General features: G+C 42.2%; 1 protein-coding gene across 5 annotated transcripts; it reads right to left on the minus strand.

The window, feature by feature from the left end:
* Positions 1 to 277: 277 nt before the first annotated feature.
* On the minus strand, positions 278 to 48,282 carry CAB39 (calcium binding protein 39). Of its 5 annotated transcripts, none has more exons than XM_083506567.1 (9): positions 47,596 to 48,282; positions 20,190 to 20,345; positions 13,965 to 14,129; positions 9,419 to 9,537; positions 6,185 to 6,353; positions 5,038 to 5,097; positions 4,442 to 4,507; positions 3,387 to 3,530; positions 278 to 2,642 (listed from the first exon to the last, which is right to left on the minus strand). In XM_083506567.1, exons 2-9 carry the CDS (start codon positions 20,301 to 20,303, stop codon positions 2,454 to 2,456), a joined length of 1,026 nt encoding a protein of 341 aa, XP_083362693.1. In that variant the 5' UTR covers positions 20,304 to 20,345; positions 47,596 to 48,282; the 3' UTR covers positions 278 to 2,453. The 5 variants fall into 5 exon arrangements, with proteins under 5 accessions (XP_083362693.1, XP_083362695.1, XP_083362694.1 ...); XM_083506569.1 differs by lacking the exon at positions 47,596 to 48,282 and adding an exon at positions 46,928 to 47,244; XM_083506568.1 differs by lacking the exon at positions 47,596 to 48,282 and adding an exon at positions 27,237 to 27,345.
* Between the last annotated feature and the right edge of the window lie 23,807 nt (positions 48,283 to 72,089).

The raw sequence follows: 72,089 nt of genomic DNA on the forward strand, positions 1-72,089 counted from the left end.
GAGAATATATACCTCTTAAAAGAAATAATCCGATTCAGGTGGGTTCTTCTCCCCTCTATAAATATTATAAAACACACAATTGTGTTTCTTCAAAATTTTATTTCTATTTAAATTATGGGGCCAGCCAGATCTTCTAAGAAATGCATTCATCTGAAGAAATGAAATGCTTTTGTGGAAGTAGAATTACAATTGTATACATCTTTTTTGTTTAAAAACACTTCTCACATTAAATAACTTTTAGTAATATCTTTAAGCCTTCACACAGATAAGAAACCACTTCCAGTACAATAGTTTTTTTAATATGAATAGCACATCAAATGGTCTTAAATACAACTTTTTTTGAATGCCAACACTCCAAGGATTAATGTTTGAAAAAAGTTAGAGCCACTTTCTCCCATGCCAAATAGTAGAGAAGCAAAACCAATATCCAAATCCATCTTTGAACTTCTTTATATATACACATACATAACTTTTTAGCATTTCTACATTTCCCCCCTAAAGTGGAAGCCTTATGCATAATGGAGAATAACTTGCCAAGTAATATTTTCCTTTTCTTAACTACGATTAACCAAAATATAAAAAAGGACAGAGTACTGAACTATAATATCATCTCGTGGCCAGTTTTGCCTGTCTATATAAATGATTTAATAAAGGCTTAATGATTACTTTTTCTTCTTTCAGTAGACATTATGAATCACTTTGCAAAGGACAGGTTATGACCACTAAAGGAAGCATGACAATGCTGAGATGGCCAATATTACTAGAATCCTATTTGCTGGATTTACTTTCCTACTTCCTTCATGAAAGCTGTAAAAATTAGCTAAGGTGTCAATCAGGAGATTAGTTTAATCATTTGTGAAATAATTTAACCAGAAAGAAGCTAGAAAGCAATAAATAATTTTAGAGCATTCTCATTCAGGTTCAATCATGCAGAATTTGAACTTCCATACTCCTAATCCATAAAGTTGGCTGGCTGGTTGTGATCTCAGTACTACTATTAAGATGAATAGATAGTATTTTGATAACATAGTTGAGATATATTTAGCAGATTTTTTTTTGTTATGATCACAGTAACAAAAAGTGGTGCAACATCAGTCTTTCTTAAAAAATAAATACTGATAGTTTGCAGCATTAACAAACAAGATATTGACACTAGGACAGTTATGAAATTATGGTTTTTGAAGTAAAGGGGAATTATTTAGTTATTTACCATCACAACTACCATACCGAATGTTAACGATATGAAAGGAATAGAGATTCTCTATGTACCCACAAGGAAAAACAAATTGATATTAATTTAGCATAATCTTTATAATTTTGCAATTGGCTGAACACAGCACTAATATAGATGGATAAGGCCGACATTGAAGGATATAGGTTAGTGGGTTCCAGAACTATATTTTAGTCTACCCTAACTGATGGCACCCCATTAAACCAGTGAATACAGAGAAATTGGATTTTCTTCTTTTTAATGCTGCTGTATTTAAGAAATGTGAAATGAGCATTTCCATGTGATCCTAAGTATTCATTACAGATGAGCTTTCATTTTGCAAAACTAAGTATCAGGTAAAAGATACAGACTAATACATTAACATTCCTCTGCTGTACAAATTAAATCCTTTTTAAAGAAATGAGCAGCCTAGGAGTTATATACAAAAGAAACCAACAAGCATTGTTGAAATGAAATGCAAAGTGTCACTGCTAAGCTCTACTGTCTGAAATACCTTCAAAGTAAAATTAACAAAAACCCTTAGAATGTATTTCCAAGTCTACAACTCAATTTTCAACAAAATCACACACACTCTCTCTCTCTCCAAAAAAACAAAAAACCTACAAAGCAGTGAAAGGCATATATACATTTTCCTTATGAACTGAGATTTCACTCTTTAGAAGTTGCTATGTTTCAGTATCAGTTTTATTTGCAAGACAACTGTTCATCCCAGTAAGCTCACATTTCCCCTTTGATTACACATAAAGCACTGCACATTTTTTTTTAAAATCAAGGCATACAATCTTATACTATGGTGCCAAGTATGCACAGATAACATTGTGCTCGCATCTCATACAAGGTTAAGTGCAAACGTACGGATTGAATCAGATTTGCAAGCATGCACCCCGTCACTTAAACTACTCTAATACCTTCTTTTCCTATCCCAAACTATCTTCTATATGTTTGCTTTCATGAACCAACAATCTCCCCCCGCCCCCCAAACTTCTAAAAACAAGCAGTGTGCTTGAATTCAGACACAAATACCAAGAAAGTCCACATTGTGCAAGAAAGCAGCAGCTAGGTTTGTCAACTTGGACTAAAAAAAAAGAGAGAAAAACAAACACTGTTCACTGAACAGCAGATTAGCAGTAATGTTCCTCATGAATTGATAAGAGTGCCTGATGCTGAATATCTAACAGCAAATGCTGAATTTGGATTTAATATTTTAGGGGTTTATAGGAGATTAAGCTTCTTGCTGTGCTGGTCTTTTCAAATCCCTGATCTGTTTAACTAAATAGGTCTTCTCATCATTAAATTGTTCATCCTCGGTCCTGTCGTTCTGAAACTTGCTGAGGAACTCAATAAGTTTGGTCTGGTTCTTTAGGAGGATATCTAATATAGGCTGCGTCTTGTTAGGGTTGGCTACGAACACCTGCAATGAAAAAAGATGGTCAGTATAGGAAAAGTTCAGTTAATATATCAGAAAATATTAACTCTCAGAGGAATATTTACATTTATGTAAAGTATGAGCCAAGTCTACAAGGTGCTAAAAGCCCACAGGCAATGTTTGTGCAATTATTAGTGACAAGGACCAAGCATCATTTAAAACAACAGAATGGATTATTCCCTCCTGGAATTCATCAGTTTAACCTATTAATGGAACAAATGTTCCTAGATACTATTTTCAAAATGATTTAGTGCATTTGAATATGCATATTCGCAATCCAAGTAGCACCAAGCAAAACTGCTTACAAAGGGTTGTGTTGAAGAATACTCATTAGTGCAATTAATGAAATAATTCATGCAGAAACTTTTGTTTATCACAGGATATTAAAAACAAATATTACATGGAATATTAAGGGGCTTCTTTTCAGAAAAATGTAGGGGATCTGTTTGCTTTCAAAATAGCTGCATGTGATATATTTATTTGAATGTTTTAGGGAAAATGATAAGCCAGTCTCAGAGAAGGATTCAGTTAAAAAATAAATTTGACTTTGAAACAGAATTTGCTTTGTACAACATACCCCACCCACCCTTTCCAATACTTATCCAACACTTCTCATTCAGTTACGTCAAGCCACTCTGGTGTAGTATTAGATCAATGTAAGATTAGATACCTTCTGTTTACAGGAAGTCTTGAATACCATTATCAACAACATTTAAAAGCTGTTTCTACCTTAAAGACATGAAAGGCTTCAAACTGAATGTTGCGACTCTTGTCTCTTAGAAGGTTCATCATAAGTTTGAGATTTTCAGGTTTACTGATGTATTTTGTCATAATTGTGAAGTTGTGCCTATCCAACAGTAGTTCACCAAGCAGCTAAAAAACAAGAGGGGGGGGGGAGAAGGGAACTGGTGAAGTTTTCCATAAGGGCTATAAAACTCAGTCAACCTTTTTGTTCTTTAGCCACAATGATTTTTTTTCAAGAGGCAGAATTTCTGATATTATAGTCTATTACAACTCTATTCTAGTGCTACCTAAACTAGTATTACTGAGTCTGCATAATTTGGACGACTTAAGGAAAAACTGGATGCGATCCATTGTTATTTGTTGTATGTTGCAGGTAACACAGGAGAATATTTGCAAGCAATCTTGTGCTAAATTAAACCAGAGTTTAAAGGATACTGTATGGGGAGTGTGGCCAACAAAATCCTGACAAGTCTTCTGACTTACAGCACAAGGAGAAAACACACTACAGCCATCTTTAAGATTTTGAGGACCTCAATGGGCTAGTCAAGTTCAGCATTGGTTATTATGGCAAAGCATGAGCTCTATGAGGGGCATAAAGACTTGATCCTTGGGGTCATCCAGTGTACATAGAAATTTCTGCACTTTGAACTTCATGAGTGCAGAATGTTAGATCATGCTGTTTGTTTTTATATGAAACTGTTCATATGAATCAAGGTTTGGGGGGAAAGGTTGTGTATGTGTCCATGTGTATATTAATATATTGATATATTGATGAGGCACCTTAGGGAACAAAAACTTTCCAGGTTTTTACTCAACATTTGCAAAAATATGTTTGAAGTCTTGCAGTTATAGAACCTGTACTAACCATTAAATGTTAGAATATTGGTTTCCTAAAGTATAAAACCCCATGCTTCAAAACTTTCTTAACTGATCAGGAGACAACATAGAATGAATAGCTAGCTTGGTCCTACCTGCTGAAATTAAGTTCTTCATAATATTTTCTAATGTCAAAATAATTAAAGTCAGTAAGGTCTCTCTACCTTAAGCGACTGTCGTTTTGTCACGTAGTTTTCTGAATGGAGTAACTTCTCGTATTCACTGAAGAACTGAATGGAGAAAGAAAGAAAAATCTAACTATCACAAGCACTCTGATTCCAAATGATTTCAATGAACTGGAAGCAGAAATATAAAACACAGAAATAATGTAAAGATTTAAACATTTCAAGTATTTTGCTCCAATTTCTGTATGACCAAGTGGAAAGGCTGAAGGAAATTTTCAGGCAATTCTTTAGGCAACAACATGACAGGGAACACAAGCAGATTTACATTTTCATTATCAGATGTGACCAGCAGATGGAGCACGGTTGTCACACATGCCTTGTGATTATCCTGGCACACCAAGGAAACAGGTTTCTTAATATACAATTTCATTCCCAGCGTTTTTAGAACTGTACAGTTGCAAGAGTTTGCTGTCAAACATTGAACTTGCATTGATGTGGAAATAAGAATAATAAAAACTGAACAGATAGCAGTTGGGCAACATTGTGAAGGGACAGCTTGAAACTTCTATTAGGATATAATTAGCATTATTAAATAACAACATAATTAAAAATAAAAATGAAATAAAAGTACATACCCTATCATAATGCTGTTCCAAGAACTCTGCACTGAGCAGCTTGTGCCTTGTTAGTAAGTCCTGAAAACAAGAGATTACACGGTTATTTAAATGGCATTTCACTCTCTTTGGGCAATTCCTCTTCTAAATGGCAGCCAAGATGGACCTTAGTCATGTCAATTTAAATGGATCTATTTTCAGTAGGACTAACATTGATTACAATTCTCTATCTTTCAATGACAGAGGCCCTCACACTTTGATTCAATGTGGAACAATTAATTCACTTTGGCTTGCTTTTGGGCAGTACCCAATGTTCTGCCATTTTGTTTCAGGTCAGAAGTAGTGTTTCTGGCTCTGGGAAAATGCTTTCCTTAAAAATCCTGTAGTCTTGAAAATATTCACCTTTTCCGTTCTGTTTGGTGCTGATTACTTTATCATAACCATACTATGTAATCTTCCTCAATTATTTACAGTCATACCTCGGGTTATGAACGCTGTGGGTTGCGTATTCTCGGGTTGCGGACCACGCCGAACCTGGAAGTACTGTAACGGTTACTTCCGGGTTTCGGCGCTCGCACATGCGCAAAACCACAAAATGACATCACGCGCATGCGCCAAATCATGTCACGCGCGTGCACAGACGCAGCGCTGCAGGTTGTGAACATGCCTCCTGCATGGATCATGTTTGCAACCCGAGGTATGACTGTATATGGGTTACTACAGCCAATTATAGATCACATAATGGAAGGAATTTTGTCTGTATGCTACATAGCCAGCTAAGTTTGACATGACTAAGGTCCATTAATTTTGATGGGTCTACTCTAAGTAGCAGGTGGATACAACCTACCACCTCTGCAGATATTTTGAAGTCACACAATTAATGTGAAGAATGCAACAGTTTATATTTGCCTTCAGGAAGTTATGCAAGGCTCGTCTGCTCCTGCAGCAGTTAAAAAAAATTTAAAGGGTATTTTTACTGCTGAAATTGTTGTGATTTCGTTAATGCTGCTCTATGGCTGCTAGCTGCTGATATTAGATTGTTGTAATGAGATTTTATATACTTGTTATCTGTTGTATGTTTTTCTGAAATTTCATGGGGAAGGTGTGAGATAGATAGCTAGATAGATAAATAAATATGAAGTAGCTGTCAAAATTCAGAATGTGTTACCTTGAAAGTTGCAAAAGCGTCTGAAGCGATGTCAAATGTTGACATTTCCACATATCTGAAGAAGTCGTAAAACTGCTCTGACCACAAGATTATTTTTGCCAGTGGCTCATGTCTGATGCACTCTCTTAACATGATTCCACAATTCAGAGCAATTTCTGGGGATTCGTAACTGCAAAATGAGACATCAACGTAATTAACTCAGAAAGAGAAATATGATCACAGGAAACTTTTTACCTCCTTAAAGTTTCAGCAACTACTGTATATAATATTTATTAGTAAAATAAATTCTACAATTTCAGTGAAACTATTTTAACATTTTCTGTGCCACTCTTCAATGGCAACACTCTCACTAGGGTGGCACTGATGCTCTCTAATCTTGATAAGTAATATAGGAATAGACACCTGCACTTTCAAAACACTTTCACAGTTCACCTATCTACAACTACACTGAGCAATGTCCTATTAATTTTATATTCAATATTGTGCACCAGTTCAATTTTTTCAAATTGCCTGGCTGTCAGGAAGATCTACCACAAATAGCTGAATTGCCATTTAATATATGGTTGCCAGGATACATCCAAAAGGTGTGGAGATCCCCTGGAGCAATGTGAAGAGATACAACAGCAACTGAACACTGCCAATCTCCTTCCTCCTTTTGCATGCACAGATTGGCTTCCCACTTGCACACAGTGATGCAAGTTAGATCCTGGCCTATGGAAATAGCAAATTCTAGATTCTAGATTAGAATTTTGCTCTTTCAATGGCTTACACTCTAATACCTTTGAAGGGATTGATGTAGCAACATTCACTAATACAAATATTGAACCTCCTCACCATCTATGTTTATAGATTATATTGGCAAATATTTTTTAAAGATACTATGTTGCGGTGGTGGCAGCAGCAACAGCAAATTATGAAATAGCCAAGAAAGGGTGCTGTGTGAATCTAGTCTGGGAGGTAGTTCAAAAGGATAAGTCTGCATTCCAGAGAAGGCCTCTGTCACTCCTTGTTTACCTTCTGATGCTAGAGGCATTTGGAGCAAGGCCTCTGAAGACAATCATAACATATATGCCCATTGGTATGAGAGAAGATTGATTCTTCAGATAATTTGGCTCTGGAACAACTACTTTCCCCTCTCTATGACAGTCAGGTTCATAACCTCATATGCTGCTAATCTACAAAGGCTTAGGTTGCAAGAGAGGTCAGGAATACTTATTACAAACTTCATAAGCTGTGTCCCTTTAGTCTTTTAGACTTAATGACCCTCATTCACACCTTTAAAATGCACTGAACACAAAGCTGAATTTAATTGTTTGGAAGCTCCAAATAAATTAGAAAGGGGTTTCAAAGCTTCCTCATGGAGATGGAATGTCAGGAGCATTTACACTGGTACTCCAATATCTGCAATGGCTTCTTACCATATTTGTGTTGGTTTGACTGAAAAAGCTCTCAGTAGTTTGAACTTAAACTTACCTAGACTGCACCGTAGCTATTAAAGTGATCTTAATATTTAGTGGCGATTAATGCACTGTTACCCACATTTGGATGGGCAAGATTTGAATAAGTATAGTTTAATGTGTTCAGAACACATTGCTTGTTTGGGATTTCCTGCTGCATTTGGTGATGGTACAGAGTGGATTGGTCTGGAAATGTGGGATGAATGTGGCCTCCCTAATATTTTAAGATTCTCTATCTTCCTAGTTAAGGAACACAGCATCTCGTTCTGAGAACATCAAGCTATTTATGCATGCAAAACTAAGCACCTCAAAAATATGCTATACTGCTCCCCCCCCTCAAGAACTAGCTGGTGTAAGAAAGGAAAACAGAAGCTACCCTAAACATTTGGCCAAATGCAACTGAGATCATCATCATCATTAGGAGAAAAAATAGCAAAGAAAAATAACTGGGTTCTGTTGTGTGAAAAGCTTCCAAAGTGTTTTAAGGTTGGCAAGCTCTCAATTAACCGTTTTCATAGGTTTTTTTTCTTTTTTAAAAAAGGAAGAGATGTCATTTCCTTAAGTACGGAAGAAAACAATCTCAAATACCCCTCTGTTTCAAACAGCACCAACACTTACATTATGCATTAATTTGGTGTAAAGTGTCACATTTGTTTCATTGTTAGAATGTTAAAAAACCCAAGCATGATGCTTCAATGAAACAATGCAATTAATATAAGAAGCGGAAACAGCAATAAGGCAGGGAGTGAACATAATGAATTAGCCTTTGTCTGGGCAAGCCTGAGCCAACGGTGTATCATAACTACAAGGATATGGATTGTGTATCACAAGCCACAGGGTGAATTGTGACGCATGACTTCAGCTTGAAGTTCTGCTCTGTGAACAATAGGCACAGGGTCAAATGTCTTGGCCCAGTTTGCAGAGTCAGATAATTCTATGTGCAAAACCACTGCCAAACTGCGATCCTAAAGGGAAACTTTAAGGTGAACATTTCTAAGCAAAAAGGCTCAGTTATCGCATAGCACCAAGGCAAACTATGGCTTAGTATGAAGGCATGATAGGGAGATTGTGACTGCATCATTCCTCCTGTGGTCTTGCTACTATCTAAAAATATAATGACTGAAAACTCCTGTAGGTTCCTTGTTGTGATGCCAAAGTATGTCCTTTTAAAAGGTTAGCCACCTCTATGCTAAGCCAAACCATGCCTTAAGTCACAGCAGTGGGGACCAGAAGAGTAGAAAAATGGCTGCAATCTCCTTTTCAGTAGCCTACACATTTGTGATAAACCATGGTATGGCTTAGCATTAAGTGTGAACCAGGTCAAATACAACTTAGGAAAGGAGGGAAGGCACCAAATGCAAGAACAAAAGGGGAGAGGACCTCAAAGGAACATAGGAGGTGATTTGCTGTCCAATGTGTTTTAAGTATTAGTTACTCCCTTGGAAGAGTAATGATTCAGTTTATTCAAAGAGAAACAAAACATGTAATTCACATCATTTATGAATGTGTGAGCTTCAAACATATTGTCTCCATTGCCCTTTAAGGTCTCTTCCACATACAGTCAGTAGTCACTTTCATAATTTTGGTTGAATTTTTCTAGCAAAGACCTATGACCATGCAAGCAACTTCAGCCATCTGTTTTTCACAGCTCAGTTTGACTTCCAATCACCGATAGCATACCTCACTGAAGAGAGCAGGAGAAAGAGGGGGTGTGTGACCTAGTCTTAAGCTGGAAGTACAGCAGTTTATGTTTGTTTATACAACATACTATACGCACCCTTTTAACAGCATGAACAGTATATTTTGCTGAGTGCAGATGTATTCGACTGTGGGGGTTCTTGTACCAATTTGCCTCCTCAGAATGTTGTTGAATATCTGAGCCACATCCTTTTTGCCCTGTAAAAAACACAAGCCATACAGCATGTAGAGTCAGTGGTGAATCTAAAAAGGGATAACATGAAGAGACCATAACTTCATGCCTTTAAAGCTGCAAACTGAATTGTCCAAGACTTGCACTTATTATTGCCCAAGAATTCCCAAAACATTTGCTATTGCGATGCCAATTTTAATATATAAAGCACAGAGCAAAGTTTAACCAATGACACAAGTTTAGGAGTTATGGTTTTATTTAGTCCTAGAATAAAATTTATCACAGTTATACATATCACTGGTTGCTGCTAGGAATCCCCCTTATCCAGTCATGATTTGTGTACTTTAAGAATGAAACCAAACTACCATACCTGAAGTTTCCATCCCATGTGAAGTTTGACTTAATCTGTGACACACTCTTAGCAGGTAAACTTCATGTTCTGAATTGACTATTAGGCATTTGAAAATGGAACAGTATCTTGTTTCATGTACCTCAAGATGAGTTACACTTGTGTTCATTACTATTCCTTTCTTTATATCAATTTCCTCAGAACAGTTTATTCATTTGCTTGTAGTTAGTAGATATTACTACAAGCAGCAGGAAAAAGGCCACAAGCAATGCCTTAAAACATTTATCTAGGAAGATCATGTTGTTGACAGGGTTTCTTTGCTAATTCAAGGTGGTTTAAACCAGGGGTAACCAACATACTGTCTTCCAGATGTTGAACTACAATTCCCATTAGCATCAGCTAACATGGCCAATGGTGAGGGATGATGGAAGCTTTGACAGCAGGGGGCCAGTCTACTTTCCCTCAGACCTTGTGGGGGGCTTGACTATATTTTGGGAAAAAAAATGAACGAATTCCTATGCCCCACAAATAACCCAGAGATGCATTTTAAATAAAAGCACACATTCTACTCATGTAAAAACAGGCTGATTCCTGGACAGTCTGTGGGCTGGATTGAGAAGGCGATTGGGCCGGATCCGGTCCCCGGGCCTTAGTTTGCCTACCCATGCAACACCTACAACACCTGGAGGCAGTGTGTTGGCTACCTTTACTTTCAATGTTACTCTGAGTATATGGGAGCCATTTTACTATGAGCAGCTCCCATGCAGATGAGGTAACAGTCAAGAGTCTCAAACAATATGGGTGAGAACAATCACATGGGCTCAAACTGGAGAAATGGCATCCAGCCAAGGAAGAAGTGCTGTTATCATGGAAAGAGACCCATGCCACCAGTAGCTGTCTGAAATATTATCCACACCAAATGGAAGCTGCAAAGGGGGGGGGGTGCTTGAAGTTTTCTACCCACCCACCTGCACGAATAGTTGGATGTTGAGCTGCTGAATATAAATGCTAAGTATTTAAAAGACAAATGATTTTCTAAATTCCAATTCCATTGTAAGCTGGCCCAAAGCAGCACCAGAGCTCTTTGTTCCGGCAATGAGTAGGACAGTGTTTCTGGAAGCGGCCTCACCCAAACCCCACGTATCACAACAGTCAAGCGTCATTCACCAGCTCAGCCAATTTTGCCTAGGGTCTCATTATTCTTTCCGGACTTGCCATTAGTAACAGTATTTCCTTGTTAGCCGCATAATGAACTTGGTGATGGTTCACAATAATACACAATTACATCATTGTTTGAACTATTTACCACTTCCAATGATGTAACTTTGTCACTATGATGATAAACACACGTCCTTTATGGGCAGAGGTGAAGACTAAAAGCTACTAGTACTGACCCAAGCAGAAGAAGGCATTTAACAAAACAGTTTTCAGAAGAAACCAAGAAAAAAAAATCACTCCAGTAGTTGAAGTAACTCCCTGGGGGCATTTGTTTTAATAGATATGAAAGGTATTTTGTGGTCCATACACAACACCCGGAAGATCTGTCTGCCCACAAACCACTGGACATCTATTGAAGAAGAGTAAATGCACACCTCAAACCTAGAACACCTAATATCCCTTCCATAAGCAAACAATACCTCTGGAAAGTAGTAGATAGGTAGCCGTGTTGGTCTGCCATAGTCAAAATAAAAAAATTCCTTCCAATAGCACCTTAAAGACCAACTAAGTTAGTTCTTGGTATGAGCTTTCGTGTGCATGCACACTTCTTCAGATGTATCTGAAGAAGTGTGCATGCACACGAAAGCTCATACCAAGAACTAACTTAGTTGGTCTTTAAGGTGTTATTGGAAGGAATTTTTTTATTTTGACTCTGGAAAGTAATTATGTTTATTATTAGTGGACTGGATGAGAGCCAACAAGCTGAAGCTTATTGTAGGTAAGATTGAGGCACTGTTGGTGGATGGATGGGAGGTGGTTTGCTCTTGATGCGGTTACACTGCCTCTGAAGGACCAAGTATGCAGCTTAGGGGTACTTCTGGATCCATTCGTATCACAGGAGGTTTAGACCACCTTGGTGGTGCAAAGGGCTTTCCAACAGTTTGGCTGGTGGCCCAGCTGCACACCTAACTAGACAGGGATAACCTAACTTCTATTGTCTATGCTCTGCTAACCTCTAGGTTAAATGACTGCAATGTGTTATACGTGGCGCTGCCTGTGAACAGTTCAGAAACTTCAGAGGGTGCAGCAAGATGGTCTGAGCATGTAATGCCAATTCTGGCCTGACAGCATTGGCCTCCAGTTGGTTTCAAGGTCCAATTCTAAGTGATGGTTTTGACCTATAAAGCCTTAAACGGCTCAGGACCGCAATACTTCAAGACAACATCTCCCCATATGAACAGACCCTGACCCTGTGATCATCATCTGAGGCCCTTATTTGTGTGCCTCTTCCATGAGATGTCTGGGGAGTAGGAAAACAAGAATAGGCCTTTTCTGCAGTAAGTCCCCGTTTGTGAACACACTCTCTCCCCAGGCAGACATGCCAGGCAAAATCATTCCTCTTTGACCATGCCTTGGGATGATTAAACAATCTATGGCCTTAAAATGTTGTTGATGTTGTTGTTGTTGTGCTTTTATGTTGTGAATTTTGTGTTTTTGTATTGTAAACTGCCCTTTGGAATATAAATTTAATAAACAAAAACAATTTATATCCCACCTTTTCCTCAGAACCTGGACTCACGGGGGACTTACAAAAATTAAAATAAAACAACAGACAAACAAAAACTCTTGCTATGCTATACCTGGGTTTCTCAGTAAGCATATATGGAAAAGGCAACCTCAAAGGAGACAGTACAGAAATAACTGGTTAACAGAATGAATGTAGTTTAAGAAAGTCATTTGTTTAAAGAGAAATAAAGTTTTTTTAGCATTAGGGTGTTTTCTAGAACTTTATACAATGTAATTTCGACTTTAAAATTTCCCTTAACAGATCACAAGGATCTAGTTTTATAAGACATCACAGTGGCTTTGTGGACTTCCTGATTAATCTATTCTGGAATGCACCTCCAAGGGGAAAATATCATTCATAACAGTGTCAGGTATGACAATAAGCAGAAGAGACCAGAGAGAGTTGACATTCCAAAGTAAATTCATCATACCAGGATCCATTGAAAGGACAAACAACTCTGTTTCACAGAGAATTAAACGGAAAATTCTTGGAATACCAAAAGCCTTTATCCAATTTACATTCATGCACTATTCAGATAATCAAAATGACAAAAGAGTTGTCACCTCAGTACCAATAAGCATAGCTAACGTGCCTTGAGCAAGTTCACCAAAATCTAGCAATCCTTTGCAGCCACAAAGGTTCCAAATGCACACATGCAGATACACCACCTGCAGGGCTTCTGTTGCAATGCCATTAAAAAAGGAGCCATTTTGCTCAAGTGAAACATTACAATGCACACACAGCTTCTCCTTTCACAGAAATTACTGCTGAAATTTCACTCTCCCCAGATCACCAGGCTCAATATTACGTCTCCGCAAAAGTCTGCAGGTATGTGATGAGCTGGTTTGTCTCATTTAGAATCATGAATTTCAGGCTTTGCATAGACATCTGGCTGGACACTGTGAAAACAGTATCCTGAACTAGATAAGTAAGGCTCATCTGATGTTCTTCTAAATTCCACCAATCACATAGCATATTTTCCCATCCCTGATCTAGGGCAGCAGCAAACATTAGGAGTGGATCCACAAAACTGTGGCCCCAGGATCATGACCCTGGATGCCTTGAGCAGTTTTACTTCCCTTTGAACATGAGGGATCCTGTGTGCTTTACCTTTCCAGGACTAGGAGTCAAACTGCAGTAATAGGTTGGGTATAAAATGTGCTATGACAATATAGTTCTTTTGATGTTACAGTCAAACAACTGTCTAAGTATTAAATGTTCCTTAATAATTAATAAATCCAGAAATTTTATGTGTGAGCATATATTCTCCATCACTTTCCAAACTACAGATTAGGAAGATCTCTTTGGGGAACATGGTTTTCTAAAGCAACATGAATTTGAAACTAAAGCTGCAATGAGACTGTGTAACATTTTCTTACCTCAAAATCAATGAGTTGTAGGTCAGCTACTAGGGTGCTAAGAAGACCACTGTTGTATAGCTCCTGAGCAAGCTGAGCAACAGCTTCTGTCTGAGGCTCCTTTTCATTCGTGCCATACAAGATTTCTTTCATGGCAACTAAATTTTTGGAAACTTCTTCAGTAGCCTGAGCAAGGAAAAACATAAAAGCTGTAATTGTTTCAAAAGCCAAAACCAAGCTACTCATTAGTATGTGCTTGAGCACCAAAACATGCAACAGATATCAAAATGAACAATGAACATCAACACGTATTTCACTGATAAAATTACAGCCCCAACTTCTGTCCACCTATGCATACCTACCTCCTGGTTATACACTGAAAGAATAAAATTATTCCTAATTGGTTAAGTGGTGTTTGTTATGTGCTGAAAACACAGAGAGCTTCAGATGGCTAAATGCAATACGTTTTTTAAATACACAATTTCACTGGTGTAGTTCAGCCAGATCACAAAATCCTGGGGTGGTGATGAGAGTTCAGTGTGCCACATTCCCACAACCAGGGGAGAGTGACTAAGCTACAGAATAACTGGTAAACCCATGACACTCTACAATGGGGGGGGGGGGGAATTGGGACGATTTAGTTGGGGTGGGGGAAGCTAGCTGTCATCTGAACATATTCCACAAAAGGACCAAGAATGCCATACTTTAGCTGAAAGTCAAGGATGTTACACCCTGAATAAAGGTTAGAGAGAGAAGGGGGGGGGGGGAGTCAGAATGCTAGCAAGGTCTGTTCTATGACTAAGTAAATATTTACTGCACCAAGAGCAATTATATATGCCACAAACCAGCACAGTGGCAGTTTAAAAATAAAGCTGAGGTAAACCAAGAAGCTGGAAATAGATCAACATACACAAAATTGTCCAGAGATAGCCTAACACAAAGTGACATGCTGAAGAACAAAAAAAAAAAAACCCCAATATTATTTCCTCACTCCTACATTATTGGAAGTAAAATCCACACCATGCAGGGGAGACATCTAAAACCTAAGGATGTTGATTGTTTTTCCAGATATGCCAGTAGGGACAGCTTGCAAGTGAGAGAAAGGGCTTTCCAACCTCTCACTATTTGTAATGGCATCATTTCATCAAGAAACATGGAATTTGAGGTGTTCTCTGTTCCTAGAACTCAATCAGGAAGCAGGACTTTTTTCAGCTAGAACTTGCCAGAACTCAGTTCTGGCACCTCTCAGGTGGATGACATTGCCATCATAAGAGAAAAAGGGAGGTGTTCATGGTGAGTTCTGGCACCTCTTTTTCTATAATAATAGTTCTAGGTAGAGAAAACTATTCATTCCATGCTCCCTAGGAGGAAGTGATATTCCTGAGGATATTTAGGAGAATCATTTCCTTCATGCTGATTAATCACTCTCTCTTCTAAAAAACAACAGCACACACAAAAACAAAAAACAAGGCTTGTTTGCTTTGGAAGGGGGAAGTTGTGGAAGAAATGTCATTCTGAGCTCAAAAATAGGAAGAGTTCAATACTGAACTGTCCCAAAATTCAAATACCCACAGTATTTTTAAGCCATGAGATCATCAGCCTTTCCAGAAACTCAAAACAGGAGTTGATCTGGTCAAAATGATTTCTGATACAGCAGGGAGGCTGCCAATGAGTAGGAAATTGCAACTCACGTTTGAAAAGATTTAGTGCACACTTACATATGCTGTCAGCATCAAATTGGTTAAGAGGATGTAGGGTTAATGATCTGGCATTTCCTATTGTTTCAACAGGTTCTTTGGCATAACATGAAAAACAGCTGTTAAAGACCATAAGCAGTGCTATATTAAGCAGGAAAAACAGGTATTTAAGAAACCGTCAAATCCCTCTTGCCTGCTCTGTTACAAATAGCAATCAGTTCTACAGGCTGCACATTCTTGCTTTCCAGCCCCAATTGGGACCAGGGCTGTTTAATGCACAGGGGTTATAAACGGGAACTTTGTGAGCACTGCAGGGTGGAGAGCATTTGGTCTCTATTCAATCAAAAATGCTTAGCCTACAGAAGGGTTGTTCAACCTCTTGCCAGGTAAATAGTAGTTTGGAGATCACTGCAAATCTGAAGTAGTTCCGTTGCATATGTGCACGTCAATGTGCAGGCTTGCACACTGCACAGAAGATATGCACATATATAGAGAATCCTAAACTGAGCAATTTGTGTGAGTTTCAGTGCTACAAACTTCTGCAATACACATTCACTGAGGTCAGTGGGGAGGCAACAATATGCTACTGTGGACTCTGGTGAGAAGAAGAATGGGGTAACACCAGAAACAGCTGCTCATTTGTTATTTGTTATTTTGTTATTTTGAGTAATTATTGTACCCCTTGAGTAAAAAACTGGAAGCTGTGTGTATCAACCATATAGGAAAGAGAGAACTTTTAAAAATTTGAAGCCACAATCTCTACCACATGTTACTTTCCAGTGACATTTTTCTTGTGACACCTAAGTTAATAAATAATTATTATGGAAAATGCTAATAATAATAATAATAATAGGTGTCGAGGTGGTTCACAGGATAAAATCACAATATAAAAACACAAAATATATAATCAAAATAAAAACAGAAACCACCGAATAACACCCCCCAAAAAACCCCACACATTTTAAAAGGGCACTGGATGACAATAAACCAAAGGTCTGGTTAAAGAGAAACGTTTTTGCCTTGCACCTATGTATAATGAAGTATGTATAATGTATAATGAAGGCGCCAGGTGAACCTCCCTGGGGAGAGCATTCCACAAGTGGGGAGCCACTGAAAAAAGTCCAGTTCTTGTGTTGCCAGCCTCCAGACCTCTCATGGAGGAAGCACACGAAGAAGGGCCTCAGAAGATGATCAGAAGATTGTACATGAAATCTTTAAGTGCATTTGTGTATCACATTTCACATATTAAGGCGTATCTAAAATGTGAAACAGAATGCCCTTCTTTATAAAAGAAATGAAAGGAAGCTTAAGAGGCAGCATATCAGGTAGTGCGGTAGACGGTACCATTTATAAAACACGACACAATCATGAAGATTGGTTTACCAGGATTGTTTCCTTAACATGATCCTCCATAAAATGTATGATTTACATCTGCTTCAAAACTTTAAACATGGTATCCATCTTCTCAATAGCATAGCTTATTTCTAAGAGTAGTACTTTAGATACACTGAAGATTAGATCATATTTTGCCAATTGAGAAGAGAGGAAAAATTGTAGTGAGAAGAGTTATAGCTTCGTTAGAAATAGAAGGAACTGTGTAGTTAGCTCAATTCTTTTCCACAGCAGCTTCTGCCACCCAGACAAATAAGTCCATATCGTCTTTTGGATTCCCAAGGCAGCAGCTAGAAAGATCAAGCTCCTTGCAGCCAGAAAGGAATGGCACAACAGTCTTCCCACCATTACTAATTAAAATTCCAGGTGGAACAATAGTTATCCTATTGTGAAGAGCATAAACAACCAATGGACTAAACCCTTGCCTGAATCTGAATGCCTAATTCCCACAGTGATTTTAGTTCTGGTTCCAGAAGCAAGTGACATCAGCTTCAAGATAATTTAATTTGCTCCAACCACCCAAGAGATAAAACAATTAGCCGCCGCTAGGGTAGTAACTTTCATCCAACGGCTTCACAGGGTAAACTCCAAGAAGTTAAGAGCACTAGGGAATAGGCACATTATAAAGGGAAATGCCATTCATGTTTATACTTGCATGGCTATATTAACACCAGTCTTTTAATTTCTTGCAGTCTGTGCATCCCCAACCCCCAATACTACTTATAAGAGGTATATTATTTTGTAGAGTGTTACAATTCCTTTTTGCAGGCACAACCTGCAGTGCTATGTGGGCAACAAAGTTCCACACATTCAGTTGTGCAAACCAGAGCCACATTTCCCTGTAGATTTGGAAGTATAGAACACCACAACAAGGTGTAGAAAAGTGGAATTTTAGGCTTATAAACTGTACTGGTTGACTGAGAGAAAACTAACCTGTGCGTGAACATTGCTGTGTAAATATTTTCCTACAACATCCCAGAAAACAGCTATTTAACCAACTGGGCCACATTTAAAAGCCTTCTAAAGCAAACAAATTAAAATAAAACTAACAGTTCAGCCCATAATTATGTGACATGACTGCAGATTGGGCTGTGATTGCTAAAAGGCTGGTCTCTGATGTGCCCTTTTAATTCTGCATTTTAAAAATAGCTTTTCCAACCCATCCTCAACAATTGACCACAAATTATTTAAAGTTTGCTTAGATTTACTATCAGCCTTCCCCAACATGGTTTCCCCTCCAGATGTTTTGGACTACAATTCCCAACACCCTTACCACTAGTATGCCAGCTGGGACTAATGGAGTTGGAAGTCTAACATCTGGTTGGAGAAGGCTAATTTACAGGAATATAAGAAACGTATGCTGGGAGCCCTAAACCCTTAGGAGCAGATTTTTTGAGGGAGGTGAGTTCCATTGGTGCAAGCATAAGTCCATTGTACAAATGGGTGTGCATGTGTGATATCCATGTGTACTCTCTCACACAAAAGCACACAAGAAATTGTTTTGAAGATGAAATGACAAAATAAGTAAAGGGGTGAAACAAAGGGCCAAAACAAGACCCCAACTTCACCATATTTTTCAAATCATAGATTCCTCAAGGGTCCTGTCAGGTGATCAGTGGGTGATCATTTGAACACCTGTGGAACTTGGTCAAAACTTGTTTGAAACATGCCTGCCATAGAAAAATAGATGCAAATTAAGCAATAAACTTGGGTTTTCAAAAGTGACCCTGGAGGCAGCTTAGCTTGCATTTCAATTATAACAACCTTTAGTATAACTGAGACCTCCTTTTCCATTTAATGCCATTTTGGTTTTTCCAGCTTTTACAAATGTGCCTTTCCCCCAAAATTAATTTCTGTCTTCATGAAATTATGTTCCCTTTTAAGTATATTAAATCATCATCATCATCATCATCATTATTTCTGCCATCCCCCATATCCCCTCCTCAACAAAAAAACAGTGCTTCATTTGATATACCGTACTTCCATAGCTGCTACATTTTCTGTGCCACTCCTTCCAGAACAGTTATTTAAGTTCCTGCATGCATCCACCATTGGCACCCCAGTTCTCTACAGTTGCCTGAATATATACTACTTCCTCTCCCCTGGTGTAACTGGGCTCCAAGCTGTCCAGATCTTGACTCCTTTGACTTTGAGAGATGTTAAATGTGGCTCTTTATGCTTATTACCAAAGAGACTTTTGGTCCTCCCATGTTCCTAGCTGGTGTCCCCAAGTTGGTCTTCAAAATGTTGTGCCATACAGCTAATTTCAAAGTAATGTTTCCTCTGATTCAGTCATCCGGCATGGGAGTATTTCTGGCTTAAGCACCTGTTTCAAAACTATTTGTCCATCTCTCCAAGGGAGACACAATGAATTTATTATTATTATTTTTGCAGTGGGGGTGGAAAAGACACTACTTATATTTGAAGTTAACTGAAAATGTTTTGGAGAGAAATCTTACATCCCTTAACTATGCTATAACTAGTTTCTCCTCTGCATCAGTGAGACTATGGGTATTTTTCAGCAACTGTATATACATATTTACAAACCGGGTTGTGAAGATCCATGTTTCAGCCATTCCTTTAACTGTTGCACAGACTAATGACTTCTAAGTTTTTCAAGTACTGCATTCAACATAAGGGAGAAACCTCAGACTAACACTTGCACTAAGGAATTTCAAGAACATTTATGCTGAGATGTCCTATAGTCTGGTGGCTTGAGAAGATGACTACACCCATCAAAGTTGTTAATAGACTTACATCTCATACTGGTGGACAATCTCAAGCGACTGATTACTGAGTAGTGGGTCTGAGATAGGAAAGAATCAGGTGAGAATGCAGGCAAGGCTCAGGAAAGAGTAGGTTTGAGATGGCATGATGGTAGTAGTGACAGAAAATAAATTAGTGTAGGTTGGAAACAGCATCAGCACTGGAGAGTTGTCCATGTCCACATAGGCTGCTTACAAAGATTTGAAGCATTTGGGTGCCAGCATCAACAAAGAGGAACAGTAATGGGTTCATGGAAGCATTACTTTAGAAAAGGGAGAGGAGACACAAGCTCTCTACAAAACTAATACATAGCCAGTACATTATTCTCCTGCATGAAGAGCACATATTTGTATTAAAACAGATCCCCAAAGAAGCAAATGCAAAAACATACCTTTTCTACTTTCTTGTCAGAAATATCTTGCTTTTCTAGCACTGCCATACTCTCCTTCAGATTCTTCACTATGTCTGCAGGAGACTTGTGTGATTTGCCAAAAGGAAATGGCATGGTTGCAACCTAAACACGCCTCTTCTTCTACAATTCCTTCACCTGTAAAAAAGTTTAAAAGAGAGAGTCTGTCGTTAGGAGCAATAAAACAAAGCTTAGGACTGCTTAGCCTAAGCAAGCAGGCACTACAATTGAACAAGATTTTACAGTGCTTTCTACTATCCTACTTCCTACTATCATCTTACTTTTTTTTAGCAAGAAACTTTGCAACTTGTATTCAGAGTCAAAATCCTGTTCTTGAGCCCCTCATGTCTGCCTCTAACACTGCTGTGAGGAGGTCAGAAGTATCTGCTTCCATTTTAGACAAAGTGCAGGTTGCTGTGATGTATAAACCCAAGACAAACTGTAATTAGTGGAAGCAAGCCAAGTTCACATCATAGTTTATGAAAATGGCTCATTTTTGCTAACAATAGTGAAAATTAGTGAGTTTTTGGTCTGCGGCTAATAAAAAATGGAGCCACTTTGAAACTTTTCATTGCCATTGGGCCACAGGAGAGGCAGAATGTAGCCTTGTTGAAGCTTGTCCTGGTAAAACTAAACTGTCGTGTGTATGTAATTACAAATGATAAAAAGAGACCTAACCATGCAGAGGAAACATTCTCTTATCTTTTGGCCCCCACACTGAAGTTAACAGTACTCATATGGGATCTCAGTGCACAACTGAACTCCACAGAGATTAGGATCAGTTTATTTTTACATTGTATTTTTCCAGTAGTTCTACTCTATGGTTTCAAAAACGATCCAACTCTCATTAGTAGTATGGTCAACAACCTCTGATACAAGTAACACAAGCCACCTGTAGGTAAAGTGCTTGAAGTACAGACCTGAAGGTATTTAAAATATGAGTAGCATTCTGTAACTCAGTAAACCCTTTCAAGCAATATTTACAGTTTACTTATTCGAGTACAAAACGGGAAACAATAAATGCTTTAGCAGCCTAGCCATCAAATATGCATGTGCTAATTAATAAATGTTTCCTTAAATTACTTCATGACTGGACTTCCAGCGTTCTCGATAGGATACAACAGAAAAGCCTGTGCTTAAAAAATGCTGATGGGTTGGTTACTCCTGCCGCAAACAAAAGGACAGTTGAAGCTGACAGAGCAGAGGTCACAATGTCATGACAAAGAATGCCTGTCCCCACCTGACACAAATGAAAATAGCCCACAGTCTGGGTCAGGAAGCAAATCGCTACTGCTCAGTTTACAACAAACGTAAATAAAAACCTTCATTGGAACAATGTGGGGATGGACAGTGAAACTTGGCACAATTCTATGGGCTCACAATTTCAAGCCTGAATATTTCCATCAGTCAGGCCATTCATAGATTTCAGCTGTTCTAACGCCATTATCTGCAAATTAGAGCCAGCAGTGGCTTTAATCTGCAAATAATGCAAATATATAACTGGAAACAAGTTAGGCAGTAGAAGCTACAGGTTAAAAAAAAAAATAAGGCCTGAGAATTGCCACAAACTATACTCAGTTAGGGGGCAGCTCGTGGGCCGGTCAAACGACCTCCGCGGGCTGCTTCCGGCCCATGGGCCTTAGGTTGGTGACCTCTGCTTTAGACATTACAGCACAGTGTGCAAGGAGGCAAGGCTTACTTATGCCTCTATTCTTGCTGCATGTTGTAGCATGGGAAAATTACACACCTGTGGGAAGCAATGCACATAAACACACACATTTGGAATTAGCACAGTCTGTCACAGCAGAGATGTGCATGTTGTCCTTTCCGATGTTACACCAATAATACAAGAAGTGTGCCTGCTTTTTGTGAATATGAAGTGGACTGAAAGGAGAACAAATTAATCTATACAACAAAATATCTGGTTTTTATGAAGTTTTTATTTACCCCATGAAACTCTGGCCAGGATTCTAAAAGCTACATAGGCAAATGGAGGGGGCCTGCACCCAGCTCATTTCCCCCCTTTTACTTGGAGCAGCAGACTACTATGCCATATCATAAATTTAAAACCCCCAGCAATACATAAACAGTTTACAATGGCAGAGGGCTTCTGTTCAAGAAAAGCAAGTGCAAGTCACTCTTGATGTAGGCTCATGGAACAATGTTATCTTTGGATCTGGGCCATAGCCTACAAATAAACATAGGGTTGTAGCCAATGTGAGTCATATCAAGATAACACCCCTTGAAATTATTGGAACCATGTTAGTCATGTTCATTAATTTCAAAGGGCCTACTCCAAGAATGACTTATGTTAGATACAATCCTCAAGTTTTGGGTTGCAATTCACAATAATATCACCACTAGTCCTATCAGTCTGATACATGAAAAACCTGAAGGATATATTTATGCTCAGAATCTTAGAGAAGATGTTAGAATGGCTAATTCTCTACTTAGAGCTGCATGATTTCATTATTTCTACACCTGATGGCTCAAGGTGTTAGTGATGGCGCTTTTGACATTTTATCACTAAAATGAATGTGCACACACACACCACCACAACAAAACTGAGTAAAAAACCAAAATAATTTACATAATGATAAAGGGTATGGAATCTAAGAGTTGAGGGAGTTGAGAATGTTTAGCCGGGAAAAGAGTATGAGAGGAGATATGATAGACATTTTTAAGAATCTTAAGGGCTGTCACATGGAAACTGAAGTAAGTTTGTTTTCTCCTGCTCCAGAAGGCGGAACCTGAACCAGTGGATTCAATTTACAATAAAGGAGATTCCGACTAAATATCAGGAATAACTTTTGACAGTAAGAGCTTTTAGACAATGGAACAGACTCCCTCAGGAGGTGGTGGGCTCTCCTTCCTTTGAGGTTTTTAAGCAGTCATTTCCAACTCTATAATTCTATGAACACTGAGATAATCAATATGCTTCAGCCATCAACTGGGCTATATTAATCTGTTTGTTACAAACAGAATAGCAGAATAAAATAAAATAAAAGTATAGATCCACTATTCCCATGTACTACAGTACTTATCTGCCTACAATGCACAGTAAAAATTTTGGTTGTATCCAAAACTGTCCATGCACAAGTGGAACAGACTTCTACTTGTGCAACAGGGGATCACCTTCCTCTCTTTCTGTCACCCACAATTCCACAAGAACATTTCTGTAGGGTTGATGGACCCCGCAAAGCACATTTTAGGTGCATACAGATGGCTGCAGGGGAGAAGAGGGAGGTGTCTCAATGCATGAGCCGGTCTGCTTGCACAATGTTGGCTTCCACCCTCTGTCATTAAGGCAATTTAGGCCACCTATAGAAACTAGTTTATAGTACAAATAAGTATAGCAGCAGGAAGAAAATATATAAAAATAAGGTGAAGGACTGTCCCTGTCCTCCTTCTCTCAGAATAGTAAGCGGTTTAGTGTTTTAATTAAAATGCAATTTTTCTAGAGCTGGAGAAATACTTCTATTCCAAGCCAGCTGCCATTATGAATTTCTCAGATATGCATGCTAGGTAACCACATGCACTAAACTGGGATGTTTGCAAACGTTTTTCATCTGATGAAGCAGCTGAAAAGATTTCAACTTCAAAAGACTGCTTAGTTCTCTGTAGCTGGAATTGTGAATGACAGAGTGTGTGGGGGGGAATAGAGGGAAATACCTATTTAGCAGATTGCTACTACCATTGCTGCAGGTGGAAAATGCCAAATCATTAATAAGTATTGTTTATCAGGAATAATGAAGGAAGGGAGGAAAATGGCAATATGAAAGAATGGAATGTGTACCAAAGCTATAACTACGAATGATTGTCAGTGACGTTGAAGGAAGTCTAAAATGGATATGATTTGTTGTAGTATGGATAAAATGTATAATTTTCTTTTTTTTTTCTTTTTTGGGAAAAAAAATAAAGAAAAAAAAGAAAATGCCAAATCATGATCTACGAAGAGATAATGACAAGCAACCCACATCAAGTGATGTCTTATTAGAGACAGGAAACTGTTCACTCAGGTCCTTAAGACTAAACACTGTAAGGACAGTGTGTGTGTGTGTGTGTGTGTGTGTGTGTGTGTAGGCAACACGACCATTTTTAGGAACGTGCTAGTCTATCAAAATGCTTCGGTCTCCATCAAATATCTTCCACAGGTGTTGAACTAAATGGTTAAGCTACCCTTTATATTCTAATGATAGTCCACAGGGTTCTGCTAAGGTTAGTCATCCTATGAGCTTTGAAAAAGCATAGTTTTTGTCAGGGCGTTTAGTCTTAATGGTGGCAGTCTATTGTAACTATCTTTGGGTAAACTCCTGCTAAGGTGGTGCCTGACAGATGCCCTCCCTGATCCAAAATCACCTTGCAATTTAAAAAATGTAGGGAAGGAACATTCCCTACCATTCCTTTTGTTAAAAAATTATACAGAATGAAACTTCAATTTTTCATCCAATCATATCAAGATGAAAATTCCTCAGCTGCACCACAGGGGAATGGAATACTGCCTGGAACAAGGCCCTTGTTTATCCTCTTAATCCCTGGTTTAGTAAACCAACCTTCAACCACTTCCTGTCTCTTTTCTTATGTCAATATTCCCTTTCACATTATCTTACTTCTGCCCCAGGGCCTGTTCACATAAGACCAAGGCTCTTATCCAGGAAAAGTACATACTTCTGGAACAATTTAGCATACAGGTCATGAACCCACTAAAAGAGGATTAAAATCATATTATATGAACATCAAATCTTCAACCATGTACTAAATTCCCCAAAAAACAACAACTGTAAAACAGGTCTGTCCTTCATCCATGATCCATGTTCTAGCATTTTTTATTTAACAAGTAGTAAATTGTTTGCACAGAACAATGTTTGAGGTGTGATTATATGGAATGCAAGTCAGCACTGACTGATCATCTTGAAAACTAAGAGAAGTTGTGGGGTTTTTAAATAAAAAAGTATTAACCCCTTGTATTTGAAGTGGCTTTATCATTCATCATTTAGTACATTTATATCATGCCAGGTGATCTGTCATCTATCTGGTCACTAACTATGGGGTAAAATCCATTAAAAAGCTCAGCAATTTCAATCCTAAAAAAAGCTCAATAACTTTGGCTGGCCCTGACACATGTTCACCTCATCAAATCTGGCCCTCTTTGAAAAAAGTTTGGGCAACCCTGATCTAGGTTAACCCTTGGATCTAGGGATCCAAGCCAGTATTTAAAAGCACTGTAGTACTTATGTGAAATGCCAACCTACCTGCAGTATTACACTGTCTTTTCTAACAACTCCATGAATAAAAATGAAACGGGTTGAGAGAAAGAATGTTACATAAAAATCACATCTTATAAAAACAGTCATACCAGACAGAAGCCTTGGGATTCCACAATGCTTGATACACTAAGGATAACAAAGCTCAATTAAACATTTGACATGGGTAAATATTTTCTACTAACCCATAAAAAGCCAAGTCACTGGTTCATGTGACCAAATCCTTGGTCCATGTTTATCACAACACTGGTCTCCACCTGATTTGTTTGTTTTAAAAACTTTGATATGCCTTTTTAAGATTATCTGGTGTAGATAGGCAATTTAAAATTTTAAAATTCCATTACATTTAAACAATAAATTGACTTTCCAAAGCACTGTTTGTATTTTGGCATTCTTATTACAAACTAGTTCAACACACATATTGTATCATTACATCTTATTGGCCCTATTGTTGACGTAAATCAAATTACAAAAAGTAAATTGGTTGCCAATGCAAGAACACTATGTCTATTGTCTATCTTCTTGTTGCAAAGCACTCTGAAAACTCCATTACAAGGTGACCTGTAAACCAATCAATAAAATATTTTAAATTTATTTTTAACCTCTGAAATAGTGATTTATCCAATATCTTAAGATTATTGTACATAAACTTGTGGTTGACCTGCAAACCCAAAGTAAAAAGAAAAGAACAGAACTGATATTCAATCCTCAGACGAATAATTAGCACATTCAGTCGGGGTGGGGTGGTAGCACTGATATAGCTAAAATAGAGTCAATATGACTGACTGCACAGGCTCTCAAAGCTATCCTATCACTAATGGGGCTCTATCTTTTATTCCCCATTTAAGTAGTAACTTTTTCACAGTCAGCAGAGACAAATGAGAAGGTAAACAAGTGCTGAGACACTGAAAACTAAAAATGTTCAACAGCTAACTTTAATGCTTAACATAGATTAGCCAGACACAGGGCTTATGCAGCTGTTTCTCTTGTGCTGCTGGAATTTTACACACTGGTATATTTTTATCTACTGACCCATTTTCATCAACCATGTCAGACATGGTTGTCCTACAATGGTTGTTTATAATGTGGCAGGCTATAGGTACCCAAAGGCAGTTGCACAGAAATGAAATGACATACCCATCTGTAAGGTGGTATTGAGTTTTACAAACTTAATGGCAATCTCATGGGTAAAATATCAAAACTAAAACTTCTCCTGGGACCATCACCTAGTAGATCACTGTGGCAAGGGACAAGTGTTGGAAAAGTGTTCGTCTGCAAAGATTTCCAAAATTAAACACACAAAACGGTTTGCCTTAGCTCACAACAGAGCATAAGAACACTGAAAGTTGGGAGTGCCCTCCTAAATGGGTTTCAAAACTGGTTTCATCAAGCATGAAAACAATGTACTTTTCCCTACTTGCATCCAGATGTTAAATTAGGAAAGAGTGACAGTATGTTAGAGCAACTGAAAAATGTCAACAATCCTGGCCCAGAGACCTTGAAATGTTGAGCACCAAAAGCTTCAGCCACGGATCCAAACAGTATTTTGGACTTAAAAGCAGAACTTCTCAACTACAGTTTCCATCCCTCCATTGCCCCTGCCTGGTTTTGTTAGAAAAGGGTAAAGCTAGCAGATAGTCATAAAGTCACATAAAGCCATAAATCTGCATAAAGCCACAGAGAGTTCATGTTCAAGCCAATACAGTACTTGAATCAGACACCCTTATTCACATTTCAACGTTTTGAAGGACAATACTATCCAAACCCTGAATTCATGACTGATCAACTCCAACGGGTAAGTTCTCAAATGAGCAGGGGCTCACAGATTCATGGCTCATTGCTGCAACTGCCCTTTAAGTGTAATCCTGTTGGGGAAGGGGATAATTCCTGAGCTCATGCTGACTTTTCTCAGGCAACTCAGTGTGACATCAGCAAACACTCCCCTACCTTATTGTGAGACATGCAGTGTCCTAACTACCAAATATTTTGTCTAAAAAGGCCATTCAAATATTTGTGGATAACTATGAAAGAGCACACAGAAATTTCTTGATAAGATCCTGGATTTTAAAGAATTGTTATAGTTGTACCCAAGGACTTCCACAGTGGAATTGCTACTTGTCCTCTTGGAACAGGAGACCCTACAGTCACCTTCATGCATTATACCTTCCCTGTGTGGAAGTGACAATGTCAGAGAGGAGCCACATCACAGAGTGAGCCTACATATGCAGAGCAGCCTCTATGTACCTCGGGTTACATACACTTCAGGTTACGTACGCTTCAGGTTACAGACTCCGCTAACCCAGAAATAGTGCTTCAGGTTAAGAACTTTGCTTCAGGATAAGAACAGAAATCGTGCTCCAGCGGCGCGGCAGCATCAGGAGGCCCCATTAGCTAAAGTGGTCTTCAGGTTAAGAACAGTTTCAGGTTAAGAACGGACCTACGGAATGAATTAAGTACTTAACCCGAGTTACCACTGTACAAACATTACCTCAATATGTGGTACGGTGGCAGGTGTGATCCTGCTTCTTAATTGTGTGAAGGTGATAGATTTATGTCCCCAACCCAGTCCGAGATTGCTTTTCAAACTCTCCATTTTAAGGCAGCCTGTCATGTTACATGCGGACTGCTACCTGAGAAATAGAAACCCAAAGAACATTTGACTATGCGTAACTACTTGTGCATGTCTTTGAATGCTGGTTACGATTTTTAAAGTTCTGTCACTAGGAGGGCCCCTTTTATCCTTTAAAAAATAGGGATGTGGCCCTTGGTCTTCCAAGTGTGCAAACTACAACTCCCATCATCCCTTACCATTAGCTGTGCTGGCTGGGGCTGATGCATACTGGAGTCATAACAATATCTGGAGGGCCACAGGCTCTCCATCCCTGCTTAAACATGCTAACATGACAGCAATATACAGTGGTACCTCACAAGACGAATGCCTCGCAAGACAAAAAATGCGCAAGACGAAAGAGTTTTCCGTTTTTTGAGTCGTTCCGCAAGACGAATTTCCCTATGGGCTTGCTTCGCAAGACGAAACGTCTTGCGAGTTCTTGCGAGTTTGCTTCCTTTTTCTTAAAGCCGCTAAGCCGTTAATAGCCGCTAAGCCGTTAATAGCCGTGCTTCGCAAGACAAAAAAACCGCAAGACGAATTGCCAGCAACAGCCTTGGTTGGATTCAGTACTTTTTTCAGGAATGACTCACCCAGTAATTGAAGTCAGAGGAGCTAGTGTGATCACAGTGAAACATGTGATTTAAGCCTTTGCAGGATCATGGCTTTACTGCAGTACATGATAAAGCAACTCAGTTATACTGAAACCCGTTATGGCAAGTAATGCCTTTTACTCCCATACGACATTATTTAAATTAGCTCCCAATGAAATATTAGCTCAGAGTATTTTTTTTAATGCAATGGACAATGGCATACTGGAAAAAAAGTACTGTTAATCTCAGGAATTGTTGGTGATTGTATTCACAAGACTATGGCATTTGACTGCATAAACCCTACTTTGCAACCCATATTCTAGGTAACAATGAAACAGAAAACTAACTCCCATTCAGCATTGCTAGTTCTAACATTTTTCATTTCTAAACATTTTTACACCTGAAGTGTAAGTACACAGTGTGAATAATTCTTAGTGCCGGGCTAAATTTTAAATAATCTGTCCCCAACTGCTTTATTTTTAGTTCTAAGGATGACATTGTGGGAAGCAACTCCTCATTACATTCCATCTAAACAAAATAATACAGTTAAATCAAAACCTAGAATCCTTTCTTCAAGCCCAGTAAAATGGTTAAAAGAAGATTCAAGTAATTATTATAAAATGGAAACACGGCATACAAATAAATTACCAACAACTAAATTCACAGGAAACTTTAACATAACAATTACTTCCACTTGAGAGCTTCTATTTTCTAAAGCATTATTCTTGTAATAGTATGTACACAGGACTGTGGACTCCGTCACATGCTGACAGCCTTTAGGAGCCACAGGTGAGAGCTCAGTGCAGGGTGGGGACCAAAGGTGAAAAACTATCCCATAAGGAGCACAACGTGTCCCCTAACACCCCATATACTGGCTAAACCAAGGTGAAGGTTGCAGATGGGTCTCAAACCCTTGGTGAGTTAGGAACTTCCCCTGAATGTGAAGATAGAGTGGGTACAATGGTCAAGGATGCAGTTACAGCATATGCTGTAGAGGGAAATGAGGGGCAGATGGGGCTCGTCAACCTGGAAAGGTAGTCCATCTAGGAGAAGAAAAACTCTGATCCTAAACCTCTGCTTCCTTGCAGGATATCTTCAGGAGAAGAAAAAGCTAAGGAGCAAACCCAACACAAATCTAAGTGGAGTCCCTAAGACAGTTGGATGGTGCCTTGTGCACCTCCTTCTGGAACTCCTGCAGCCAATCTGGTGCCAAACGATTGCTCTGCTTTCCCTTGGACCACAGTGACCAGGGTGGGGGGGTCTTGTCATCCACACACACTGCCATGGCTTGTGCCCCAAGGAGGTCACTTTGGTGCTACTAACACAGTGGTTTGACTTCACCCTGGAGACGTTCTCTACTGTCTCTCGAAACAGACTTATATAAATAAGAGAGTACCAGTCCCCATTACACTCCCATCTGGTCATCTGCAAGATCCTGACAAATAAGATGCTTTCCCCTTGCTGTATGATTTTACAAGAAGCAAGTTCAGGTGCCAAAATTGTTTGATCAGCTTTGTTGCCAAAATGAACCAATCTGTGTATCTGAAGAAGTGTGCATGCACACAAAAGCTTATACCAAGAACAAACTTAGTTGGTCTCTAAGGTGCTACTGGACAATAGTTTTTATATATTTCGTGCCACAAAAGTGTTAAACTGCAGCTGTGATATGCAATTCCTTCAAATAATCAATAGTATATATTCAAGGGACTACAAATGGGCTTGCCACTGATGAAGAGTTTTACTTCTGGCGAGTTTCATCTCACACTTATCCAGCCTGGAAAAGAGCAAAGACCTCATACTAACTTCATAATGAATCTGAGAACTTGCTGGTTTTCCACCTATCAGCTTAGGACGGGGGCAGAAAGCAGCACTTGCCTCACGGCTGCACTGAGCTGCACAGGCACTTCAAGCATCCCCCAAACTCACAACTGAGACCCATCATTCCCCTTGGGAGCCACACAAAATTTGTAGACCTTTGTATGTATTTACAGTAAGTGACCAGGTGAGGAAATGTGGATTGGCAGCACTCGCACTGTTGCCAACACGTAATGACTGATCACCGGTGGTGATCAAAGTTAAAACAAAGTGGCACTGCTGAAGAAAAATGCACGCACAACACCACTGAACAAGTACAGCAGCTACTCATCCAGCTTCAAATGTTAAGCTGGCAGATGGTGATGCTGACACAATGATGGTATTCAGTGCCTTTGAGATTGCTGGTCATGGTAATCATGTGGCCATTGTTGGCAAGGATACAGACCCACTTGCATTGTTTTGCATGCAGTTAACACATGCAGGTCCAAAACAAGGAACTTTCCTATTGAAGCCTGAAAGAAACAAAATGCCAGACTGCCATATGTAGCTTTTAATCACAAAAAATAGGAATAGGGAGAAAGTGTTCCTATTCACAGAGTGTGATACAACATCAGGTATGTTCAAATAGGCTAAGAAGGCATCTGAATTATAGAAGACTCAAAGCCATGTGATAAAATTTCTTTACTCACTAATCGCATGCCATATAAGATGTCACAGTAGCTGCAAGAGTCCTTTATGTTTCATCTGTGCAAAGAAAGTGGAAACCTATGAACCACCAGATGGTGTTGGACTTCAGCTCCCATCAGTCCCAGTCAGCATGGCCAAGGGTCAGGGATGAAGGGAGCTGAAATACAGAAACACCTGGAAGGCCACAGGCTCCCTGTCCCTACTCTATGCAGTACACAGTGAAGAGTGCTTGAATAAATTCAGAAACTGCCTAACAAGCGACTTCCAATATGTGAAGTTTGAACATAAGAAGAGTCTGCTGGATCAGGCCTAGTGGCCCATTTAGTCTAGCATCCTGTTCTCACAGTGGTCGATGCAATGCCTACGGAAAGCCTACAAGCAGGACCTGTGTGCAAAAGAACTCTCCCCTCAGTGATTTTCAACAACTGGTGTTCAGAAGCATGCTGCCTCCTAACAGTAAACAAGAAATATCCATGTTTGACATGAGAATCCTACCACAACTTCTGATAACTGCACAGCACATATTCAGGGTTCGTCTTCAAGTGCAGCTGTAATCTGTGGTGACTCTGCAACCTAGCTAGTGGAAATGCAAGTTAACGCTACTCCTGCCAACACATAAACCAGATGCTTCCAAGAGGTTCTGCTCTCAAATTCGGTAGCTCTGGGTATACTTCCCACATGTACCATAGCCTGTGGTTGTCACAAAGCATACCTACCTGATATTCTCATCAGGAAGTGTGAACTGATGTGGCACCTGTCATGCAGGAATGCAAATAATGCAAAGACTGGTGACTAACAACCATAGCTGCATTGAGCCAACTAATCTAGACTATGACAAGATCACTTTGACCTTGCTAGAAGTCACAGAGCCACAATTTTCTACATCAAATGATAGCCTAACCCTCATTTGATGGCATCAAATTTATGTGCTGGGCACAGAACAAAATTGGCCATTTGAACAGTGGAAAGATAACCATATATCAAAGATTATATTGTTTAGGACATAGTTATTTATGTAATAAAATCTGCCATTTGTGAATTACCATCTTTTGCATTGAATCTGCTTTGGCTTTTATAGCATTTGTAGTTAGAGCAGCTTCTAGTCTACTTTTACTTGACCAGTGAATATGACATTTCGGAACAGAAAAAAACATGTATGAACTAAGGATATAACAAATACTTGACACAACTGTAATATCATGGGCGTAATGGTGGAAGCACCATTTAGTTTCAATGGGATTTTAGTATGATAAGAACATTTTGTGACATATATGTTAAGTCATCAGCTGTATAAAAATTACATGCATAATCTGACCCAAAGTTTGAATAGGTCTATTGTACTATTATGACTCAATATCTTATCACAACTTCTCCCATATGTTTTTCAATCTTCACAAAATGGTATACACATTCATATGATCTTATCAAATTCTTCACACAACTAATTAAAAGCAGACTGCCAACCACAAGTTTCAAACTCAATATCTTAATTGGCTCAAAATGTAAACTGAATGAAACTGTAGAAAATAATATTTTAAAGTAATCCAATAACTAATACTTAAAGGACAACTAAATTGAAATACATAATATACTGATAATATTGGACTTGGGATGACCAAGAAAATCTCTTCAAAAACATTACTAGATGGTAGCTTGAGAGCTGTAGACCTACTTCAAAATGTGAAGTTGAAAACTATGAACAAATCAAAAATATGGATTGTTAACTTTTAATGCCTCAAACTTGTCTGAACTATGCAGATCTTGCAGAGGTACATTAAGAGGCTGTCCATAAGATGGTGGTTCTCTGGAATTCTTTCCCTAAGGAACTATACCATGTCAATCTCTCCTCGGGTTCTGAATGCAAGTAAAAATAATTTCTCAGGTTTAAACACTAATTCACAGTGCAAGTCTACTCAGAATTAAGCACCATTAAGTTCAATATGACTTACTCCTAGGTAAGCATACATAGTGCAGTGAACTAGATGATCACATTCTAATCTAGAGCACATGGGGGTGTTAAACTTCTTAATTATACATGTGTATTTCATTAGGTTGTGTTTAGTACTTCAACCACTACAGAGTAAAAAATAGCTTTGAGAGGCAGACTATTAAAAAAAAATGATGTTTGTTTATTTTTTACTTGAGAACTAAGGAATCAGACATGAAGGCTCTAGCACAAATTGCAACCAAACCATTACTGATAGAACCAGTTGTGGAATAATCATTAATCATTTAACCAGGCCATTGACAAATCTGAGTTTGTTTCTACTGAAAGAAGTTAACTGATAGATACCGGTCCTTTCTTTGGTTGAAGAGTAGTCCCAATGACAGATATAGCCCATTCTAACTGTAAGGAGAGTTCAGATTGGCCTCTGGGTACCTTGCTACCTCGTGCCCAGGTCCAGAACTCATTTTACCAGCTAAAAAGACCAACCAGCAGAAATATTCACAAATATTCCTTTGCACTGGACATGGACTAGGAAACATTTACCGAAATCTTACATGCTTTTCGGTTTTGTTTTTTGGTGATGGAATTGCAAGCAGGTGCAATTCACTGATAACTTGCAAGTTCTTCCAGTTACACAACATTTCTAACTAATCTGAGAGACTGACCTTGCTTAGGTAGGAGCAAAATGGAGATTGGTGCCAATAAAAAAAGGAGAATCTGAAATTCAGGGGGGAATGGGTACTCAAGCACAGAACAAATCTTAGAACTGTTAGGATCACTTCACAGCCTTATTTTTATGCTTTTTGTTCCCCCCACTTCCCTTATCATCTAAAATAATTTTTTACATCTCTCTTCCTGCCCCGCCTCTGTTCCCACATGACACGTAAGCTGTCCTCACTTGGGAAACCTGTATATCTCACAACAGGGAGTGATGCAAAAGTTCTATTTTGGATGATACAGTCAAGCATCAGGAACAGAAAGCATGAGACACTAGTCCAAAGGAACTCAGAAATATAGGACTGCAAGATCACAGAACTGGAATGCGCCACAAGGCGAACTGTAACTTAAGGCATAGAGTCCTTTTTTATCTTTCCCCAAGGGCAAAAGGGACTGTAACACTTCTGCATAAAGTGGAAGCTGAGAAAAGCACGCTCCTGCCACATGCACCTAAGCTTGTGCATCTTGATTTATTTATATCAAAACAACAAAAACACATAGTAAAATGGCAGAATTAATCTTAAAAGCAGAACTAGTGACATGATGCGATAAAAACTTATGCTGCCTATAACAATTTATATTTGCATTCTCATCCAGCAAACATCAGCAGCAAAATGTGTGCCCGTGTGTCTTTAAAAAAGGCTTCTTTCTAACAAAATAAATAACACCTCCATTTACTAATATTGTATAGCGTGTTGCCGCTTTGTTTTTGCCACTGCTACTGTTGCAGAAGCCTTGGCATTTGGAATCCATATTTACAAATACAGTGGTAACTCAGTTTAAGAACTGCCCTATTTAGGAACGATTCGGGTTACAAACTTCCGCAAAACCGGAGGCTTACCTCAGTCTACAAACTTTACCTCGGTCTAAGAACAGAAACCTAATGGTGGAAGGGCACTGGCAGTGGGAGGCCTCATTAGGGAAAGCGCACCTGAACGGTTTCGGTTTAAGAACGGACTTCTGGAACAGAGTAAGACCATAAACCGAGGTATCACTGTAAAGCAATCTCCTCTATGCTTTCAACTCACCTATCCTTCAAAATCTTCCAAATCTCCAGCTGTTTTTGGAGTAGCAGGTGGTGTGCTAAGCAAAGTATTATAAGGTACAAGCACAGAATACCAGCTTTGGAAGGTTATTTTTTGATCTAGAAAAAAATGTATGCATAAGACATGTACGTAAATGAGACTACTGTACTTTACAGAGTCCTTAGCAAACAACAAGCAACAATTTGGATCCTGAACCAGTAAGAGACTACTTTCATTTTGTTTGATATATCAGATTTACAGTCTGGGAGAGGGATTAGACCTGGCACAGCCAATTAATGCTCAAGTGGCAGCTACGGTCACAACTTATTCTATCAGTTTCATCTGATAAGAAGGGATGTGGCCAGTTTACCCACCACCACCCATACATGTGTAACCTTAGAAGCTGAGTGTATTCTATGCGGGGCTGTCATCCTGTTCAGAAGCTTCAACATGCCCAAGGTAAGGACAAATCAACAAATTCAGCTCCAGCCTGTAAAAGCCATTCACTTTCTTTGTCTGTGGCATGCAAGAATCAACGCTAGGCAACTCAGGAAGCTTTTGTAAATTAAGTTTCTCTCCCCCTACCCACCCCACCACTGATATGATACAGACAAGCAGCACAAGAATATATTGGCAGACAAGGAAGTAATCTGTGGGATAATGACATTTGCAGTACAGCATTCAACTTACGGAAATTACATGTGCCAATTTGGTTCCCAGCACTATCAAGGAACTAGCTCTGATCTTTCAAATGCTGCATAGCATAGGTCTCACTCAGTAAGATCAGAAGCAAGGGGGATCTAGAAGACCGAGTCAGGTGAACTCAAGGTGTGTTACGCAGTGTGTGGTAATTTCTGAATGAAAAATTCTACAGCCTTTTTATGAATCATCATGAGGCACATTCTTATAAATATACATATTTTATCTCTGCCATTCTACACTTGCAATTTGGGTTAGCAGCACCCATTACACAGCTGGAAGAGGTGTGCAGAGGCTGCAGAAAGAACTGTGCGCTGAGGGAGCCCTTTTGGACATTCGTCCTTCTGGGAAACACTTTAAGGCCAATGTAGCCTGGAACTGGCTGTTTGAAATGAAGCTGGTTTGACTGCTGAACGAGACATGGCAGTGGGCAGTCTAAGGAAGCTTCTTCAGGTATCTTCCCATAAAAGTAAGTCCTGCCATGGGTGACACATCACCACCTCCAAGGAGTCATCCCTTGGAGGAGTAATGCGGGCAGGGGTGCCAACCCCTCTCAATTTCTAACCACCATGATGAGGCTCAACCCTAGGGTGAGAGACGACGACGACTACTACTATTACTACTACTACTACTACTACTACTATTATTTAATTTATTGCCCACCGTTTACACCAAGGTCCAAGGGCAGGTAAAACATTAAAGCACAACATTAAAAACAGTTTAAAACAACTTATAATTACAGAGGATCCTAAAAACATACACTTTAAGTGTCAAAAGCCAGGGCAAAAAGGTGCATCTTCAGCATTCACCAGAAGCTGCATAATGAAGGTACCAGATGCCTTGGCCAACACAAATTAACACCTGACAGTTGTTCACTTGGAAGAAAAAGCAAAGATGCACTTGGCCAATGAAGGTTAAGCATTCACATTAATCAATTGTAGAAAGTGCACATTAAAAAAAATCATTCCAGCTTTGAAATGGGATTCTTCTATAACATGACTACTCAAGTTATCCCATTCACAGGAAAAAGCATTACAGAGTCCCCAAATAGTAGAATTAATGGTCTAACACTTACTGTCTTCAATTCCCAAAATCCCTTTTAGAATATATTAGTAAAACTGCCTCAATAAAATTAGAAATTGAACTCCCCTGGGGCAGAAAAAATGGAATGTTATCTAGAAATTGAAATACTTTGCAAGTTCCTAAGACATTCTTCCAACCCTATTAACTACAGAGAAGAGGCAGTTTCCCACTGACATGCCTGATATCAGAAATATTGTGGAAAGGAAGTACAAGATGTAGTTTCATAATAATTTGAATTCTCCCAAGTGGTTATTGTGTAACGGCAAAGGAAACAGAACTTAAAACAAACAAGAAAAATGAGTTAGTTTTGGGGTTTGTTTTCTTTCAGATTATGGATGTGCCATGAAGATCTAATGGAGCTACATGTCAGGGTTGGGGAGGGATGCAAGAAGAAAAGTTTCCTTGTAACTGCTGAGGTCAGAGTCCAACTAAATAGGTAAATGCAAATTGATCTTTCTCTGCGTTCAGGGAGCAAAAGGACAACTTGGGAGTCTTTGGTGCCAAAGAAGATGCCACAAATTCCACATTGTTTCAAGTATTTGTTATTTTTAAAAGTCTATGTGCCAGAATTAGACAGGTTGCTTCAAAAGTACCCCCTGTCGTTGAGTTACACAGTGCATCTTTCAAGTTTTGGACATGAGGCAGAATTTCTCAGCTTCCTTAGACATCCTGGAGCCAGATGTCTAAACTGCAAACACTGCTCATTTCAAAGCAAAGAAATACACACTGCCATCCCAACAACACATCACTGCTTTAGTTATGTCACACTGCCTTATAATTCAGCATTTTTCTCACTACCTATGGCAAACAATTGACTCTAGGCTACAGATGTATCTACACTGATATCACAATTACTGACACCATAAATTAAGCCATTGCCATGTGTGTTACAGAAGTGCTGACATCCCCACTGTGGCTCCACTGCCACCCCATGCTTGACAGGCACCTTGAACAGCCCCTCAGGAGGGGAGTAGGTAAAAACATTGTTATTGTTGTTGTTGTTGTTGTTGTTGTTGGCGGCGGCATCTGTCTGTCTTGAACGTAACAGCAGAAGAATAGATACAGGCGAGCAGAGCAATTGGTGGACAATAGCTCCAAGTCTGTTGCCAAGCTGAAAACTATAGTCATTAGTTTTCAGTATTCAGAACTACTATATTATCAATATCCAGGCCAACTAACACATTAGAGAAGTTGCTCAAATGGCTCATAACACAATGATATGGTACAACTCAGGATCACTCAGACATGTAACCAACTACAGGGCAGTTTCCAAATGAGTATTCTGACTGAGCAAACTGGCATTCCAATACACTGGCCATATAGGCTTTCAGTGGCACTATACTGTATACAGAAATACTAGTGCAAAATGTAAAAATGGATCAAAACACAATATCCACTGGGGGGGTTAAAAATATTACATTCTGAAGCAAAATATGTGGCCCTCCAGACTACAGCTTCCATCAGCTCCAGGTAGCATGGCCAATGGCTGGAGATGATGGGTCCAAAGGTTCTCCATTTCTGTTAAGATTTATGTACAGTGGACGCTCAGGTTGCAAACGTGATCTGCGCAGGAGGCACATTTGAAACCCCCAGCGCCGTGTCTGCGCACGCTCGGGTCGCAATTCGGCGCTTCTGCGCATAGTGCAATTTAGCGCTTCTCCGCATTCACGAGCATTGAAACCCAGAAGTAACCCATTCCGGCACTTCCGGGTTCGGCACAGTGCGCAACCTGAAAACGTGCAACCTGAAACGCCTGTAACCTGAGGTATGACTGTATTTCAAAGGACAATCCTTGTCAGCCCAGAAAGTAAGTCCTATTGAACTTATTATTGGGGTCAGATTGCAGCCTGAATCTCTTCACTCATCCCAGTCTCTCTCTTCACTACAGATAATCTACCTCGTTTCTTAAAACACCTGTACAGCATCAAAGACACACAAGAGAGATTCTTTATTATGGTATGATACAGTGCTCTAACAGCAGCAAAATAATGTGGATGTATATCATATGACACAAAGAATGGATGACCAACCTGCAGGACAAGTAGCACAGGCAAGACCAAGTTTGTGACACTCAGAGATAAGGAGGGCCCTTGGGCTTGGCTATGTTGTGCTGCTGCCGTTCCACAGTCTAATAATCTACAGAGAAAAAGTCACTTGTGACTAGAGACGGTATCAACCATGTAATTACCAGGCTCAAATTATGAATTTTCCCAGGTTCAGGTGCAAGATAAATTGAATGCTGTTTTGCTAAGAAATTTTTTTGCAGTTCAGAATGGAAGGTTCTGCACATGTGCAGAGTGCTTCTTGAGACTTTTTTTTTTAAAGTGTAGCAGCCTTAAGAATCAGTTAAGAACTCTTGGGGAAAGGAATCCCCTCTACTCCTCTCCCAGTAGTTCTAAAACATACCTGCATTAGTGATGCTGCAATGCTTAATAGATTAATTTGTAAGATTAATCAAAGGTCTTTCAATAGACTAAAAAAGTACTTCTGATTAACAAGGCTGAATATCAGATGATGCCTCCTACAACTCCATTATTTCTGACCTCAGATATGTTTTACTCTTGTGCAAGTTTAATCAATGAATAGGCTGAAACCCATAAGATAAAGTCATTAAATTTCTTTAATTGGGGCACAGCCCAAATCTATACATTTGCTTTCAACATCAATTACTTTACCTCCTGGAAAGAGTAAGTTAAATTTTGCTTTTCATGGTGCAATATATACTTTTCTGTTACAACTTTTTAGAGGTGTCTAAAGACTGAAAAGGTCCTTTTTATGCAGAGTATACCTGTGCATATTAGCTCAGAAGTAAATCACAGTGGAGTTTAGTCCTTAGAAACTATGCTTAGTATTGCAGTCTTAGCTAGCTTATATAGAGCCCAAGTACTTTTAATGTTACATATGTTTTTGTTAAAATTATGCAGTAGGTTACAAAGCTTAATCTGCTTCCTCACATTTTAAAGCTGAAGTAGGGTATGACTGGTATGAGAGAAAATTACATCTTGATGCCTCCAAAATAGATCACATATGTTTGAGAAACTGCTGTAGTTATTTCTGTATGAACTAGTTGGCTGCTCCCCTTTGGGCTTAATTCTGAATCTCTTCATTTATGCAACATTGGGGGACTGATTTAAGCTAGCAATATAAATCAAGATTTAAATCACCAAGTGGAAAACCTCAGCTTAAAATGTTGATGTTGGTCCAGCATTCTATTTATACTTCAGTAATGATAATAAAGAACATTGATTTACAAGTTAAATAGGACCTCTGCACTATATTTTGTTCATATTTGCTAACTAGGAGGGCACACCAACTATATACACATTTGTGAAATATTTCATTTATCGTCCATTTTAGCTTTTTAATAACTGATGCATAGCACCAAAGCCCTAGAATATTATGTATTGGTGTGTGTGCCTCTGCATGGCCCCATAGTTAAGGGATCTAGAATGGGCCACTAGATCACATGCTCCTTTCCCCCGTTCCTCCTCCAGAAAGGAAAAGAAAAACATTTCCATGCCCTTACAGCAATATTAACTTTGGTTAATTCTATCCAGATTCCCTCTTAAATGATCAGGATTTGCTTACCAGCTTCAATCTTTGGTTTCAGATCTAGTCAGTATTAACCTAATCCAGAGAAGTATTATCCTAATCCAGAGAAGTATCAGTCGGCTAGTGAGGGTAAAAGAGGAAACCTATTCCCAATAACTGTCAATAACAGCCAGTCCAATCAAAAAAACAATTAAGATTTATGGGGCTGCATAATTTTAGTCTAGACATGACACTGAGTAGTTGATTCTTCTGACAACACTTAAATGTAGAGAATAGTCTTTTCTTTGCCTGATAATGCTCATGAGATGCAACATATTTCGATGAACTGATATACAGGCAAATGTGGCAATGCGCACATGTGCAGTCACACATTCTTTGAAGGTGTGAAAAATGGGAGTTGCCTGTACTAAAATTATATTCATATCACAATGCATAAAACTAGCTTTAAAATAATGTACTACAAGTCATGGAACAAAAATTTAAATATAAGGATTTAAAAGAGAAAGTAAATATGTATATTTGTATTGTACAGTGGTACCTCGGGTTAAGTACTTAATTAGTTCCAGAGGTCCGTTCTTAACCTGAAACTGTTCTTAACCTGAAGCACCACTTTAGCTAATGGAGCCTCCTGCTGGTGCTGCACCGCCAGAGCACGATTTCTGTTCTCATCCTGAAGCAAAGTTCTTAACCTGAAGCACTATTTCTGGGTTAGCAGAGTCTGTAACCTGAAGCGTATGTAACCTGAAGTGTATGTAACCCGAGGTACCACTGTACAATGTGATTCAATTCACGTGTCCCCTGTAACACGCTATTACAGTGGTGCCCCGCAAGACGAATGCCTTGCAAGACGAAAAACCCGCTAGACGAAAGGGTTTTCCGTTTTTCGATGCGCTTCGCAAGACGAATTTCCCTATGGGCTTGTTTCGCAAAACGAAAAAGTCTTGCGAGTCTTGCGATTTCCCCCCCTTCCCCCCCTTTTTCTAAGCCGCTAATAGCCTTTTAGTCGCTAAGCCTTTAATAGCCGCTAAACCGCTAATAGGGTTGCTTCGCAAGACGAAAAAACCGCTAGACGAAGAGACTCGCGGAACAGATTAATTTCGTCTTGCGAGGCACCACTGTAATTACTGAATGGCAATGTGCTGAAATTCAGAGCACCTGAGCCAGCCTTTGTCACCCACAGAATGTGTTATGTGCCTCTGTGACAGCAAAAACATAGCTTACTCCTGATATAGTTATAATAGCATCCTATGCAAATGGGAAACTATCCTGCTTTGCTCTGTCCCATTTTAATAGTTCACAAAGGGCTGGACTCACATAGTTGGCTGTAATTTGAATTGTTTCCAGTCTTAACCAAGAGCACCTATATTAGTTTTTATGGATATTGCTGGAACTGTGGCAAAGTCCCATCCTTTTGCTCTTCTTACACAGGGCACATCTGTTAGCTACTACAACATAGCACTACTAGTCCCAAACTTACATTACTGCAGTGACTCCGAGGTTCAGATTGTAAAACAGCCCTAAATGTGCTTACTCAAACGTTTCAATAAGCACATCCAGGACCGAAATGCCAAATTCATTAATATCCTAAGGGTTGATTGCATAAAAGAGCAACAATTTTGTTAGCGCTTAATGAATGGTGGTTTCAAACTTCCATATATACCCCCTCCATATATTTAATACCATCCCTTGGCTCTTACAGAGTGGCTTTCCAGAAGATGCAGGGGAGCAATTCTTAGGCTCCAACCTATGAATTTAAAAAAATGAAATAACTTGCCATTTCCAACTCAACTTCTTTTTCACATTCTGCTTTTATTGTGGTATAAATGCCAGCCTCTTTCCCACTCAAGGGAAATTTATTTTTATTAATAAATTTAAGCATGCTGCACGTGCAGCACATTAATCTACCCACACCCTCATCCATTCTGGTGCAACAACAAGATTATACAAGGTCAAACACTGAGTTTGAAATCTAATTAGAGAAGAACTTTTCAAAACTGTTCTGTTTGAGGACATGCCCCAAGGAATTCAGAGGCAATTTTAAACTTTGTATGCACATCTGCGTTTTACAGTTATAAACCAGAGAACAACAATAGTATGGCACACCTTGCATCAGCCAGCTCTATGCAATCAAGTAAGATATTCTACTGCCAAGCTTAAAATCCCTTCTAGGAGATAGGGGGTCACAATGGATGTTTTAAACGAAATTATTAAAAGGAGTGAGTGGTGCTATTCATAGTAAGACTGTCTTAAAATTATTTAAGGATGGTTAGGGAAACTGGCAACTATATCCTAAACATTTGCACTGGTGTGTCTGCCTGTAACTTCATACTCTGCGGCCTAGTGCTAGGGCTGCACTTGCCATATTGTATTCAACACGCTTATTTATAGATGCAGCAAATGTTGCCTGATTCTAAGAAGGAGCAGCTTAAGTATCTTAAGTAGTTGTGAAAAATAGCAATGAGTGAATTCATTACTAACTACTTAAGACAGCTTTATTTATTCTGCAATTATTTCCTGAACAAAAGATGTGTGCTGTTTTTAAAATAAGTTCTAAATGTTGCTATCTTTGATTTTCTTTTTAAAGCCTCCCCTCCCCTTTAAAAGACAAATCAAAGAATTACTGCACAGCAGCAGGTTATTTCTGGCTCTTCTACAATTATTAATCTTGTTATAACACTAGCAAGTGGGAACATAAGCAAAGAAGAAAACACACACACACACAACTCAGGACAGCTATTTTCTGGAAAAATTCCTGAGAGGTATCAGTGTTCAGCTACGGGAGTCTTGTGACACTACATCATATGTCATCTGATCCGATGCCACAATGAATCTGTTAGGGTAGGACAGGCATAGGCAAACTCAGCACTCCAGATGTTTTGAGACTACAATTCCCATCATCCCCGACTACTGGTCCTGTTAGCTAGGGATGGTGGGAGTTGTAGTCCCAAAACATCTGGAGGGCCGAGTTTGCTTATGCCTGGGGTAGGACATGGCCATCCAGGTATGTTTTGAACTACAACTCCCATCAGTCTTAGCCAGCAGAACCATACTGGATGGGGCTAGTAAAAGTTGCAGTTCAAAACATCTGCAAGGCACCAAGTTCTTCAATATTGTTTTAGAGTGACAGCCAACGTTCAATAAGCAAACTAGTGCTCATGAAACAAAATTCCCTCTTTGCTTCCGAGACCCTCCCCATATCTGCTCCAGTGAGTCCCCTAAGAGTAGATTGGGGGGGGGGGAGAGACTGCAGGGAAGTCCTGCACCAGCAGAAGTCCATTTTGGTTGCGGGCAGCTAACATAGGATGTGACTATTAGTCTTTAAAGTGCCACAATCCTCAGTGGTGATGTTCTCTGCATCAGTGCTAGAAATGAGCCAGGATAATTTTGCACCTGGCTTACTGACCACTTGTGACCAAATGAAGATGCCTGAGCGCCAGGATGGCGCCTGACACCACCACCTGGATATGCATGCCTGGGGATCATTGGACCTTGACTGTTTTCACACACTAATATCACATCCTATAGAATTCTCTCAGTTATATTTTTATCTGCACAATCAGAATGAATTTCAGGAACCAAAAAGTCATATTGAAAAATACAACTTTAGAGCTGCCTTGCCCCCAAATGGCAACTAGACATTCCATTTTGGCAAATGTAACCTTTATTTAAGGAGCCTTTTAGTGCCTAGCTTATATACAGTACCTGAGTTTATAACACTGCTTTGGTTGAAGGAAATCTTAACCATACTGGTATCTCTCTCTGTTGAAAAATGTGATTTGTGTTTCCCTACCATGCCACAAAACCTAAAGTAATGAACCATCATTACTAATACCTGCAGCAGTAGCATGTACTCTCAACATCAATGAGATCTAGTTTCAATGTGACTTGAAATTAGAATTGATTTGTCACAGGACTTGAATCTTCCAGAGCCCTTGAGCAAGTTTATAATGTCATACAAAATCAAACCTTGCTACTCCTTTTAATCAGTAGTAATGTTTGAATCATGAATAAGCTTGTGAGGATGCTACTAGGATTCTTAAAGAACTAAAACAGAAATTATTACACAGTCAGTTTAAAGGTAAAGCAATAGTTTTATTAGCACAATTTAATAGGGACCCAACATTAAAAATGTAAGCCATTTTATAATGTGAAAAATAGCTGCCTTTCCACTTTCAATGAAACACATTAGGAATCTAGACATTTCAGAGGTGGGGCATTCTTGACATAACTTCACAGAAGGTGTAGCCCTGGGTTTGAAAGTGATAATAAGAAAAACACTCTTAAGAAACCATATTTTCATGTAACACAGGAATAACCAATGAACATATAGGTTAAACTTCTTTTGAACAAAGCACAACATTTAACTGTTGTTCACTTTATAATTTGTGTATATTGGAAAACAGACATGTACAGAAACAGAACAAATAATGGTTGAGATCCAAAGGCTATCCCCTTCTAGTGGCAGCCATTCATATTCCCTGAAAAGTTGCACCACAAAAGGTCATCACATTATCCAGAACAGCTTTCCATGAGGCTAGAGGGGTGTACACATAGGGATCTACAGATCCCAGCCAATGTTAAAGGAACATAATGTTGGATGTTTTTCATTTCCACTTAGCAAATTTGAGAACTTACTGAACACGTCAGACAGACATCACTTTAACATTTCAGGATCTGTACTCAAATACCACAATTACATTATTATTATTATCATCATCATCATCATCATCATCACTGTTGGGAAACATTACAACTAGAGATGCAAAAAACTATGCCAATTGACTGATTTATAATATAATCACTTTGTGCCATAGGAGAAACACCTACTTGTTCTGCCAGATAAACACTAACAAAAATCAATGACAAAATTCATCTTCAATAATAACAAGCAACTGTTATGTGGTTCTGTAATTCGCAAAGTTACTATCCTACGGATTCGCCTGAATCTTGCTGAAGTCAAAGAAATTTAAGCACCTCTGTGCAGAAATGGAACCCATAAATGTAACACTAGGAGCCTATATTCCAAAGCTACAATATTACATTGTGTTCTTCCCAAAGACTGACAACATGAACCTCAACCAAGTATAAAAGATGTTCCTGATAAAATTATTTCAGCAGAGTCAAATTTAAGGCTACTAATCTCAACAGCTGCTATGGACAACTTAATAGGACTGTGTTAAAAAACAGGTGGTTTCAAATATACCTGTTTATAACAACTGATCTGTCTGTGCAGAAACTGTTCTCTTCTGTTAAAATTCCACAGATTAAAGAAATTGTTAATTTAGTTTTTTTTAAAAGAAGAGCCAAAAGCAACAATTTCCTCAGCAATTCAGTTAAATTTTCTCCAGAGCATGAATCCCATCATTAACTGGATTATAAAAAAAAAACATTATTCTACTATAAATTTAAACCAGTACATAAGCTTGATTGATAAAAATGTATAAGAGCCCAGTGTTGGAAATGCTTTTGTCCACTCCCCAAGTAATTATAATGCACATTCAACAAGCTAAATTGCTTGCAACCACATAATTCCACTCCTTGTTCACCTTCGTCTTGCACTGGAGGCCCTTGTTATCAGTCTCTCATTACTACTAGGTGCAATTATTTGTCATGCTGGACCCTCAGCCAGTATCAAAAAAATGTCCCCAACTCCTGGGCCTTATGGTCACTTTTGCAGGGTCTGCAGCACTGGTCTTCAACTGGTGGGTCAGGACCCACCAGTGGACTGGGACCTAATCCAATGTGGGTCACAACAGGAGCACTGCTACCATGCAAATATATGGTAAAAGATTAAGAAATAGGTCCCCAAATGCATGTATATGTTAAAAGCAGACCCTGGAACTGAAAAGGTTGATGATACCTGGGCTAGAGAGTTTGAGTCATGTTCATACTCTTAAGTTGATTCATGCACTTTAAAACGAAAGAGGAAACATATTCCAAAGCCACAGGTGACCTAATGGGAGGCATCTGATGTTTCACACTTTTCCACAAGAGCATTTTACGTCTTTAAAATTTTATAGTACAACCCAATCCAGAGCACTCTTCTATAAAATGGAATCGGTTGACCCAAGTACTTTAAACCAATTTGGCTGTAGACCAGATTATGAACATGCCAACCTAAAATACTACTTCTGTCCATCATATTGGTTCATTTCTCTTGTTACCATTTGGAACAGAAATGTTGTCTAAAGTAGCTGCATTTTCTCCAGAAACAAATCTTATATGGGACTTTAGACCCAATGTTACTTAGCAGTATATTTTCAGAAACTCCAGGTTTACAAACTGCAAAACAGATAAAAAATATCACTCTGTGCAAAACTAAAAAAAAAAAAATTCCTTAAAAAGAAACACCCTGTATGTACAGGATACATATAGGTACATATTTTTTGCAGAGCAGCTAGCACCTTTTGTCCGAGTTTTCAAGAGGGATGCATTAGACCTGATCAAATCAGTTTACCAGAGGAAGGATAATTGCTGTATACAAAGAACCTTGTGATTCACCCTCAATCTCATTATTTACTACTGCGATATTCCGGCTTTAAAAAAATAGGCACAGGCCTACTCATCTACGCTATTTATTAAAACAACCTAGCAACCAAGAAGCGCTAGGTTGATTTATGTAGTAGCTGCATGAACGCAGACCGGGGCCCTTTGCGTACAGGGCAATTTTGCAAGAGAAAAGCAAATACGCTTTCATTCCTGCACCACCAAGAAACCGGCTTAACTAACCTGACGACTGGCTCTGGCCGCTCAAAGCCCCAAAAGGCTGCCTTTAAAAAAATAAGAAAGAAAGAGAACGAACTAGCAGCAGTTCCGGATTCGAGGAGGTCCCTCCTTTCCTCCCTCTCCCAACGCCGACGGAGGATCCCCAAGGCGAAGGAAAGTTTTCCTGGAGCCCCACAAGGACAACAATGCCCCCCCCCAGCAGGAGCCGCCAAGGCGCCTCGCAGGGACCCCTTCGCTTCCCACCCCCGACCTCCGCCCTCCCTCCCCTAACCGACTCCCGGCTCCGCGGCTACAGTCACAAAGGTCGGCTGTAGCCGCGCACTTCAGCCGCGGGCGCGGAAGGTATAATAAAGGAGAGAGGAAGAAGGCGGGGCGGAGAGGGGAAGAAATCCGCCTCCATCCAGCAGGGCACGTCAGGGGCCGCCGAACCCGTGTCGAGGCATCCCGAGGACACACCCTGAGGGTCAAGCGGCCGCAGCCACCCAGCGGGGGCCGAGGAGGCCTCAAGGGCCCCGGGGCCCGAGCTCCACAGGCAGAGGACCCCCCCACCTCCTCCTCCAGGCCGCCAACGCCTCCCGCGCCCGGGAAGCCGAAGCGCCAAGGCTCCCTCGGAAAGGCCTCCTCAGGCGCCGCAACACGGCGAGCTGCGGCCCTCAAGGCCCCGGCAGTACCTTCGCTCCGCGGCGGGCCGGGTGGCTGGCAGGCAGGCAGGCAGGCGGCGGCAGCGGCGGCTACCCCCACCCAGTCGGCGTCGTGGTGGTGCTGCGGCGGCTCTCGGTGTGGGCCTCGGCCGGCGCTCCTCTCCCCGGCTGGGTTCGCCTACGGCCTTCGGCTCGCTCGGTGTCGGCCTGGCTGGCCCCTCCCCCGCCCCGCGGTCCTGGCTGCGCAGCGGCCCCTGCTCTTCCTTTCCCTGCTCGCTCGCTCTCGCTCTCCTCTTCCCTTCCCAGCCCGGCGGCGGATACTACTGACCCGACGAGCAGCTGCGGCGGAGCAGAAGAAAGCCCCGCGCCCAGCTCGGCAGGCGACTCGCGGTTGCCCCCTGCGGCCTGGCGGGATCCGCGCAGCCGACGCCGCAGCCCTCGGGCCTGCCAGGCGCCCTTCAACGCCGGCCAATGTTCTCGGAACGCGGAGGAGATCGGGGACAATGGGCGAAAGGAATGCCTCTGAGCATGGGCAGACGCCGGGGGAGGGGGGCGCGGCCTTTCCTTCGTAAATCGTAGGACGTGGTTAAGCTATGTGAAAGCCTTTCTAGGCTCTTGACCTCATAATAATAATAATATCCCCAAATATACATGTGCTATGCGAGATTAAAATCTGCACATGCTCTAGGTCACAGTGAGATCGCTCAACAGTTTACGGTGCTTGCTGGCTCTCTTTGCAAAGAATGCTGGATTAGGTGGGATTTTGTCAGATTTCAAAATTCTTAGCGTTTACGTAGTCGAAAGAACTCTCCCTCGCTGAACACGGCTTTATTGGGGTCTGCATAAAAGGCGGATCTACACGGATCCTCATGGATCCTCCACTTTTTAAAAAATAACTCCAACAAATGCAGTGTCAAATCACACCTAGAAGGCACGCCTACAAACTGGACTATAAAAAACGTGGATCCAACACTTTGCCACGCCGCAGCACCATAAAAACATGGATCCGAGGCACGGATCCTCATGAATTCATATGATTTTTATATTGAAACAAAATAAAAACACCATGCTACTGTAGACCACATCTTAGTCTGTAGGAGGAACCAAAAAAATCACGCATCCACTGTTTCGTGGTGCCGCAATGGCGCAAAAACATGGTTAAAAAACACAGATCCTCATGAATCCGCATGATTTTTGCACTAGATCAGCCCAAATTCACTTTCAAATTACACATCATGTCCAGGGGCACAACATCCACCACAGAAATCACGGATCCATGGCTTCCTGGCCATACCATGGCCCAAAAACGTGGTTTTCAAGAAAAGATCCTCATGGATCCTCACACTTTTTGCATTGCAACCCAAACTCACCGTCAAATCACACATCATAGCCAGGGGCACAGCCTACACCACAAAAAACTCAGATCCACGCCTGCCTGGCCACGCCCTGGCCCAAAAACGTGGTTCCGAAGCACGGATCCTCATGAATCCTCATGATTTTTGCACTAGATCAGCCCAAACTCACCATCAGATCCAACATCATGGCCATGGGCACAGCATCCACCACAAAAATCACAGATCCACGACTTCCTGGCGAAACCGTGGCCCAAAAAAGTGGTTTTGAAGCACGGATCCTCATGGATCCTCACGCTTTTTGCATCGGGCCACCCCAAACTCACCATCAAATCACACATCATGTCCAGGGGCACTGCTTGCACCACAAAAAACTCGGATCCACGGCTTCCTGGCCACTCCATGGCCCAAAAACGTGGTTTTGATGCACGGATCCTCATGGATCCTCACGCTTTTTGCATTGGGCCACCCCAAACTCACCGTCAAATCACACATCATGTCCAGGAGCACTGCCTGCACCACAAAAAACTCGGATCCACGGCTTCCTGGCCACTCCATGGCCCAAAAACTTGGTTCCGAAGCACGGATCCTCATGGATCCTCACGCTTTTTGCACTAGATCAGCCCAAACTCACCGTCAAATCACACATCATGTCCAGAGGCACAGCCTGCACCACAAAAATCACGGATCCACGGCTTCCTGACCATACCGTGGCCCAAAAACGTGGTTTTGAAGCACGGATCTTCATGGATCCATGCGCTTTTTGCATCGGGCCACCCCAAACTCACCATCAAATCACACATCATGTCCAGGGGCACTGCTTGCACCACAAAAAACTCGGACCCACGGCTTCCTGGCCACTCCATGGCCCAAAAACGTGGTTTTGATGCACGGATCCTCATGGATCCTCACGCTTTTTGCATTGGGCCACCCCAAACTCACCGTCAAATCACACATCATGTCCAGGAGCACTGCCTGCACCACAAAAAACTCGGATCCACGGCTTCCTGGCCACTCCATGGCCCAAAAACTTGGTTCCGAAGCACGGATCCTCATGGATCCTCACGCTTTTTGCATCGGGCCACCCCAAACTCACCGTCAAATCACACATCATGTCCAAAGGCACAGCCTGCACCACAAAAATCACGGATCCACGGCTTCCTGACCATACCGTGGCCCAAAAACGTGGTTTTGAAGCACGGATCCTCATGGATCCACACGCTTTTTGCATCGGGCCACCCCAAACTCACCATCAAATCACACATCATGTCCAGGGGCACAGCCTGCACCACAAAAATCACGGATCCACGGCTTCCTGACCATACCTTGGACCAAAAACGTGGTTTTGAAGCACGGATCCTCATGGATCCTCACACTTTTTGCATTGGGCCACCCCAAACCTACCGTCAAATCACACATCATGTCCAGGGGCACTGCCTGCACCACAAAAAACTCGGATCCACGGCTTCCTGCCCACTCCATGGCCCAAAAACGTGGTTCCGAAGCACGGATCCTCATGGATCCTCACGCTTTTTGCATCGGGCCACCCCAAACTCACCGTCAAATCACACATCATGTCCAGGAGCACTGCCTGCACCACAAAAAACTCGGATCCACGGCTTCCTGGCCACTCCATGGCCCAAAAACTTGGTTCCGAAGCACGGATCCTCATGGATCCTCACGCTTTTTGCATCGGGCCACCCCAAACTCACCGTCAAATCACACATCATGTCCAGAGGCACAGCCTGCACCACAAAAATCACGGATCCACGGCTTCCTGGCCACTCCATGGCCCAAAAACGTGGTTTTGAAGCACGGATCCTCGTGGATCCTCACGCTTTTTGCATCGGGCCACCCCAAACTCACCGTCAAATCACACATCATGTCCAGGGGCACTGCCTGCACCACAAAAATCACGGATCCACGGCTTCCTGACCATACCGTGGCCCAAAAACGTGGTTTTGAAGCACGGATCCTCATGGATCCTCACGCTTTTTGCATCGGGCCACCCCAAACTCACCATCAAATCACACATCATGTCCAGGGGCACTGCTTGCACCACAAAAAACTCGGACCCACGGCTTCCTGGCCACTCCATGGCCCAAAAACGTGGTTTTGATGCACGGATCCTCATGGATCCTCACGCTTTTTGCATTGGGCCACCCCAAACTCACAGTCAAATCACACATCATGTCCAGGAGCACTGCCTGCACCACAAAAAACTCGGATCCACGGCTTCCTGGCCACTCCATGGCCCAAAAACTTGGTTCCGAAGCACGGATCCTCATGGATCCTCACGCTTTTTGCATCGGGCCACCCCAAACTCACCGTCAAATCACACATCATGTCCAGAGGCACAGCCTGCACCACAAAAATCACGGATCCACGGCTTCCTGACCATACCGTGGCCCAAAAACGTGGTTTTGAAGCACGGATCCTCATGGATCCACACGCTTTTTGCATCGGGCCACCCCAAACTCACCATCAAATCACACATCATGTCCAGGGGCACAGCCTGCACCACAAAAATCACGGATCCACGGCTTCCTGACCATACCTTGGACCAAAAACGTGGTTTTGAAGCACGGATCCTCATGGATCCTCACACTTTTTGCATTGGGCCACCCCAAACCTACCGTCAAATCACACATCATGTCCAGGGGCACTGCCTGCACCACAAAAAACTCGGATCCACGGCTTCCTGCCCACTCCATGGCCCAAAAACGTGGTTCCGAAGCACGGATCCTCATGGATCCTCACGCTTTTTGCATCGGGCCACCCCAAACTCACCGTCAAATCACACATCATGTCCAGGAGCACTGCCTGCACCACAAAAAACTCGGATCCACGGCTTCCTGGCCACTCCATGGCCCAAAAACTTGGTTCCGAAGCACGGATCCTCATGGATCCTCACGCTTTTTGCATCGGGCCACCCCAAACTCACCGTCAAATCACACATCATGTCCAGAGGCACAGCCTGCACTACAAAAATCACGGATCCACGGCTTCCTGGCCACTCCATGGCCCAAAAACGTGGTTTTGAAGCACGGATCCTCGTGGATCCTCACGCTTTTTGCATTGGGCCACCCCAAACGCACCGTCAAATCACACATCATGTCCAGAGGCACAGCCTGCACCACAAAAATCATGGATCCATGGCTTCCTCGTCATACTGTGGCCCAAAAATGTGGTTTTGAAGCACGGATCCTCATGGATCCTCACGCTTTTTGCACTAGATCAGCCCAAACTCACCATCAAATCACACATCATGTCCAGGGGCACTGCTTGCACCACAAAAATCACGGGTCCATGGCTTCCTGGCGACACTGTAGCCCAAAAATGTAGTTTTGAAGCACGGATCCTCGTGGATCCTCACACTTTTTGCACTGGGCCACCCCTAAATCACTGTCAAATCACACTTCATGCCATGGGACACAGTTTGCAGCACAAAAAACTTGGATCCACGGGTTCCTGGCCATACCGTGGCCCAATAACGTGGTTTTGAAGCACGGGTCCTCATGGATCATCACACTTTTTGCATTGGGGAACCCCAAATTCACCCTTTATTCAAATATATTGTACATAACCACAGATCTGACCACAAACATCATGGATCTACTGCCAGATGCTACCCTGGATATATTGGCCAATTTTTAGGTGGGTGTGCTGGGATGGAGGAAACTGAGTCGGCTGAATCTCAATCCATTAAAGATGGGCGTCCAATGGCTGGGCCAGAATAATTTCAGTTCGGTTTGCCAGCTCCCAGCTCTTAATGGGGCGCAATAGTCACCTGTAGCCGCTATCAGGAGTGTGATCCGGGATGCTTCTGTCTCTATGGAGGCATTGGCCACAAATGGAGCCAAACTGGAATTTTTGAATCTATGTCAGGTTAGGAGATCGGTACCGTACCTGTCCCTTCCCAACCTAGCCATGGTGATCCATGCAGTAGTCAGCTGCAGACTAGACTACTTTAACTTGCTGTACACCTGAGCCGGGGAGTGCAGGGTATAAATGTGTGTGTGTGTGTGTGTGTGTGTGTGTGTGTGAGAGAGAGAGAGAGAGAGAGAGAGAGAGAGAGAGAGAGAGAGATATGCAGGGCTACCCTTGAGACTGCTCCAGAAACTCCAAATGGTCTAAAATGCAGATCAGATGCATGAGTTCTTACTTGGACTTTGTGGAGAGCCCACATTCAGTTGGTTGTTCATCAGCTGGATTGGCTCCAGGTGGAGTATCAAATCAGGTTCAATGTTTTGGTGCTAATCTTTAAAGCCCTAAACAGTCTATGACCTTTCTTATCTGTGGGAATTATCTTCCAATACACCCCCCATGAGTGTGACGCTCATCTGACGGCAACCTACTGGTGGTCCCTGGCCCAAAACATATCCAGCTGTCCTCAGCCAGAGCCTTTTTGGTGGAACGCTTTGTCTAATGAGAACCAGGGCTCAGTGCAATCTATCTCAGTTCTCTCACTTGTCATGGTGAGTGGGCTTGCACATTCCTATGACCCTTGTGAGTGAAGCCATTGGGAATCTCGTACTCCCAGCAGGGTCACCCAAGGTGGTAAGGTCAAAGAAAATTAAATATGCTCAGAGTCCTGTAGTGATTTCATGCTCTTTATTGCAGCTTGTAAAACAGTGATTGAATTTCCCCCCAAACCTCAGGCTTTTATATACATTATTTACACAATGAGTCCCGTCTGACTAGCTGATTCTGCTTCCCTCCTGGAGCCTGATTGGTCTTTTCCTGCAAGCCAATCAGTTCTTGCATTCTAGGATCCTACTTGCCTATTGTTCTAGGATCCAAGCTTAGTACATAACAGGGAAGGAGTTAGACAAAGAATGATCCAAGAAGTCCTCAACGGCAGAACAGGGGGGTGATAACAAGCAGTGTGTTACAACGGCTCTGAAGGCGGATGAAGGCTGCAGCAGATAGGATCCACCAGTTTGTCGTGACTACTCATGCCATCAGAACAGAGCCCTACTGCGAAGACTGTGCGTTGGTCAGCGTGCACTAATCTACACACATAAAACAAATTCACGCACAGGTGTCTTCCAAAAACCAAACCCAACCTCCCCAAACCCTCCCCCCATGGCCATCACTAAATGGCTACTGTGGCAGGAATGTGAAGCCCCTAGTCATGAACCGACACATGGGCGGTCAGTCATTCTGACTCAAGGAATGAGGCCGTTGAGCAGCTCAGCAGCTGTATCCATGACTGAGCAGCCCTTTTTAGGATCCACTATGCTCACCCCGAAAAGGGGAAGGGGCTGGAAACGGTGCCCTAAACATAGAATGCCTCCCTTTTCCCCTGACTGGATTACCACGCCCAGGTGGAATCTCTTTTCCCATAGTTTGAATCCATTATTCTGCATCCTAGTCTCTAGAACAGCAGAAAACAAGCTTGCTCCCTCTTCAACATGACATCCCTTCAAATATTTAAACATGGCTATCATGTCACTCCTTAATCTTCTCTTCTCTAAATTAAACAAATCCAGCTCCCTAAGTCTCTCCTCATAGGGCTTGAATTCCAGACCTTTTACATTTTGGTCACCCTCCTCTGGACATGCTCCAACTTGACAATATCCTTCTTCAACTGGACACAGTATTTCAGGTGTGGTCTGACCAACCAACCAGAATAGTGTGGTAGCATTCCTTCACTTGATCTAGACACTGTACTCCTATTGATGCAGCCCAGAATTGCATTGGCATTCTTAGCTGCCACATCACACTGTTGACACATATTCAGCTTGTGGTCGACTAAGACTCCCAAATCCCTTTCACAGGTACTGTTGTCAAGCCAAGTGTCCCCCACCTGTGCATTTCATTTTTTCTATCCAGGTGCAGTACCTTACATTTCTCCCTATCGAACTCCATATTGTTGGTTTTGGCCCAGCTCTCTAGGCTATTCAGGTCATTTTGAATTCTGACCCTGTCCTCTGGTGTATTAGCAACCCCTCCCAGTTTGCAGTCATTTGCAAATTTGATTAGCACACCCTCTATTCCATCATCCAAATCATTTATAAAAATATTGAATAGCACCAGGCCCAGGACAGAACCTTGTGGAACCTCAGTAGTCATTTTTTTCCAGGATGAAGGTGAGCCACTGATGAGCACTCTTTGGGTTCAGCCCATCAACCAATTACAAATCCACCTAACAGTAGCTTTGTCTAGCCCACATTTTACTAGTTGTTTTGCAATAATATCATGGGGGACCTTTTCAAAGGCCTTACTGAAGTCAAGGTAAGCTGGTACAAGGGAAAGCAGGATTGTAATTACCGTAAAAATTACTGATCACTTTGGATCAGCAGTCTCAACCTAACCTGCTATGTGGGGAGAGCCACGTGTTCCTTTGGAAGGCAAGTGGAATACAGTGTGATATACTGACAGCTGTTTTAAAAGATGTAACTGTAACTTAAAATCCAGTATCAGGGGGAAAAACAAAAATAGATGGTCCCTGTGTGGATAGTCATGTTTGCATGATGGGGCCACCTCCAGTGACCATGTGGCCTGATATAAGAGGGTTCTAAAATCAGTCCTGAAAGTAGACTGATTGAGAATGATGCACGCATAGCTTTTGCTCTGCCATTAACAAGGTGAGCTGAAGCAAATTCTTGCCTCCCTTTGGGCTTAGCAATATTTCCTACAGCATTCTTGTTGAAGGGCATTGGAGAGTTAGGTGAGGGTCACTTTTCTGTTTTTCCATCAAGCCCCCAGACAAGAATGCTACAGCATCAGCCCCAAACACTCAGTCTCATAACAAAAAATACTCAACGGAGTTAGGGCTGAGGGTAGGGGAAGTACAATTATGATCTTTCCAGTCCTCTAGAAGCTGACCCTTTTGGTCATTTTGGTCATGGAGCCAAATATCTGTTTCCAAGTTTAAAGAGTCTAAACAAGTAAAGAACAAGCTTGCCCTTTACATGCAAAAGCCCTGAAATTCAGCCCATTGGGCAATGATAGGCTGGGAGGAGGGAGGTAAGGACTAGCACCTTCTCTGCCCTCCACCTCCAACAGCTACACCTGAAAGTTTCATGATGGGGTTCGATTTGAGAAGCTGAATGTTTATAAAGGCACTTAGCCAATTTCTGCCACGGAAATTCTGAACAGAAACACTCTGCAGGTTCAGCCCCCAAAAGAAACTGCTCTATGGTCTCTGTGTTGGGAAATGGGAACAGATCTTGCTCATCACCAACCTTCCCTCCACAAATCAGTATCACTATGAGGCTGAACTGAACAGCTTGCTCCAAAGTTTTAAGAGATACATTTCTGTGGTGTAGTGGTTAAGAGCGGTGGACTCTAATCTGGTGAGCTGGGTTCGCTTCCCCGCTCCTCCACATGCAGCTGCTGGGTGACCTTGGGCCAGTCACACTTCTCTCTGAACTCTCTCAGCCCCACCTACCTCACAAGGTGTCTGTTGTGGGGGTGGAAGGGAAAGAAGATTTTTAGCCACTTTGAGACTCCTTCAAGTAGAGAAAAGCAGGATATAAAAACTAACTCCATAAATAAGAATTCTATGGAAAAGGACCATCCCTGCCATGATAATGAAAACTATATGTTTGGATTTTGCTGTATTATACCAACCTGTGGAATATGACAGTCTGCAGTTTCAAAATCTATTTGGCCACAGTGGATTGACAGTCTGGACACACAAAAACCTCTGGAAGATCTTTTGAATCAATGCCTATGCGAAAGCAGTGGTACCAGTCCTTGCAGTTTCCTTCACAGTAAGCCATAGTTAGGTCACCACTGGGCCTCCTGCACCCTTCCTTCAAGAAACATAGTGACCAGCAGTCTTCAAACAAGGATATCTGAGCAATAGGTTAGTGTATCCTACCATATTGGTCACTATAAAAACCTCTTTCCCACCTTTTGGAGTGGAGGTCATCTGAGGCTGAGTGCTTTCCAGGTGTCTCATAGTCAGTTGGTGATCTTAAGGAGTCAAACCCCTCAGCAGCCTGCACTGAATCAGATGCTGGAGCTACTGTTATCTTTTCCTGCAGTCTGGGGAACTTTCTTCCCGATCTACTCTTCTGTCTTTTATTTCACTTCAACTGTGTGAGCTGCAACTGGCAAGGCCTCCCTGGTTCTGGTGGCATGCCGATAGATTTTGTGGCAGCTATAATATGGTAACAAGTCCTGGATGATGTCCTGTACGGACTGTGCATGCATGGCTGCCCGTATGGTCGCCAGGAGAGTGGCTGCCCATACAGCCTGTACGGCCACCGTGAGAGAAGCTGCCTGTACGGACGCTACGCGAGCAGCAACCTGTACAGTCGCCGCGAGAGCAGCTGCCCGTATGGCCCATACGGTCGCTGCGAGAGGGGCTGCCTGTACAGTTGCCGCAAGAGCGGCAGCCAGTACAGCAACTTTACTGTCACTCTCCCCCCAGCATGGCACCCTGGGGCACCATCACCCCGCTGCCCCTTCATATGCCCCTGTAGTCAATCAAATGTACTATGAACAATCTGAAGTCATGCTGGGCACAATTCACCACTAATCCTGTTCTTTTTCTAAAAACACGTGGTGGACTCCAGGAAAGCTGTCAGCAGGCAACATGATTCCCATGGGCACCACGTTGGAAACCCCCTATTTCAAAGTTTGCACTGACAAAATCTGTTCTCAAAAAAACTTGCAGTTAAACCTCCATTTATAATTACTACCCCTGCAAAGCAACCAACTTTTGTCCCAAAACCATTTGTAGCTGAATTGACGCAAGACAGGTGATTGATTTTAATGGTTACTTTGGTGGTCTCCATCTAGTTGGTTTGATAATTTACATTCACAGGTAAGATCATCACAATCTCTGCCTTGGACATTCTTGAGGTTTAGCAGTGTCAAAAATTTCCAGGTGCAGTTCTTCACAGTGGAAGCTATGAATATGAATGTCATTTTATTTCAATGTTCTTGCTAATGCAGAACCATTTCAGATAGCGTTTGTATTTTGGTCATTCCATGGACATTGGTGTGATCTTACAATATAATTTGGTGGAGTCCATTTAACAATCATGCCGATCCATGAGGATTAAAGTATTTAATATAGTGTTTGTTCCTTGGCTGTGCTCTGTGGTTTTTGTGGTTCATTCTGTGGTCATATACATCATGTGTGATTTGATAGTGATTTCAGGGTGACCAAACATAAAAAAACCTAAGGATCCATGGGGATCTGTGCTTCATGAGAATCTTTTTACAGCATGGCAGTGCCCCAAAGTGATCTGGCCATGAGCAGTATAGGTGGTTGGGTAATGAATATGGGGCTACCCAGAAAACTGTATATATATTTTGTATATATATATAAAAATTGAATATATATATATATTTTAAAAATATATTTATTCAATTTTATAAGGATAAGGAAGTACAGAAAGGGAAACGGGGGAGGGGATAGATAGATAGATAGATAGATAGATAGATAGATAGATAGATAGATTAGAAATTTAAAAGACCTATAAAGATTATCAAATCCTACAAAGTACTACTACTACTACTACTACTACTACTACTACTACTACAACAACAACAAATATATTTGTACCCTGCCCATCTGGCTGGGTTTCCCCAGCCACTCTGGGTGGCTTCCCAAAAAATGAAATAAAAATACATTAAAAAGTCACACATTAAAAACGTCCCTAAACAGGGCTGTCGTCAGATGTCTTCTAAATGTCAGGTAGTTGTTTATCTCTTTGACATCTAATGGGAGGACATTCCACAGGGCGGGCGCCACAAGCAAGAAGGTCCTCTGCCTGGTTCCTTGTCACTTTGCTTCTCACAGTGAGGGAACCACCAGAAGGCCCTTGGTGCTGGACATCAGTGTCTGGGCAGAATGATGGGCGTGGAGATGCTCCTTCAGGTATACTGCATTGAGGCCATTTAGGGCTTTAAAGGTCAGCACCAACACTTTGAATTGTGCTCAGAAATGTACTGGGAGCCAATATAAGTCTTTCAGGACATGTGTTATATGGTCTTGGTGGCCACTCCCAGTCACCAGACTAGCTGCTGCGTTCTGGATTAGTTGTAGTTTCTGGGTCACCTTCAAAGGTAGCCCCACGTAGAGGACATTGCAGTAGTCCAAGCAGAAGATAACAAGAGCATGCACCACTCTAGTGAGGCAGTCTCCGGGCAGGTAGGGTCTCAGCCTGCATACCAGATGGAGCTGGTAGACAGCTGCCCTGGATACAGAATTGACCTGTGCGTCCATGGACAGCTGTGAGTCCAAAATGACTCCCAGGCTGTGCACCTGGTCCTTCAGGAGCACAGTTACCCCATTCTGGACCAGGGAGTCCTTCACACCAGCCCACCCCCTGTCCCCCAAGAACAGAACTTCATTATTGTCAGGATTCAACCTCAATCCACTAGCTGCCATCCATCCTCCAACCGCCTCCAAGCACTCACACAGGACCTTCACCACCTTCACTGGTTCTGAGTTGAAAGAGAGGTAGAGCTGGGTATCATCCGCATATTGATGGACACCAAGCCCAAACCCCCTGATGATCTCTCCCAGCAGCTTCCTGTAGATGTTAAAAAGCATGGAGGGGAGGACGGAACCCCGAGGCACCCCACAAGTAAGTCTGAACACTCATCCCCCACCACAACTTTCTGGACACAGCCCAGGAGGAAGGAGCAGAACCACTGTATAACAGTGCCCTCAGCTCCCAGCTCCTCTAGACGGTCCAGAAGGATGTTATGATCGATTGTTGCGACCAAGGCAGTTTCAGTCCCATGAGGAGACCTGAATCCCAATTGGAAGGGATCCAAATGGTCTGCATCCTCCAGGCGTGCCTGGAGTTGTTCAGCAACCACCCGCTCAATCACCTTGCCCAAGAATGGAAGATTTGAGGCTGGGCGATAGTTGGCCATACTGGCCGGGTCTGAAGATGTTTTTTTTAAGAAGCGGTTTAATGACCGCCTCTTTCAGCTGGTCTGGGAATGCCCCCTCACAGAGGGAAGCATTTACCACCCCGCAGAGCCCATCGCCCAGCCCTTCCCGGCTAGCTTTTATTAGCCAAGATGGTCAAGGATCAAGGAGACAGGTGGTTGGTTTCACGCATCCAAGCAGCCTGTCCACATTCTCGGGGGTAACAGATTGAAATTGATTCCATGCAACTTGACCAGACTGGGCTCTAGCACTCTCTCGCCCCGACCCTGCTCCCACGGTGGTGTCTACCTCCTTCCGAATATGAGCAACTTTATCTGCATAAAAATTTGAAAAATCGTTGCAGGAGGTCTTGGGGTCTTTACAAGGCCCCGGTGGTAAAGGTTGTTCCGTTAAATTGCAAACCACCTGAAAGAGTCTCCTGCTACTATTTTCTGTAGATGCTATAGAGGCGGTGAAGAAAGTCTTCTTCGCCATTGCTATCGCCACTTGGTAGGCTCGACATTGAGCTCTAACCTGTGTCCGGTCCAATTCAGAATGAGTTTTCTGCCACTGGCACTCGAGCCGTCTCAGCGATTGTTTCCTCACCCGCAGCTCCAAAGAAAACCACGGGGCTGTCAGGGCTCCATGCAGTCGGAGAGGGTGCTTCGGAGCCAGACAGTCGGTAGCCCTGGTCAACTCCACATTCCAGCGGGCCACCAGGGAATCAGCTGAAAGGCCATCAACATGGGATAAAGCATGCCCTACCACTCTCTGGAAACCGTTTGGATTCATTAAGTGGCGGGGGCAGACCATCCGCATTGGTCCCACCTCCCTGCAGAGGAGAAGGGTCACGGAGAAGTCCAGTTGCACCAGGAAGTGATCTGACCATGGCACTTCTTTTGTTTCACTTTTACCTAGTGTCATATCACCCATGTCACTATTGGTGAGCACTAGGTCTAAGGCATGTCCGTGACTATGAGTTGGGCCAAACCTATTCAGGGACAGCTCCATGGAGGCCATGCTTTCCACAAAGTCCCAAGCAGCCCCTTGTAAGGTCATGTTGGCATGGATGTTAAAATCCCCTAGGACAACCAAACTAGGTATCTCCAGGAGAACATCCGCGATGACCTGAAGCAGCTCGGGCAGGGAATCCTTGGTGCAGCGGGGAGGTCAGTACACCAAAAGGAATCCTGTACTGCCCCTATTGCCCAGCTTCCAGAACATGCACTCAGAGAACTGGGTCTTTCATATGCGCAGAAGCGCCAAATTGCACCAGTGCCTGTGCAGACGTGGCGCTTCAGGATGCGAATGCTGTGGGTTGCGGACGTGCCTCAGTCACGGGTTATGTCTGCAACCCGAGGTTCCACTGTACCAATTTTGTTTTAGGGCTTAATTTGCAGTAAATTTTATTCCTTTATTCATAATTGTTCTCACTGTTCTACTGTGAACTGCTCTTAAAATTTTTGCATCCATTTTGTCATATAAGGTTTTGCTTGTTCGGGCTTGGTGTCATATTTGAGTAATAGTTTATAAATTTTACTCAGAAGGTAGAACTCTGTTATGATGGACTCAGATTCTATCTTTTCACTGATTTAAATGTTTGCCATACAGTCTTTCTTGAATCTGGATATTAGTTGACAGTATGTAAGCAGTTTCATATTTTTTCTCCTCTTTAATACTTTGGCATGTATTTGATCTGTTCTTGAAGATGAACCATATCTTGGTACAATATATACCGTATTTTTCACTCTATAGGACGCACCGAACCATAGGACGCACCGAACCAAAGGAGGGGGAGAACAAGGAGAAAAAAATTCTCCCCCTCTCCGCTCAGCGCCCCTTCAGCGAAGCGGGATGAGAAACGGAGCCCCTTCCATTTCTCCTCCAGCTTCACTGAAGGGGCGCTGCGCAGAGAGGAAACATTGTGCAGTGCCTCTCCAGCGAAGCAAAGCCTGGAGAGCAAGAGGGATCGGTGTGCACCGACCCCTCTCGTTCTCCAGGCTTCAGGCGGCTTACCACAAGCCTTCGGAGATCAGCAGGAACTTGCGCTGTGCTCCAAAGGCTTCAGGCGGCTATCCCTGAAGCCTGGACAGCGAGAGGGGTCCGTGCGCACCGACCCCTCTCGCTCTCCAGGCTTCAGCGAAAGCAACGCGTAGCCTCTGGAGCGTGGAGGGAGCGCTCCCTCTGCGCATCGGAGGCTTCGTGTTGCTATCGCTGAAGCCAAGGAGCCTACATTCACTCCATAGGACGCACACACATTTCCCCTTGATTTTTGGAGGGTAAAAAGTGTGTCCTATAGAGCGAAAAATACGGTAGTCATATATTCTCCTATCGGCTCTAATAATAATATTGCAGTGGTGACATTGACAGTGCAGGTAAGGGGATTTTTGTGATTTTTGTAGTGCAACTCATGATTTGTGAGTTGTGCCCGTGGCTATGATGTGTGATTTGATGGTGAGTTTGGGGAGCCCCAATGCGAAAAGAGTGAGGATCCTTGAGGATCTGTGCTTCAAAACTACCTTTTTGGGCCATGGCGTTGCCAGGAAGCCGTGGATCCATAATTTTTATGGTGCAGGCTCTGCTCCTGGCTATGACGTGTGATTTGACAGTGAGTTTGGGGTGGCCCAATGCAAAAAGCGTGAAGATGCATGAGGATCCGTGGTTTGGAACCACGTTTTTGGGCCACAGTATGGCCAGGAAGCCGTGGATCCGTGATTTTTGTGGTGGATGCTGTGCCCCTGGCCATGAAGTTTGATCTGATGATGACTTTGGGCTGATCTTGTGCAAAAATCACGAAGATCCATGGGAATCCATGCTTCAAAACCACGTTTTTGGGCCACGGTATGGCCAGGCAGGCATGCATCCGAGTTTTTTGTGGTGGATGTTGTGCCCCTGGCCATGATATGTGATTTGACAGGGAGTTTGGGTTGGCCCAATGCAAAAAGCGTGAGGATCCATGAGGATCCGTGCTTCGGAACCACGTTTTTGGGCCATGGAGTGGCCAGGAAGCCGTGGATCCGAGTTTTTTGTGGTGCAGGCAGTGCCTCTGGACATGATGTGTGATTTGACGGTAAGTTTGGGGTATGTCAGCTGACTGGGAATGGTTATGGAACACCGGCATTAAATTTACGGCATGTAATGCCTTAAAGGAAAACATTATGAAAATGGTTTAAAGGTGGTACATGACCCCAGTCAAGCTGGCAAAAATTTATCATTTGCCCGATAACAAATGTTGGAAGTGTAAAGAGACTGAAGGTACCTTCTACCACCTTTGGTGGACATGCCCGAAGATTAAGGCCTTCTGGGAAACGATCTATAATGAAATGAAAAAGGTACTTAAATGTACTTTTCCTAAAAAACCAGAGGCCTTTCTCTTGGGCATTGTCGGCCAACTGGTGACAAAGAAGGATAGAACTTTTTTTATGTACGCTACAACAGCAGCAAGAATACTCATCGCAAAGTATTGGAAGACACAAGATTTACCCACTCTGGAAGAATGGCAGATGAAAGTGATGGACTATATGACATTGGCCGAGATGACAGGCAGAATCCGTGACCAACGAAAAGAGACGGTGGAAGAAGAATGGAGAAAATTTAAAAGTTATCTTAAGGACTACTATAAACTTAATGAATGTTAAAATGTTGTGGTTCTCAGAAACAAAGGGGTACAGTGATATAAGGTCAGAACACAAAGAGGACTAAGATGACAGAGGTTGGAAAGTAACAATTGGGAGTTGCTATGAGATAATGGACATTGGGATGCAGAAAGGGGGGGTATGGGGAAGTCCAAGAAAAGAGGTTTATGAAAATAAGTTTGAAACTATACGTGTATGTTTGTCTTTTTAAGTGTTTGTTTGTTTTTTAAAAACTCTGTAAAACCAATAAAAATTTTATAAAAAAAATAAAAAAAAAATGCAAAAAGCGTGAGGATCCATGAGGATCCGTGCTTCGGAACCACGTTTTTGGGCCATGGAGTGGGCAGGAAGCCGTGGATCCGAGTTTTTTGTGGTGCAGGCAGTGCCCCTGGACATGATGTGTGATTTGATGGTGAGTTTGGGGTGGCCCGATGCAAAAAGCGCATGGATCCATGAAGATCCGTGCTTCAAAACCACGTTTTTGGGCCACGGTATGGTCAGGAAGCCGTGGATCCGTGATTTTTGTGGTGCAGGCTGTGCCTCTGGACATGATGTGTGATTTGACGGTGAGTTTGGGCTGATCTAGTGCAAAAAGCGTGAGGATCCATGAGGATCCGTGCTTCGGAACCAAGTTTTTGGGCCATGGAGTGGCCAGGAAGCCGTGGATCCGAGTTTTTTGTGGTGCAGGCAGTGCTCCTGGACATGATGTGTGATTTGACGGTGAGTTTGGGGTGGCCCAATGCAAAAAGCGTGAGGATCCATGAGGATCCGTGCATCAAAACCACGTTTTTGGGCCATGGAGTGGCCAGGAAGCCGTGGATCCGAGTTTTTTGTGGTGCAAGCAGTGCCCCTGGACATGATGTGTGATTTGATGGTGAGTTTGGGGTGGCCCGATGCAAAAAGCGTGAGGATCCATGAGGATCCGTGCTTCAAAACCACTTTTTTGGGCCACGGTTTCGCCAGGAAGTCGTGGATCTGTGATTTTTGTGGTGGATGCTGTGCCCATGGCCATGATGTTGGATCTGATGGTGACTTTGGGCTGATCTAGTGCAAAAATCATGAGGATTCATGAGGATCCGTGCTTCGGAACCACGTTTTTGGGCCAGGGCGTGGCCAGGCAGGTGTGGATCCGTGATTTTTGTGGTGTAGGCTGTGCCCCTTACTATGATATGTGATTTGACGGTGAGTTTGGGTTGGCCCGATGCAGAAAGCGTGTGGATCCATGAAGATCCGTTCTTTAAAACCACGTTTTTGGGCCACGGTTTCGCCAGGAAGCCGTGGTTCCGTGATTTTTGTGGTGGATGCTGTGCCCATGGCCATGATCTTTGATCTGATGGTGACTTTGGGCTGATCTAGTGGAAAAATCATGAGGATCCATGAGGATCCGTGTTTTTTAACCATGTTTTTGCGCCCCTGCGCCCCCCCGAAACAGTGGGTGCGTGATTTTTTTTATGCTTTCTACAGAGTAAGACATGGTCTACAATATCATGGTGGTTTTATTTAATTTGAATGAAAAAATCATATGAATTCACGAGGATCCGTGTAGATCCGCCTTTTCCCTTTTTCCCTTTATTGAACAGTTTCTGTATGGGCTTAGACACCTTAGTCTAATCAGCGATTAGCAATGCTTTAACTGTCATCTGCAGTAAAAATTAAGAAAGCAGCAGCAGATCCTGGAAATTCAGCAGCAATTTTTAGTGACACATCTCAACCCGTCATCTTGTTTGGAAATAAATAGCAGGGCCTCTGAGCATATATAAAGAGCCTTTCCCCTGGTGTGTGCAGTCTGTTCCAATGTGAAAGTAAACCCTACTGTGTTCGATGTGTCTTACTCCCAGGTTATTTCCCTGCATTCAGTTGCAGGGAAGAGCAGATACACTTTGTGACTTGGGAGAGGTTTTCCTTCAATCCAAGACTGAAAGGAGAGGCTGGTGAGTTTCCAGATACTTAAAGTAGCATGATAGCCCTATGTTCACCAATGGTACGCCCGTATTTCTATCCATCTATGGTCTCTGGACAAATCTGTTTTACAGGTTTAGTAATGCTGCAGAAACCTGTTCGGTCAGAAGTTTTAAGTTGTGTGCCTTAGGCAGTGACGGCTCTAACATAATGCCTTCCAGTCTCTGAAAAGCTATCCAGCGCACAGAATGTAAGAACAGGTGTGGTACAATCGAAAGAGGCTTGGGGGAAATGAACAGGGGCTTAAAAACCTGCTGAAGCTCACACAAGGGAGTGTTTACTGGTCCAGAAGACCCCACTTCCTTTTATTTTAACAGCCTACACCTATTCCCCACCCACCCACCCAGATTTGTAAGCAATTTAATGTGCAGCAGGGAAGGACAACATAAACTGTTTGGGGATGGCTGTTTTTTAAGCAAACCAGTCATGGTCCACAACAAATTCTATGGCTGCCCACACACTGTACGTTTAAGACATAGCTGCCATGTCCCCAAAGAATCCTGGGAACTGTAGTTTAACCCTCACAGAGTTAAATTCTGCTTGATTGTAAAACAAAACAAAACCCCAAAGCAGTCAATAAACTTCACTTCCCAGTACCCTTAACCAATGGTAGTTCCCAGGATTCTTGGGTGTATGTACTTTAAATGTGTGGTGTGTATGCAGACTGTGATATCTATAAGGAACTAGAGTTGTCTTTGTAAAGAAGGATTATTCTTTGCAGCACATGGCTACTGTGGAACTCCTTATGAAAGCACATGAAAGGAGATGTTTTTTTTAATTCTGTGTTCCCCTGCTGAGAGCTAGCAGAACTCAAAGCACATCAGGGCCAAACTAGATACATGTTTTCAAAGAGATTGCATTTCCTGCATCTGCTCAAACTGCTTTGTGCTAAATTTGGATTTGTGGGTTGTTATCATTCTCACTGTTGGCTTCTGAACACAAGGGCAAATCCCAGAGGGCATGTTCCAGCCTCTTAAATCCCACTGGTTTCAACAGGAAGGTGAACAGTGCAGTGCTATACATGCCTACTTGAAAGTAAGTCCCATAGGGTTCAATGGAGCTTACTCCCAGCTAAGTGGGTATAGGGTTGCAGCAGAGTCCTATACCCAGTTCCTAGGGGAAAGTCTTTCTGAACTTCTAATTAGACATAGGGTTGCATTGCTAAGCACCTGCTGTAACCTTCCCATTGAAATCAATGAGACTTTAAAAGGCTTGACACACGGAAAGCTGCCTTATAGTCAGACCATTGGTCCATCTGGCTCATTATTGTCTACACTGACTGTCAGAGGCTCGTCAGGGGACATTCCCAGCCCTACCTGGAAATGGCAGGACTTGAACCTGGGATCATCTACATGCACAGCAGGCATTCTACAATGAGCTATGGCTTCACTTTGCTTGGATCATGCCTTTAAAGCCCTATACGGCCTAGGGCCCTCATACCTACGGGACCGCCTCTCCTGGTATGTCCCACAGAGGAACTTACGGGCTTCAAACAAAAACATCTTGGAGGTCCCAGGCCACAGAGAGGTTAGGCTGGCCTCAACTAGAGCCAGGGCTTTTTTGGCTGTGGCTCCGACCTGGTGGAACGCTCTGCCACAAGAGACTAGGGCCCTGCGCGACTTGACATCTTTCCGCAGGGCCTGCAAGACAGAGCTGTTCCACCAAGCCTTTGGCCAGGGCACAGCCTGACTCCCTCCTTTGGCAATCTTCACAGAACTCTAGCCCAATGGTTGCCATCAATTTGATTTGAATTAATTTTATAATGAAATGATTTTAGAATGTTGTATTATTTTATTGTTGTTAGCCGCCCTGAGCCCGGCTTCGGCTGGGGAGGGCGGGATATAATAATAATAATAATAATAATAATAATAATAATAATGTATATTTAAAAGATTTCCTTGCTGAAAGAAAAGGCAACTAGGGAGTTCACTTTCAATGCCCCCCCCATAAAGTGAAAAATGTGTTTTAGCCTCTAGGAGGACATTACTAACCAGGTGTGTTTAAGCCATATGGGGCTCAGACTGTTGTTTTTAACCTACCACTTTATTCGCTGTATTTGGGAGAGAGTGGCAAATGCTTTCAAAGGCAACGTTGCAAAGGGTGTGGATGCATGATTGAAAACTACACTAGCTTGTAATTATGTTAAAACTTTCAAGTTTAAACAGATAATTTACTTGGAATTTAATGGGTGAAGCACGTACTAAAGTCAAAGAGAAACAGGGGTGATTCATTTTCAGAGTCTTGACTTTCAAACATTCAGCTGTCATCACCCTCTCCCCATGTTTATTAAAAAGAATTAAAAATGCGTTAGAACAGTAGGAGGGATCCTAAGGGTTATCTGATCCAACCTCCTGCAATGCGGGAATCTCAGCCAGATCATACATGACAAACGATCACCCAACATCTGCTTAAAAACCGTTTAGAAATCGGTGCCTGAGCTTTGATTTCATCCCTGTCCCTTTTCCCTCATGTGTTGCAATTTTTAAGATTGCAAGCCTGTGGGTAGGGACTGTCCTGTTTAGATTGTGCATAAACCACTGTGGAATGAATGGATGGATGAAGAAATAAATAAGAAAGGCTTAAGAGGAATGACCAGCCACTCTGGGAGGCTTCTTGGTTGAAGAAAAGGGGTAATGAAGGATCTAAATAAATAATTTAATGCCTGGGGAAATGGGGGTGTTTTTAAATTTATGCCAAAAGTTGAGAGAGACCGATGCACATCACAAGGGAGGAGTACTACTGCTTCTGCTGCTGCTGCTGCTACAGATCAAGCAATTTTAATGCCAGGGTATTAAACCTCTGGCACGGGTGGTGGGTGTGACTGTGGACCTCCAGGTCTCCCAGTCTGGCCTCTGGGACTCTTCTCAGACCAGACCCATCAGCAGGTTACACTACACAACAGCTCTGCTCTGCTCTCTCTGGATGCAGGAGAGAGGTGTGTGACTATATTGAAAACCCTCTGTTTGCATAGGTGGAATATAGCCTTCTGTGCAAATATGTAAGAGTCACACCTGCTGTTCCACCCACTTCTGCATCTGGCTTCATACACACCTGGCATGCTGCCTGCTGAAGGTTGCCCATGAGGAAATGTGGCCCATGGGCTCAAAATGTTTCCCTGCTTCTGCTTTAATGCTTAGGTGGAATCATTATGTGCTCTCCGTACTAGGTTTTGGGGGAAAGCTACAGATTGAAATGGTGTCATCTAGGACCAGAATGGAATGACTGATCTCTGGAAACACTGAATCAGAAGCCCCCCCCCCCTTCATGTGCTTTTTTCTTGCCAAGATGACATTTTTGCTGCTTTGCCATCCCACAGCATCAGTTGGGGAATTGTTCTTCAAGACACTCCCTCTGTCACATGCTGCTTTTAATTAAATAATATCCCCAGAGCAATACAATGTGTAAATTACAGTGATTTTTTTGTTCAGCCGAAGCAGTTGCTTTGTGGAATTGCATGAATGAAGTGCCATGTAAAATCAGGTTTGCAGCCTAGACAAAGTCACACTGAAATATGACTAGCAGCAGGTGAAGCCTGCCTTGAAAGAACAAGTGAAAAGTCCTCTGAAAGATACATGTCAGTACACCTCAATTTACCACACAGCAATGGCCATTTTGCACAGCTTTTTTTCCTGTTTAAGCAAAAGTAGAATAGCTGAGGCAGTTATTTTAAATTATGCACACATAAATATCTTACACAAAAACGTTAAAGAAATAACCAGAGAAAAAGCGTTAACAGACTGTTTTCATTTGAAAACACATGTAAGCAAAACTGCAGTTTGTGCAGTACTGGTGGGGAAGAAGATGCAAAGGACCGCATTGTTCATATCAAACGACTCTGTAGGAAAGCACTCCTACAGAGCTTCATTAACGCGTGACCCTGAGAATCCTAACCGTGTCTGCTCAGAAGTCCTACTAAATTCAGTGGTGCATACAGCACACTCTGCTTCTCGGCTATCATTATTTTCAGATGGAATCTGAATGCTCGGTAAATAGGTACTCTGGAAAAGCCATTTGACTGACTGGTTGAGCTTGTTCATCTTCCTAGTTTTTAGTGTAAATATAACCTACAAAGCAGAAGGAAAGTCAGACTTGTTGCCTTGAACTATGTGACTGATCTTTCCTATGGCAGCAAAGCAAAAAAGCATTCATCATACCAGTGTGTACATAAACCTTTAGAGAACTTTCGCAGAACCCTGAGATTTCATTCATTTGAAAGTAAATTTCATTAAACTATGACAAAGCAAATATTTAAAATAAACAGCCAATTGCTTACCAAGAAATGTCCATTATAAAGAAAGAGAAGGCTAGATTTTGGTTTAAGTTGGCTGTGCTGCTTATTCCCCAGTGAGAGGATACTCCATGGAGACCAGCATTAAACACCCCAAGGGGGCCTTGTTTCTCCCATAACCACAGCCTCGGATTCAAACAGAAATCAATCCTCATGCTTTGACCCCCTCTTCCGCTTGCTGCCTTTACCTTCCTGCAACCTTTCCCCCCTCCACAACCAACTCTAAAACTCTGCTTTGAACTCTGGCTTTGTCTTCTATCAGTTATTTGCCATCTCGCAACACAACCGCCTCTCCTTGGCTTTCTTAATGGGCCATTACCTTTAATGGCTGACCTCTCTGGCGGATTACCTCATGAGGAAGCTAGCCTGGCTTATATTTTAAAACTTTAGAAAGGTCTGGCACCTAGTTTATCACGTCAGTCCTTGATGAAATTCGAACATTTTACTGGATCCAGGAATTTAGGGGAGTCTGGCCCCCATAGACTCATATTCTGAATATGCACACCAATTTTTATCGTCTTCAAGGGGGATTGCATTGCATTGTGTGTTGTGTGCTTCTAGTCCCTGAGGGAAATGGGTGCTGACTTCTTCTCTGAATGCACAATGCTGTCCTGAACTTGCACGATCCCAATCTGACAATCTCACATTTTCCAAAGGAGAGATTACATTCATTTCACTCCTCCATTTGAGAGCAGGCACAGGGATCAAGTTGGCATTTGAATTTGCAATCTAGACTTGTGCCTTGCATGAGTATACCAAATTTCATTCTGATGTTTTGATGCTCAAGGAACGATCACATTACGAGAAAGGAAAAGAAGAAAGAGTTCTTTAGAAGAGTAACTCATTGCTTGGGTGACTATTTGATGCCCCCCCCCCCAAACCACCACCTCAAGCATACACCTCCAATTTCTGCAGTAGTCAGTTGGCGTATCATTACACAAGGAAACTGATGGGCATGAGATTCAAGGCAGATGAAAGAAAACATTCCTTCACACAAAATTCACCACTGCAAGACGCAGAGATAGTCGCTAACTTATGTCAGGGCCTGTCCAAGTGTTAAGCAGAGTGAGGTTACTGGCTCACTGCGTGGGGTGGCAATTCCTCCTGATTCTTCTAAGCTAGCCTGTTGCCTTCACATGCAGTGGAGGGCCCTGTCCCATTGCCAGTAAGGTGCAATTGTATGTGGAACGGAAACACCAGCCTACCCTTCACTTCAGGCAGAGATTTCTTGGCCTTGGGTGGCTGGAAAGGATATGTTTATCACTAGCTATTACCGTATTTTTCACTCTATTGGACGCACCGGACCACAGGACGCACCTAGTTTTTAGAGGGGGAAATCAAGGAAAAAAATATTTTCCTCCCCCCAGCCCCAAAGAGCAACGGACAGGCTGCATGCAGCCTGTCCACTTCTCCCAGAGCTTCTCGGGGCTGCGGGGGAAGCCCGGGTTTCCCCCCCCCCAGCCCCAAAGAGCAAAGAAGCCAAGACAGCGCGCGGGATCCATAGCCGCGCAACCTCTCCAGCCAGGAGCTAAACCTCTCCAGTGCAGCTAAAGAAGACAAGGCAGCAAGCGCGATCCATCCTGCTCACTGCTTTGGCTTCTTCTTTAGCCTTGCGCAGCATCTTTAGTCTTGCGCAACGGGATGGATTGCACCCGCTGTCCACCGGGGCTGGACTAGATGACTCCTGGGGTTCCCTTCCAACCCTGCAATTCTATGATCTCAGAAGGTGTTTGGGGTCTCCACCACTGGAGGCTTTTAAGCAGCGGTTGGGGGACCATCTGCCTGGCGTTCTTTAGCTGTGATTCCTACATTGTGAGGGGGCTGGGCTAGATGACCCTTGGGTGGCCCTCCCAACTCTATACAGTCCTACAGTTCTGCGGCAGGAGATCCACAGCCACTTCAGACAATGCCCACTCCCAATTTTCATCTGAGAGACATGTGTCTCTCAGTACCCCCCTACCTGCCACACTTCCCCCACCCCACTTAAGCTGAGGGAATTCCTGCCCAGAGAAACTCCCAGCAATCAAGGAGGAGGAATCCGCTGCAGCCGTGAGCAGCGGAGGATCCATGGTCCCCTTCCTTCTCTCCTCCATAGTTGCTTTGAAGCAGGAAAGTGGGAGAGGAGCTGCTTACACGAGTGTAAGCTGCTCCCCTCCCACTTTGCTGCTTCAAAGCAATCACGGAGGAGGGAATCCGCTGAAGCCTCCAGCAGGGGAAGATCCATGGTCCCCTTCCTTCCCTCCTCCGTGGTTGCTTTGAAGGAGGAAAGTGGGAGAGGAGCTGCTTACACGAGTGCAAGCTGCTCCCCTCCCACATTACCGCTTCAAAGGGAGCCCGGGAGGAGGGAATCTGCTGCAGCTTCCCCCACCTCCCGCAGAAGCCGTGCGCTCTTTAAAGGGGCTGTGCGGCTTCTCCTGGCTTTTCTGGGTGGTGGTGGG

The sequence above is a fragment of the Podarcis liolepis genome (genome assembly GCF_965112155.1).
Source record: "Podarcis liolepis genome assembly, chromosome: 5".
In the NCBI taxonomy this organism is placed as follows: Eukaryota; Metazoa; Chordata; class Lepidosauria; order Squamata; family Lacertidae; genus Podarcis; species Podarcis liolepis.

Excerpts from the sequence above, each read along its gene's own strand:
- CAB39 (XM_083506567.1), bottom strand. The coding sequence starts at position 20,303 with ATGCCATTTCCTTTTGGCAAATCACACAAGTCTCCTGCAGACATAGTG. Across the intron at positions 14,130-20,189 it reads CTGACAAGAAAGTAGAAAAG|GCTACTGAAGAAGTTTCCAA; the intron begins GTATGTTTTTGC and ends TTCCTTGCTCAG. Across the intron at positions 3,531-4,441 it reads CAAAACGACAGTCGCTTAAG|CTGCTTGGTGAACTACTGTT; the intron begins GTAGAGAGACCT and ends CTTGTTTTTTAG.